Here is a 72,089-nt window from a genome sequence, read left to right as displayed (position 1 = left end):
AATGTCTAGGATGAAAGTGAGTGGAAAAAGGATCCAATGATACTTGCTGCTGAATGCTGTCCACTGTATAGGGTGTTGTGCCCTGCAGTTCCAATACCAGAGAGTGATACTGCTGAGACTGTTGGAGACTGTTGGAGAGTGATGCAATGTTGGTGGTCCAGGTGAGATCTTCTGTGATGTTCAACCCCAGGAATTTAGTGCTGCTGACTCTCTCCACAGTGGAGCTGCTGGCAGTCGGTGAGACAAAGGAGGTTGTGATGGACTTCAGGTGAAACATTGTTGACCACATAGTTTATCCTGAAATCCATCACAACCTCCTTTATCTTCCCCACATCAAGTGACAGGTTGTTTGTGCCTCAACTTTTACCAGTTGTGCCACTTCCTCTCTATAGAACATTTCACCGTTGTTGCTGATAAAGTTTACAACAGTCGTGTCATCTTAAGACTTGATGATGTGGTTGTAGCTGAACTTGCCAGTGCAGTCGTAGGTCAGCAGTGTGAAAGGCAGTGGGTTGAGCACATAGACTTGTGGGGCCCTTTGTGCTTAGTGGTGATGAGGTCTTCCAGTTAAAAAGTCCACAATCCAATTACAGAGGGAGGTGTTAAGGCTCAGCAAGTTTAGCTTGTTGATGAGTTGTTGTAGGATTCTTATTTTAAATGCTGAGCTGAAGTCGATGAACAGCATTCTATCTGCATCTGAAATATTGAAGTGTTTGCACAGCGTTTGCCAAATTGAGGGCTACAACAAGCCCAAGAGAGCTTTGTTAACTCTAGATGTTAATATTTTGTGTTTTAATCAAACAATTTCTTGACTGCTGGCTGTGGTTCAGCATACCAAATTAAACTAGCTTTTCTGAAACAAAACCACAATAAATTACAATCAACAACTTATTGCAGGAACAGCACATTCATTTGACTTTGGTTATTCATCCATTCATACAGACACAATTCAATCTGCTTCAGTAAGCTGTTGCATAAACAGGACCATTGACACTTGTTAGTAAATAGCCAATGTGCGAACGTAACCTAGGTAAATCGGCCAGACTGAACCACAGAGGACACAGACTAGCAAAAGCCCTGGAAGTATAAGTCATTAAGTCACTCAGAATGAGAGTGTTTGCCAGGCAATTAAGTGATTAATTAATAATGAATGGGATGTCATGTGCATGGCCTCTCTGCCTTGTTCCACGCTGCTGGCAGGCTGTGGAGACGAAGCGGAGGTTCGTCAGCGAGCTCAGCGCTGATTGAAACCCGCTCCACGTATCCCCCTCACTCAAACTCACATTCCAGCTGCTGCAGAGATCAAAAGCCCCATTCCCTCTCGCAGGAGTCGAAAAATAGAGGTGAGATACATTTCAATGAATATTTCTCTTTAATCTGAGATGCGTGACCCTGCCCCCGTGAAGACAGAACACGATAAATGAGGATTTTACATGCTCTTATGGCGAGTGTATAATAGGCCAAAATGCAAAGAGGTACAGTTACGTACATTATGCAATCAGATGTTTTCTGTTTTTTTTTTTTCAAGGATGAATGTTACGACCGTCTAGGGGTCAGTAGCAACAGGAAGAGGAAGAAAAGAGTCTCACTACCAGAGAGATAAAATTGAACAAATATTTATTTCTTACACAGGGTTTAGCGTCAGGGGTAGACAAGGCCAAAAATAACAAACAGAAGAAACCTTTTGTTTTACCTCTACATTTCCTAAATTTTAAAAAGAAAGAAAACAAAATACAGTTTAAACTTACCTACCTCCCTAACCAAAAACGATGTGAAAATATGTACAAAATAAAATGGCGTCAAACCCCCTACGTCCCTTGATTTAGCACAGATCTAAAGAAAAGTATTTGCAGATAATATATACAGAGTAGCAAACAAAGCAAAATCAAGATCCAAAGTCGATAGTCAAACAGGCGTGGGTCAAGTAAACAGGAAATAACAATGATCAAAAATACTATAGTCACACTCACAGATACAAACTACTAATCAATCACAATCAATCTCTCTGGCACGACACTCTAATAAACGATACGTAGAGATGCGAAACGATCAAAGACACAGTGGCACAAAGATGGCCCCTTCAGTGTGTTAGGGGCGGTCATTTTATCTGGATCAGGTGAGAGGGAGAACCAATAGCAGCCTCCAACAGGTTAACACAAGTCACCGCCCACCTGTAATACAAACATGCATGTCCACATACACACAGAGAGAAAATTCACAAGACAAACACAGGACAACAGAATGGAATAAATTAATAAATGACTCTGCTCATAACAATGAATTTAGAAATTTTCTAAATGCATATAATTTATATTTTGGCAGAACGCCTTACGTATTCAACTTATGCAGAAAATATAACAATTCTTGCAGTTGAAAATGCTTAAGTTCAAGTGATAAGTAGTGCCAGTTGCGTTCAAGTTCAAGTTGAATACGGAATGCGGTCTGTCGGAAGCCAGATTCTTTACTTTATAAAATGTAAAAAATATTTTTCTTACAAACCCCATCGATCAATTCAAACTAAAGGCCAATTAAAAAAAAAACAGGTACAGTAAAAAGGGCACAAATCTGTGTTTTGTTAGGGCAGTATTTGTGGCAGTCAAGATATCACACTGTGAAATGGGTAGATAGCATCTGGTTGTTAAGGCTGACGTCACGCGGCAGCGCTTCCGGGTCCCAGCGCTCTATCTTATACCACAAGAAAAACTACAAACGGTGCTAATATACACACACAATATGGTGTAATACTACAAAAAAGTTATAATAATAACCTTTTATTCCATATCAAAATTCTAGATGGCCAGACAGTGATTCATCTTTTATAAATCGGTAAAATATTAATGTCTGTAACTGTCACAATTCACCAGTGTGAGTGCCCGTGATCACCACCAGAGGGCACTCCACCCCGAACTGTCACTCCATCACAAACTACATTACCCATAATCCTTTCCCCGGACTCATTAGCACTCACCGTTTACACCTGTGTCTCATCACCTCATTACCTCTGCCTATATATACCTTGTTCACGCTGTCATTCATTGCGAAGTCTTGTTTAGTGTCACAACTGCATTTCTGAGCGTTTCCCTGGTTTCATGTCTCATGGTCTTTGATTTCTTGCCCTCTCCGTGGATTACCCTTTTGCCTCTGTCCCTTGTTTTGTTTGCCTGAATGAACTGCCTATCTGTGTATGACCTTTTGCCTGTTTTATGGACTACGACTTTGGATTACCCTTTAATAAAAACTGCGCTTGGATCTTCAACCTTCTGTCTCAGAGCAGTTTCGTTACAGTAACGCTGTGACCATAGAGACTGTGTAGACTGTAAGTATTAAAAATGTTTCACTTTTTAAAATGTTTGATGTTTAATATGAAAAAATAGCGCTCATTAACGTCCGTCGATGGCATTCTCAAGTGAAACGAGTTGAGGCTTGGACCCACAAACGGCGTTCCTTACGTCACGACTTAACAAGTGGATTGGTCGGTGTGTTTGAGGCAAAATATAACCGCACACTCACGTCAGCATTTTGTGATCAAGTAATTGTGCAGTTAAGCTATATTTTGACTCTATAAACCATTAGCTTCTCTTACTTGCACCTCCAAAAAGTTTTTGCGCCAATGCATTGTGAAAATAATCATTATGTTTTGTAATTGTCCCATGTAAAACTTTAACTGCACATTTAAAATGGTATAATAAAATTTGCTAATTCACAACAATAATGCATCCTTTATTAAATAACTTATAATGGTTATAATAGTGCTTAATGCAAGTCGCGTTGTTTAAGCATCAATGAGTAACAAAAAATGCACTGGAACAGTTTTTAATCTAGTTGTTATTATTATTAGTTATTATTATTAGTTATGTCTGAGAACAATGTCTTTCACACACACACACACACACACACACACACACACACACACACACACACACGTTGGTCTATATTGTTTGCAGGGACTCTCCATAGGTGTAATTGTACAAACCGTATTTTCTATCCTCTTACACTGCCCCTACCCTTAAACCTACACATCACAGGAAACATTCTGCATTTTTACTTTAAAAAAAACATAATTTAGTATGTTTTTAAAGCTATTTGAAATATGAGGACATTTGAAATGTCCACTACAAATAGGAAAAAGTGGCTACAATGTGCACAAGCTCACCAAAATTGGACAGTTGAAGACTGGAAAAATGTTGCCTGGTCTGATGAGTCTCGATTTCTGTTATGATATTCAGATGGTAGAGTCAGAATTTGGAGTAAACAGAATAAGAACATGGATCCAACATGACTTATTACCACTGGTGGTGATGGTGTAATGGTGTGGGGGATTTTTTCTTGGCACACTTTAGGCCCCTTAGTGCCAATTGGGCATTGTTTAAATGCCACACCCTACCTGAGCATTGTTTATGACCATGTCCATCCCTTTATGACCACCATATACCCATCCTCTGATGGCTACTTCCAGCAGGATAATGCACCATGTCACAAAGCTCGAATCATTTCTAATTGGTTTCTTGAACATGACAATGGGTGCATTTACATGCATCAGTAAACTGATAACTCAATAATATCAGCTTATTGAAATAATCCCCGTTTAGATGCAAACCAGTAAACTGACAACACAAGTAAACCCCGTTTACATTTAATGAACCTGGTAATTTCCTTGTGACGTCAAAAATAATAATGTATGTATCTGACTCAGAGTATTCCAAATGTTACGTCAGTTTTGATGTTAAATAAAGTGTGCACCATGTCAGCGGGAGATTCACGGCTAATATTATCCCTCATGCAGTTACAGATGCAGCATTTTGACTGAACCTCTTCTACTTCTGCTGCATGAGATGAGAACACATCTTTACAATTTTGTAGGTCTTAAAAAAGACTGCATTTGTGATATATGTTCTTATTTCATGCAAACCACTAGCTCGCTCTGTCTGAATGGGTTTAAATCTGCTTGAAGTTTTTTTGTTTTTTAACCTATCACACATGCGCACTTCAATAAGCAGACAGAAAGCAGGTTAATGCATTTACATGCAGCGCAAAATGAAGGTAAGAGGCAAAAAACGACGTGTCCCGACCGGTTTATGCTTAGGCCGTTTATGACCTTACTATGATTAAAGAAAACTGGTTACTGAGTTTACATGTTCATTGTCAGCTTATTAGGCATAACAGGCTTAAGAATGTGCATGCAAACATGCCCAATGAGTTCACTGTACTAAAATGGCCCCCACAGTCACCAGATCTCAACCTAATAAAGTATCTTTAGGATGTGGTGGAACGGGAGCTTCATGCCCTGTATGTGCATCCCATAAATCTCCATCAACTGCAAGATGCTATCCTATCAATATGGGCCAACATTTCTAAAGAATGCTTTCAGCACCTTGTGGAATCAATGCCATGTAAGGCAGTTCTGAAAGCGAAAAGGGGTCAAACACAGTATTTATATCCTATGGGCTATACAGGTATCTGGCTACACAATGATATTAATTGTAATCATTATAAACAAATATATTTAAATATAGTTTGAAATGTATATATGTATTTATTACTTAATGACAATGTTGCTTTTAAAATTTGACTGGGGTCACCAATAAGGATTTCGCCTAGGGTGTCAGAATGGCTAGAAACGGTCCTGTTCAAACTCAATGGACCCCGCACAGCAAATATAAAGCTTGGAAGTGTCAGGATATTTATTAATATAGCTCAGATTATATTTATCAGAAAGAAGAATGTTATATACACCTAGGATGGCTTGAGGGTGAGTAAATCATAATTTTCATTTTAAAGTGAACTACTCCTTTAACAATTCAACCATGTGTATATTTCTTTTTTGACCGCTTAATAAAAATATCATGACTACATTTGTCAGACTTCTCCAATTCTTTACTCCAACTATTTCTTTTTCGATAATCTTTTCACTGTATGTATGTCAACATATGAAAGAAAAGCTCTGTTGGTGTCGTAGTTTACTATTAATTTACTGACAAATCCAACTGAAAAATATTTACTGTTGCATATTTACTGTGTTTTTGAGGTCCTTTTCAAAAAAATTGCATATCTGATACAAGTTCATTATTTTCCATGATGTATTGATAAGAATTAAACTTTCATATATTTTCGATTCATTGCACACCAACTGAAATATTTCAGGTCTTTTATTGTTTTAATACTGATGATTTTAGCATACAGGTCATGAAAACCCAAAATTCCCAAAAATCTAAAATAATTAGCATATCATCAAAAGGTTCTCTAAGCGAGCTATTAACCTAATCATCTGAATCAACTAATTAACTCTAAACACCTGTAAAAGAATCCTGAGGCTTTTAAAAACTCCCAGCCTGGTTCATTACTCAAAACCGCAATCATGGATAAGACTGCCGACCCGACCCTGTCCAGAAGGCCATCATTGACACCGTCAAGCGAGAGGGTAGGACACAGAAAGAAATTTCAGAACGAATAAGCTGTTTCCAGAGTGCTGTATCAAGGCACCTCAGTGGGAAGTCTGTGGGAAGGAAAAAGTGTGGCAAAAAACGCTGCACAACGAGAAGAGGTGTCCGGACCCTGAGGAAGATTGTGGAGAAGGACCGATTCCAGACCTTGGGGAACCTGCGGAAGCAGTGGACTGAGTCTGGAGTAGAAACATCCAGAGCCACCGTGCACAGGCGTGTGCAGGAAATGGGCTACAGGTGCCGCATTCCCCAGGTCAAGCCACTTTGGGCTACAGAGAAGCAGTCCAAAGTACTTTTTTCGGATGAAAGAGAATTTTGCATGTAATTCGGAAATCAAGGTGCCAAAGGAGTCTGGAGGAAGACTGGGGAGAAGGAAATGCCAAAATGCCTGTGTCATGGTTCATCAATCCATCGTCTCATTCTCTTTGTTGTGTTGGGGGTGTGGTTTCTGATTATTATCTGAGCACCATCACCTGCTGCACTCATCACCGCTGCCTTCATATACGTGTCACTGACAGCATTCATTGTCAGATCGTTGCAGGCTTCTGTGGTCCTTGGTGTCGGCCCTTGTTTCTCCGGGGAGATCGCCTCTTTTCCGGATTCCTGGATTCCTGATGTTCATCTGCCCACTGCTTCCCTGTGTCACGAGCCCGCTGACCAGCTCACCGCCCGTTCACTGTCTCCCTGGACTGCCTGATCGCTCTGCACTTTCCTGCCACTGTTCTTGAGTTTTCCCTGTGGTCTTCGGACTTTCTGTGAACATTGTGCAGTTCTGTCAAATAAATGAGTTTATCGCATTTGGATCTCTCAGTTTCCTTCTAGTATCTGACAGCCTGAAGTCCAGTGCCAAGTACCCACAGTCAGTGATGGTCTGGGGTTTCATGTCAGCTGCTGGTGTTGGTCCACTGTGTTTTATCAAGGGCAGGGTCAATGCAGCTAGCTATCAGGAGATTTTGGAGCACTTCATGCTTCCATCTGCTGAAAAGCTTTATGGAGATGATTTAATTTTTCAGCACGACCTGGCACCTACTCACAGTGCCAAAACCACTGGTAAATGCTTTACTGACCATGGTATTACTGTGCTCAATTGGCCTGCCAACTCTCCTAATAACCCCATAGAGAATTTGTGGAATATTGTGAAGAGAAAGTTGAGAGATGCAAGACCCAACACTCTGGATGAGCTTAAGGCCGCTATCGAAGCATCCTGGGCCTCCATAACACCTCGGCAGTGCCACAGGCTGATCGCCTCCATGCAACGCCGCATTGAAGCAGTTATTTCTGCAAAAAGATTCCTGACCAAGTAATGAGTGCATATCTGAACATAATTATTTGAAGGTTGACTTTTTTTGTATTAAAAACACTTTTCTTTTATTGCTCAGATGAAATATGCTAATTTTTTGAGATAGGAATTTTGGGTTTTCATGAGCTGTATGCCAAAATCATCAGTATTAAAACAATAAAAGACCTGAAATATTTCAGTTGGTGTGTAATGAATCTAAAATATATAAAAGTTTAATTTTTATCATTACATTATGGAAAATAATGAACTTTTATCACATATGCAAATTTTTTGAGAAGGACCTGTAATATGTAAAAACGGTAGAAAAATATAATCTTGACACACTCGCTGGCCACTTTATTAGGTAATAATGTGTCTTCAACTGTTTGAACTTTTTTGGCGGGTTGTTAGCGAGCTATGTGAAATGGCTATGGCCGCCACGGATGACGGGCTGCATTCGAATGAGCATCGTATGCATTCTGACCTATCCTGATGCCAAGTCGGTAACGTTAGCTGACAAGCTGTTTCTTGCAGTTTATTTTGATGTTCTTGTTGGTCCGTGTTTTTTTTTTTTTTTTTTTTTTTAAGAGTATTTGTGTCAGTGAGTTGATTTTGATTCATTTCACCATTTGCCTAAATAGTGACACGTGAGTGCAGTGGTATCAATAAATAGTTAAATTGCCTTTTGTCTCACGTGTCCTTTTATGTTGCTTGCCCTCACTTTGAAAGCGAGGTTCGTAACCTTGTGTGTGTGTGTGTGTGTGTGTGTGTGTTGTTATTGCGGAGGCGTGGGGTGTTTTGATCATTTAGTGAAGGCCCTGACAGAAAACCCACGGTATGCTACTGCCTCTAAGTAGATATCAGAGAACAATTTTACATATTGTTTCTAATCGTTCTAGGGCACCTTTAATCAATCTATTATGAAGCCTAACAGTCAGACTTGTAACCGGAAAGCTGCGGGTTCGATTCTCATTCGCAAAATGGAAAGAGGTGGATGTGAATGAACAACACTCTCTTTCACCCTCAATACTCAACGGACCTCAATCCTAATCACATGGGTGCCGCAGCAAATGACCCTTGGGGTGTGTTTGTCCACGGTTTGCAGTGTGTGTGTGTTCACTACTCCTAATGTATGTGCACTAACTTGGAGGGATTAAATGCAGAGGATACATCCTGAGTATGAGTTGCCATACTTGGCATTCATGTCATGCCACTTTTACTATTTGATGAGAACGTGCACACCAACAGTTGTTCATTGAAGTCTGCAAAGTTAAACCTAGACTCACTTGCTCTCAGGATAATATTTTATGTGAAATGGAAATATGTCCATGAATTTGTAACATTTACAGATAAGTATACAACTGTAAGATGTAAGTTGTGCAGAGAGTAAATCTGACTGTACGTTATGGGTTATGATTTAGTTTGTAAGTCCTTTGTAGTTTGTGACCCCTTTTTTTGAACAACAATTTTTATTTTCAAAAATTGTCATACAGTTTAGGACAACCATTCAATTTTTCATTATTTGTAAGTCATTTTTAAGACAACTTGGACTTTGTACTTTTCTAGCAGTAGCTCTCTCTGTGTGCTTTATTTTTCAAAAATGAATTTCAGTATATCGATATACACAATATTGCCCCATCCTAAGGTGAAACTCTGAGTTTACCATACACAGAGAAGTTCTGCATATTATACTTGCCATTTAAAAGATTGTAAAACCCTGGAATAGCTTAAATGTCATTACATGCAACAAAAATAGCAATAAAATATAAAAGAAGAAGAAAAAAGCTGATGGTCAGAAAAAGTAATGCAAAATTAAATCTGCATGTTCCATGCAAAGTAATAAACAGATACTTTTATAAATAGTAAGTCAAGATTGTAATAAGTTATTTTTGAAAGTAATGTTACCCAGCGCTGCCCTCAGTCAGAAATCTTGATGAACAATTAAGCAACCGTTCCACCGGGCAAACTTTATGGCAAGCTTTCACGGTTGGAACACAGCTCGTTTGGTGCCAAATTAACCAACTGTGAAACGGTACACAGCAGTGATCCTTTCTTAAGCCGTTTAAAACCAAATTAAGAACAATATCATGAGCCTGACGGATTATGCAAATAGTATTTAAATCCCAGCCGAACACAGTCAAATGTGCTCTGTGATTCATATTTATTTGTTGATAACAAAGTCGCCTATTGTGCATGGGTACTAAAACCTTGCTTTCTGAATGTATTTTAGAGGCTTCACTTTACTTCAGTGGTTAGTGAATCTTGTGCTTCAGATATCACATTTAACACAGCACAAAAACAAGCATCTCTGTATGATTGTTTTTCTGCATTTTTCGATCACATCCCACCAGTTGTACACCACAGCTTCACTATATAGGAACGTCTATCATTTCTTAGGTCAGAAACACATGAGGCAGAGTTATGATTTGGTATGACAGATGAATCAGAGTCAAGACGGAGGTACTGTACAGCCTCATGGACATCAGCATGCTGTTTCGGGCCCCACTGTGTCTTGCTCGCCCGACCATGACGCCCCAGCCATCCTCAGACATCCTTCTGACAGAGTGCTTGTTCCTGATTGCTCAAGCATCACTCAGCATTTTCAGTTCTTTTAGTGCACGGCATGATGGGAGAAGCCATATCATATATTCAGCCGGTCATGCTTAAGGGATTTCCGCAGTGCACGCAGCTAGAACTGCTGTACTGATGTGCAGTTCTTACCAAAACATTTGACCGGAGTGGACCATGAATCTCTCTCTCTCATGTATTATGTATGTATTTATGTATGGATGTTTGCATGTGTTTTTCACACAAATAATAATTATATTTCTAATAAAATGTATATTATATTATTATATAAATATTATATTTTTATTTAAACTATTAAATTATTATTTAGAATAATTATAAATATATAATTAATGAAATTACATTATTAATAGTAAATTTTAAACTTTGCTCCTTTAAATTTAATGTAAAATCTGGGAACACTAATTAATAATTATAAAATAAGTATAAAATACTTCAATGTAAAAAAATACATAAATTAATATTTAGAATAAATAATTGTGTTTAAAGGGCTGATGAATTGAGAAATCAACTTGAGAATTCAACCCTTGAGCCTTTTATATATAAAAGTTCATTGTGAAATAAGAATATTCTGTAGGTTTCGGAGCTGAAAACTTGTTAGTCAAAGAAAAGCTATTGTTGACACCAGGCCCAGCAAACGAGAGAGCTCAGAATATGTTGACCATTGACCATTGATATTTGAAGGGCATATTTGAGCCTCGAAACCAGTGTAGAAAATAGCTGATTACTTGTTTATTATCATGTTTTTGAACTTAAAAACCGCGTTTACATCATAAGCTACAACATTATATATGTATATATATTTTTAAAAAGCCAGTTCATGACACCTTTAATTAAATTACATTAATAAAAAGACATTTTAACCTTTTGACCCTTGCTATGACCTGTTATTAGAAAAATGTGGTGATGGGAAATTAGGTGGTAAAGAAACAACCGCCCCAGCTGACAGATCACAGACAAGTCAAGTCTAAATTCCATAAAAAGTATTCAGGCTTCAGGGTGCCCCAAGGCCAACTTAACAAACAAAAGACACTTAAAAATAAAACATGTATAAAGTACCTTATAAGCATAACAAAAAATAGAAAAAAACTTCCCTAATTCCCTAATAATAAACAAATTGCAAACAAAGTCAAAATAAATGGCAGGACACCCCTACGCTCCTAAAACATAAAATTAACTTAAATCATCATAATCAAACGAACATAATCAACTGAAGAATTTGGGATCTGTAGACGGAAAAAGGCATCCGAAGCTCTTCACGCCACAAGGCCAATTGCCCTTTTAAAGCGACACCTCAGTAGATCCGCCAATCAAACTCCTCCAACAACAGCCAATCCCTGCAAGGAAGGAACAAACCACACAAAACCGATAGAAAGGATCATAACACCCCTGTCATTTAATCAAATAAATACAAAATAAATGATACATTTAGAAACAAATGAATAAATTAAATAAATAATAAAACATTAATAATAATAATAATAATGATTATTATTATTATTAATATTTAAACTGTGTTTTTATTTATGTATTTGTTTTATTTGACTTATATTGTTAAATCCTGTGAGTTACTATCCACAACAACAAATCCATCTATACAAACAGTTTCAAACTTTATTGACTGACTTTCCACGCTGCAGGTTATTTCAAATATTTTAGCAGCAAGAAATAGTTTCTCTCCTCATACAAGCTTCTTAAACCTTATGGTTGATCTTAGAGATTCAGTTGAACAGTCTAGATTTAAGTCAGAGGAGGCCTACCACCTTATGGGGAGTGTGGATATTTAATTTATAGGTTGTAGTAATGATGTTTACTGTTGTGCATCCATTCACGGTGCCTGCCACGGATCTCAGCTTGAGAATGTGAGTTTGAGCTTATGAACAGAATGAACATGGTAGGGAAAGGAAGAGACAGAGAGGGAGAAATAGACAGTGAGAATAAGCCACAGCATTAACACCACTGCTTATGTGTTGTAGAGTGTTTAGCACTAATTAAAAGTGCTGAAGGCTGAATAAGAGCATACAATTGTGTATTATGTTGTATAGTAGTTGCTTGAAAAACATTTGGCATGTAGTTTGTTCTTGACACACTGTACAACAATTCGTTTTTACGTAACAGAAAAAAATAACCAAAGCTTTCTAGTTAAAATCTATAAAGACTTCTATTGTGTCCTTTATTTGCATAGTCCTAAACTGTACAATTTTATATCCAATATCTCAAGTTTCTATGAGAGATGATTGTTGTTCTAAAAAAAAAATCACATTTGTGCAAGATGTCTATAAAAGTATTCCTTAGAATGAGTTGAAACAATATGTTAAATTGTTCTCTGATATCTACATAGAGGGCATGTGGCTTATTTAAGGGCAAAAATTGTCCAGATACAGTTTTACAGGTCCATTTACAACCCTGTAAATTGTCCCTAGGATGTAATGCTCTGTTTTTGCCTTATTTGGAAGGGTCATGAATATTAATGTTGAGTTCTGCTCTGATTGGCTTATTCCAGCAGCTCACACAACTTCAGTTGTTCAGTGAAGCAGCTTGTGAGTCCTGACAGAACATAGACCGACTGAATGACACTTTAAGCAGAAAATCTCAAATGGAGATTGCTAAAATGCAGCTTACTTGTTTATTGGTGTTTTCAGATCATCCGCGCACGAGAGAGTAAGCTCGCATGCATATGGTTGCCAAATTGCACGTTTAGGTAAAACAGTGGATAGGATACGTGTTCTTTTCACAGAAAAGCTCTGATTGGGGGATTTAAATGACTGAAATATGGCAACCGCAAGCACAAACACTCTTTTTTAGTGTCAAAAATTAAATAAAACAAATAAGCATCATGATGTCAGGATTTACTAAAGACTTGCAGTGAAAAAAGGTAGCACGGAAAAGGCGTGGACAGTTATTTTTGCAGCTGAACTTATTGCATATGCATTTGAATGAGTATCCCTTTCAGATGCAAAATGTAGCCTATAGGAGGAGAGTATTTAAACGTAAGGACTTCTGTTATTTTTTGCCTTGTACCATGTTTTGTCGTTTTTTTGTGTGCCAAATCGATAAAGTTCTGCACATGGGATGGCCTTCCTGACGGAGATGCATTAACTGTGCTGCTAGATTTATAGTTGTTCGGTCGTTCTGTCACGTGTGAGCAGGGATAAGGAGAGATGCGAATCCAAATGCAGGATGCAAGATTTAATAACAAACAACATACAGTAAATCCAAGAATCTTCTTCTTCCTTCAGCTGTTCCCTTCAGGGGTCGCCACAGTGAATCATCTGCCTCCATCTATTTCTATCCTCTGTATCCTCTTCTCTCAGTCCAACTACCTTCATGTCCTCCTTCACTACATCCATAAACCTCCTCTTTGGTTCCCTTTATCGAGGGAACTCGCACTGCGTCATCGTAGATGAAACATCGGGGAACGCCCTCGGCGTGACACTGCTGAAGCTCATTTGAAAAAGCCCAATCTTGATTGGTGTTGCATCATGACGTAACGAGTGACGGCATACCCGAAGGTATAAAGGGACGCAGGCACAAACATACACAGCTTCCTACTTACAGCGGTCGCGCTCTGTGTTCTTGTCTGTCTATTTGGTGTTGTTTGTCCCGTAGGGCTTCAATATTATTAGATTTGTACTGAAATGGCAAACGAGCAGTTCAGACGATGTGTGCCTCCCTGTCTGCGATTCATTTCGGGCACGGACACACACCAGCTGTGTGTGCAGTGCCTCGGCGTGCAGCACGCCCGGGCCGCTCTCGAGGGGGCGGCCTGCGATAAGTGCGATAAGCTGCCGCTGAGGGTGCTGCGCTCGCAGCTGGCGGGCTTTGACGAGGCCGGCCAGCCTCGCGAGCCTCGCAGTTCTAGGCCCGCGGTTGCTGAGGCAGCGCGGCGCCGCAGATCGTGGGGCTCGCAAATGGATCTGTCAGCAGGATTAGGGACTGTTGAGGCAACTTCCTCTTCCTCTGATGATTCAGAGATCCTGCCGCCACGTGTGGAAGCCCGCGATGCGGCTTCTTCCCACGAGGCGGGGGATCCGGTGCTCAGGCTGTCTGATTCTGAGGAGTCGTTGATGATGAGCACCGAAGCAGGCGCAGTGGGGCAGTTGCCACCCCACTCGCAGGTTATGGAGGAGCTTGTGGAGGTCCTTACTCGCGCTGTGGCCAAACTTAGTTTAGAATTGCCACAGGAAGAAGTGGACATCCAGCCACCCAATAAGCTGGATGAACGCATTTTCAAGCGCCGGGTTCAGCCTCCACGCCGGGGTCTGCCTTTTTTCCCCGACCTGCACAATGAGTTGCCCTTCTCAGCTCTCTTGACTACGCCCCTTGTGCTTGATTTTGCCAATGTGCTCGGGGCATCTGAGAAGGGCTATGTAGCGCTGCCTAGGGTTGAAGAGGCACTTGCTGGCCACCTCTCACCCGAGACAGCGGCTCCATTAAAGGCCCCGGCATTGCCCTCCAAACCATGCTGAGAGACATCAAAGCTGGTGGGTAGGGCATATAGTGTGGCTGGTCGCGCTGGTGGGTGCCTGCACACTCTCGCGGTTCTGCAGGCCTACCAAGCGGACTTGCTGAAGGAGCTTGATGAGGGCGAGGGTCCCTCTCCGGAAGATGTGACTGAGCTGAGGAAAGCCACAGACTTGTCTCTCCGCGTCACAAAGGAGGCGGCCCGTGCTATCAGCCGCTCAATGGCGGGTTTGGTGTGCGCGGAGAGGCATCTCTGGCTCAACCTGTCGGGGATCAGGGAGAGAGATAGACACTTTCTCCTTGATTCCCCGGTTTCGCCTTCTGGCCTTTTCGGCGGCGCTGTGAGCACCATCGTCAAGAGGTTTGGAGGTGAAGAAGCAGGCGGCCGCCCTCAGCCAGTTTCTCCCTCGCCGCTGGGGCTCCTCCAGCAAGGCTGCCTCGAGTGGGCAGTCTCAGCCAGCACCGGGCTCCTCGGAACAGAGCGTTGCTTCTCGCGCCCCACCCGAGGGAGCCTGGCAAAAGAAGCAACGCTCTCGCGGGAAGTCTTCTAAGCCGGAAACTGACCTGAGGGAGGCTTCCAAGCGGTCCTAGCTGCGGCAGGATGCTGTGGCTTTGGTATGGCTTAAGTCATTTTTAAAAATACAAGAGCCAACATGTTTCAACCAACAATGGTACGTTTCATCTGACTGAGTGCCTTGGACCTGCCTTTTTTGTGTCATTGGACTTTTCCCTTTCCCAAGAGCATCTATTAAGGACTATTTAACTCTACCTGAGGTCTTCTCCCTCCCCCCCAGCTAAAGAAGGGTCCAGCTAAAGTGTCAATGTGGACTTTACAATATCTTCAGGTTCTACATGAGCCTTCTAACACACACACACACACACACACACACACAAACATGTTTGTTTTTGTGAATTGTGGGGACATTCCATAGGCGTAATGGGTTTTATACTGTACAAACCGTATTTTCTATCCCCTTACACTGCCCCTGCCCCTAAACCTACCCATCACAGGAAACATTCTGCATTTTTACTTTTTAAAAAAAACTCATCCTGTATGATTTATAAGCATTTTGAAAAGTGGGGACATGGGGTAATGTCCTGATATGTCACCATTTTCTGTAATACCTGTGTCATACACATGTTATTATACACATTTTTGTCCTGATATGTCACAAAAACAAGCACACACACACACACACACACACACACACACACACACACACACACACACACAAACCTACCTTTATTCCATGCAGAATTCTTAATTGGAGTAATTATGACTGCCTCCCTCCATATGCATGTTAGAGGGAATTTGTTTCATTGATTTCTTATCCCTTAAGTATTCGACTGTAAGTAAAACAAGAAAATATTCCATTCTCTTTGGCTCGTTTCTCCTTTAGAATGTCAGCCTTGCCAATCAGCCGCGCCTCATCTCTTAATTACAATTCTGTGGTCGTTTGGCAGGAGGTTAATGAAAAGAGCCTTCTGATTCTAAATTTTAAATGAACATCCCCTTCTAAATTGTCTGACACACTTCGATAAATTATTCAAAGCTCTTGTTTTACCTCCAGGGCAGGTTTATAGAAAACTGCAATTAAGAACTAGCTGGAGCGGAGCATGGGCTGAGGATGTGGGGACAGGACTTGGAAATTCTTACCATTCCCAGGTCATGTTACCTGGGAGTCAAACAAGTGACCTAGAAAAACCATTGGACCCCAGTGACTTGCACCATATGAACAAAAAATATTAAGACTTTTTTCTTTTCTTTTTTTCTGCTTATTTAGAAGTCATACAGGTTTGGAACATACCTGACATTAAGTAAATAAAAATAATGTTAATTTCTGAACTATCCTTTTAAGAAAAGGAAAAAAATAGGTTATGCAACATTTTCTGTCTGTGTTTTTTTTTTTTTTTTTTAAATGAAAGTGTGCCTTATTTCTTTTGTTTTAGGGCTGGATGGGTAAATTAAATTTTTAAGTGTTTTTTTATGTGTTTTTGTGCAATATGATTTTAAGAACAGTATCCTTTTGTGCTTTGCTCTAACTCAAGACTCTTTATGTGGTTATTGTATTATTTAGAATGCAAAAAATACTTTTAGTATAAAAGTTTAGGAATAGGAATGTTGTCCCATTTTTGTCTAATACAGACTTCTAGTTGCTCAACTGTCTTAGGTCTTCTTTGTCGCACTTCCTCTTTATGGGTGAAAGATTAGGACTGCAGGCTGGCCATTTCAGTACACTGATCCTTCTTCTACACAGCCATGATGGTGCAGGCTTCTGAACTGAGCGCTGATAACAACTTGGGTTGTCCTCTTTAGTCTAGATGACATGACATCCCAGTTTTCCAAAAAAGAACTTCAAATTTTGAGTCGAGTCGTCTGACCACAGAACAGTTTTCCACTTTACTATAGTCCATTTTAAATGAGACTTGGCCCAAGATAAAATGCCTGCGCTTCTGGATCATGTTTAGGTATGGCTACTTTTTTTACCTATAGAGTTTTAGCTGGCAGTGGAAAATGGAATGATGGATTGTGTTCACCGACAAGTATTTTCGACAAGTGTTTTCTGGAAGTATTCCTGAGCGCATGTTGTGATTTCCATTACAGTAGCATTCCTGTATGTGATCCAGTGCCGTCTAAGGGCCCAAAGATCACGGGGCTTCCAGTATGGTTTTCCAGCCTTGATCCTTACTCACAGAGATTGTTTCGGATTCTCTGAATCTTTGGATGATATTATGCACTGTAGATGATGATAACTTCAAATCTTTGCAATTTTTCTCTGAGAAACTCCTTTCTGATATTGCTCCACTATTTTTCGCTGCAGCAATTGGTGATCCTCTGCCCATCTTGACTTCTGAGAGACACTGCCACTCTGAGAGGTTCTTTTTATACCCAATCATGTTGCCAATTGACCTAAGAAATTGCAGCTCCAGCTGTTCCTTATATGTACATTTAGCTTTTCCAGCCGCTTATTGCTACCTGTCCCAACTTTTCTGGAATGTGTAGCGCTCATGAAATCCAAAATGTCATTTTGACATTTCAAAATGTCTCACTTTCAGTTTATGAGATTTGTAAATTATTGAAATCCTTTTTTATTCCCAATATGTACAGTGTCCCAACTTCTTTTGGAATCGGGTTTGTATGTCTCGCTACACTGCAAAAGATTGAAATTTAGAGTTAGTTTGACAGCTCAGATTTTATTGGTTTACTCAATATCATTTCTACAACACAAGATTTTTACATGATGTGATGAAAACTGAAACTATGAAAACAAAAATGAATCTGACATATTATTAAATATTATAATAGTACATACATAATTATTAAATAACAGTGCTCTAACATTTCTTTCTCTATCTGTTTCTCTCACTCTATTTGCAGGAGCTCGAGTAGTTGGGAAGAGATCCAGATCAATTATATGCACAGAGCTGAGCAACTGAATTGATTTTGTTCAGCGCACATTGGGAACCAGGAAAAAAAAAGATGGAAAAGAAAAATCTGGAGGTCTGGGTATTTGTACATTGTTCTCGGATCGAGGACTGAATTATTATTTGGTACAGGGCTCTATATGTAACTGTAGTGTTGATAACAGGAAAATACTTTACATATCAAGTGATATTTATATTTATATATGTGGAGAAGAAGTTCCTTCAGTACAGCTAATAACATGGCATCACAACAGTCAAGTAGGAGCAGGTCAAGTGACTTAAGTAATTATGAGTTCGACAAAGATGTTTGTACCCGTAAACTATACACTAATCACAGTAATTCCTACATGACGTAAGCGCTCATTTAGTCTAACTTATTTGATCTCTTGTTAAAGTTAAAGCTTCTTTTAACACAAACACTTGTTCATTATCACTTCTCAGTAAGGCATAACCTTTTTTTGCACAAATTACAGTTTTGTTTATGGACAGAAGTCCGCCTGGTCTTTTTTCTGATCTCTGTATTCTATAGGAAAGACGTATTCGCTTTCTTTCACTCAGCAGGCACAGTGTTTTTTTATTTCACAGATAGAATGATGTTTAGTTCAAAAGCAAGGAGGAAACATGTAGGAAACCTCCATATGGAACAGAGCAATTTCACAGATAGTAATGAAAGGAGCCTCAGAACAAATGCTATAGGGGCATAGGGAGAAGTAAGGAAACTTTTGTCCCAGTTTACCAATATAAAATGATGTATGACACATTTAGATCATGCAGTTACAATGAGGTTCTAACAAAAAAGAAAAGCATTACAAGAAAAGCAACGCAACATAATGTAAATATGTCACGTGTAAAACTTTTGAAAAATATCTGGTTTAGTTTTACGGTTCACATAAATTTTGTAATCTGGGATCCGGGTAAGCTGAGCTCAGGGGTACTAAATTTGAGACTGCCCCAAGGTGTTCTGTGTTTGGTTGTGCAACTTGCACTCGAACTGTGCCACAATTCACATGAAAGTATAATCAACACGGACTCGGGTACTCAAGAAAAGCAACCTGCACATGCATTTATCAGTTGCCAATGTATTTAGTTCAATAAAAAGCACATAAGAGATGATAGACTTCAGGATTTACCTTGGATACGAGCGAGAGGTGGTATTTTGGAGCATGTATATGTGTATTCGCGCATAGCACCGATAGGAACAATCGCACTCTGACGGAGACCACAACAAATGTGCCCAATGTAAAAACATTTTTTTTCCCATTCTAACTGCATTTTATAGGCTTTATCGCACAGTGAGTTGTTGCTCTGCATCATTTAGCTATTGATCAATTGTATGAAACGTAAGATTACCTAGGTAAGTCTGCACCGATAAAAGCAACTTGTAGGATTAATTTGATAAAATCATTGTAACAATTTACACTCAATTTTTCTTGTTAAATATTACTACTGTGATATCAAGTACAACTTACTTGCTAGTATCAAGTAAACTCTACTTAACTATAAATGTAACATTGTGAAGACATTAAGTAGATGTTATTTAAATTTATTTAACTTAGCGGGTTTTATTTAGTTAATCAAGTAAATGTAATAAATCTGTAATATTTACTGTTTTTAAGTAATTAATTTGATTTGATAATATCTGTCCATTTTGAATTATTTAGTTCAATGAATTTATATTACTATTATTATGTAAATGTTGCTTTTTTTTAAAGTGCTACCATCTAAATATAATAATTTTCTCTGCTTCAAATACTTTTATAAAAAATCACAAATAAATACAATAAAGTTGAACAGTTTGTGTCAACATTCACAATGAACCATTAAATCAGTAATCTTCACATCAAATGATTAGTAGTTAAGGTACATTCAGTATAATTTACAATAACTGTAGAATTAACCTTGTATGGTTCAACTAAACCTCAGCAGCCAACAGTGGCATAACTAACATAAATGAGGAGAACATCGATAGTCCAGCCGATACAGAATGGTCACTTTTCCTTAATGCTCATTCACACATTGACTGGATCCTTTTGATGTGTTCAACAGCATCACTGTGACTGTCCTCCTGCATACAGTTTATAAAGAAAGAACGCAATTCTACTGAGAAACTAATACAAAATAGATTCATTATCAGTGCAGAATGAACATGCTTGCTAAAAATGACTAAACCTACCTCACATTTTGTTGAATTCAGTGTAATGTGTTTTACAGTGAGGCAACATAAGTAAAAAGACAGCTGCAAGTGCAGATTGTACCCATAAAATGAATGTTCGAAACCATACATTTGTAACACGATCCACTGAGAGGCGAGTTGTCTTGAACCCAAGTGCATTTTCTTTATTTATCTACACTTAAACATAAACAAAAGGCTTGGCTTTGCATGAATCTAAACATAAACCTTAAACTTAAACCTTCACTAACAAGCAGGTACATATACTGTACATTTACAAAAACAAACAAAGGCACATATGGCAAACATGAGGGCTTAAATACACAAAGACTGAGGACTAGACAAGACACACCTGTGAACAATGATCAACCAATAAACCAATGACGCATTAGTAATAAACCATTCATTTTCATGGCCCGTTTTATTATTCCTGTCTAAGTTGGCGATTCTGGAATGAGGTGTAATGATGACTAGAATTTTTGACAGTTTTGCTACATAAGATTAGCTCATCACACATTTGTGCAGTCATATATATATATAACAATATTCAAAAACAGTGTGTCTTCTCTGTTTCAGTAGTGATTCAGAAAAAAACCCACACACAAATGCAGGATAAATATGTTAAAGAGGATCAGTAACTTGTATTATTTCGCCCTTTTTTATAAGGTTCAATACATTTTTGCCATTATTCCACTGAAGACTTGTGCATCTTTTTAATGATTTGTACGACACATACAGCACAGAAAAGATAAGCTCCAACAACATGAACTGTCCTTTGTTAAAGAGATCCAATTCGCAGACAACATAGTTCAAAGATTAACCCAGAATAGATAGATGCTCCTCAACCAGAACTTTAAACGAGCATGGGGCTTGAACCAGACTCCCAGGGGATTCTGGAGAAGCAGGATTGGCGTGACTGAAATTTTGTACCTCTGCACAAGTCTGTTTTTTAAGCTAAAATAAGCCTCCAGCACCCCAGATTTCACTTTAAGTCTTACCTCACTCCTTTTGTTCCTCAGGATTGGGAGTGGGACCCTGTAAAATATAGATGACTCAGAGGTCTTAAAGACAGCATGTGACTCTCTCTGGACGCATTGTTTTCCAGGACTGCACATCGCATGTCCTTGTTTATTAGATGCTTTGAGTCAACTAAGGAGAGCTGTCATTGTTTTAAAATAGAGACGGCTCCTTTTGCTGCATTCATTTTTTAAAAGCTTCCCGATTTTCTACTTCACTTCCTCCAGCTCATCCATCCAGATACTTGGCTTGGGTGAAACCAGGTTTTAAACTGGATCTGGTGGCCCACTAGGGAATAGGGAAACATATAGACCCCAGGGAGCTGGTGTCATTTGTAAAATAACCTCAATGGAGTCATCAACTTGACCAATCTGTTCCTCGGTCCCGTCGTTGCCAGGAAAAAAAACTGTAGGAGAACAACGCCAATGCATTTATTCGGATTCAGCGCGGCGGACGGTTCCCTGCGTACAGCTGCTAGAAGCTAATGAGCAGCAGATGCTAAAAGCGCTGAGGTTTGTGGAGAAAGAGAAAGAGAGGAGAAAGAGAGGATTTATCTGACTACCGAGTTTTAGATATGCAGAAAGGAGTGCTTTGAAGAAACTATTCCATTAAGATGCTGAAACAATAGCATCTGTTTTTTTTTTTTTTTTTTTTTTGCTGCACATAGAGAAGAATCTATTTTTGTTCACACTGTCTTGTTAATGGTTTTTCTTCAAAGGGATATCCTGTTGGGAAAGTTTCTTCAAGCAGGGGAGCTCTTGGTTTAGGCCATGATCTCTCACTACGATAATGTCCATTCTTTATCAAAGGATGTTTCATCATCTGTTGAATCATTCTGGGGTTTGTTGAATCATTCTGGGGTTGATGTTTTGTGGAACAATCTTGATGTATACTGAGGTTTAGGCTAATTATCAACTATCAAAAGTACAGTATCTCGATGGGAAAGACCCGACGTATCTCTCCCAGCTAAAACCCAGCTCAGATCACGGAACATGAAGACAAATGTTAGCCCACATCTACTAGACAGTTGCACAGTCTGAAAGACTTTTATCTCCACAGCGTAGACTGGTACACGCTCAGACAGGAGCCGTGCCGCCTCGGTGACTCAATCTTCATTAACGCCCTCCATATCTGCCTGCTGTTTATGCCCTTTTCTCAGCTTGATTCTCCCTCCTCCTCTTCTTAAATACCTGCAGAGGTAAAGGCTAAGTGATTGGATAACTGACACCTCTTTTGCAATCACGGCCTGCCATTTTGAGCCTCAAACGCTCTCTCTAATCAGGGCTGGGTATTGTTCTCATTTGTTCACCAGGCCGGGGACAGTGATTGCTCTTTGATTTAGACTGCAGCTGGCTTTTGCAGGGATGCAGAATTGCGTCGACTACCTGTTCTGACTCCATTCTTACAGAAGCGTAGTGGCTCATGCATATTAAGCTTGATTTTCTCCTCCTATATATATTATACTGTGTGTGACAGTATAAGGGAACATGTTAGTCTCGGATGGTGCACCCGCAGACTTATGTATGCACATGGAATTTACACATCTTATCAATCTTTCAAACTCTAATCAGAATAGGCTGGCATTTAGAATCTGTTCCAGGTGTTTTGGAGTAAATTGATGAGCTAAAGAATCAATGGGTGCGTTTGCATGCACGTTCTTAAGCCGATTATGCCTAATAAGCCGACAATGAACATGGTCATGTAAACGCGGTAACCCGTTTTCTTTTAGCGGAGTAAGGTCATAAACAGCGCAAGAATAAACCGGTCGGAACAGGTAGTTTTTTGCCTCCAACCTCGATTTCGCGCTGCATGTAAACGCATTAACCTGCTTTCTGTCGGCTTATTGAAGTGCGCATGTGTGATAGGTGACAAAAACGCAAACTTAGAGCAGATTTAAATGCATCCAGACAGAGCGAGCTAGCGTTTTGCATGAAATAAGGACATATATCACAAACGCTCGTTTAAGACACAGAAAATTGTAAAGAGGTGTTTTCCGTAAATCTCCCGCTGACACAGTGCACGCTTTATTTAACATCACAACTGACGTAACATTTGAAAAACTCAGAGTCAGATATATGGACATTATTATTTTTGACAGCACTACAAGGAAATAACCCGGTTTATAAATAGTCATGTAAACGCGGTTTACTTGCGTTGTCCATTTACTGGTTTTCATGTAAACGGGGAAAACTGATTATTTCAATAAGCTGATTTTTTGAGTTATCAGCTTACTGGTGTGCATGTAAACGCACCCATTGACTAGCTCCTAAAGACCATCGCCACCTACTGGCATAATGCTGTAACTTGCTGAATCAATCAAGGAGATGGGGAATATAGAGTACAGTTCAAAATTATTATTTTTTTAAAAGACATTAATCCTTTTATTCATCAAGGATGCATTAAATTGATCAAAAGTGACAGTAAAGACATTTATAAAATTACAAAAGATTTCTGTTTCAAGTAAATGCATTTCTTTCAAACTTTTTTCATCAAAGAATCCTGATCCATAATATATATTAAGCAGCACAACTGTTGTCATCATCTTAGAATGATTTCTAACGGATCATATGATACTGAAAGCTGAGGTAATGATAACATTTATTTACTGTAATTTAAAAAAAGAAAAAAACATATTTTAGATTGCATTAAATCTCTTTTTTTTTGGGGGGGGGGGGGGGGGGTGAAATGCTGTTTCATGCATACTGAGCTTTTTACACTGTTAAAGACTTGGATTCCCATCCTAAACATAGACAAAGTTTCAAACACTAAGTTGGACGTTTGATGGAGTATTTCTGTGTCAAAAATACTCCTTCCGGTTTCTCACAAGTTTCAGAGTTTTTTCGAGTACGGGTCTGCTTGACGTCGACAGAGCGGAAGGTCCTTGTATGGTCCGTACGGGCTCTTCTCCCGGAAGGGTGCGTGCACGCGTGACTATAGCGAGTGAGCAAATGCACGCCCCACAAACACTGGTCTCAGGTGCAGATCCACTCGTCCGCGCAACACTTCTGTCGCGCCGTGCTCCACTTTATTCCTATTGGTGACGTCAAACGACTTTAACGCTTCAGCACAGCATTCCGGGAAGGCAGCGCTGCATTTGAACCGATTTGAACGCAGAAATGACGGGAAGAGTCATGACATCACGCTTCAATCGTGTCGCAAAAGTGGATCTCCACGGTCACTGCTGTCACAGGAGTTCACGAAATCAACATTTACCAGAGAAGTGTGTTTTTGATGGAGCGGTCCCAGCGATAAAGGTTCACGGTCCTGCTTTGGAAACAGGCGGTTAGTTAAACTGTTTCAAATGTCTATGTTGTTGACTATCGTCGCGTAAGTAAACATCTGTAAACAACACGATCGTGTATAGTTAATTTATCAATGGAGCATGCGATCTATGGCGTGTGTTTAAATACATTTGTTTAGCTGACCAATATAGGTGTCAGTTTGTTTATTGTAAAACCACCCAAACATAAAGCTAGGCTAGGGGACGTTCTCACAAAGCGTGCTTCTTCATTCAAATGCGCTAATGTTACACTATTGTTTTTTTTTAATACACTATCTGACGTGCAAAACCGTTTTGCTTGTTACTGCTAAGGTTTAGTCGCATACAAAAGTCCATAAACCAAATCATGTCCTCATATACCACGAGTAAACAAACGCAAAATGTTGACAGGCCACTAAATACAGTACATACCACAGAGATGGACGTCCTGCTGTTGCTGTTTCTCCTGTTCAATTTATTTCAGCCTCCGGATCTGATTCTAAATCATATATGTATTAGTTGAATCGGATTGATAGCCATGGTTTATTTAGGGTAGTGTTTTCTTTTCCACGCATGACAATGTCAGCTTTCAGAAGTTCTCGTGCTGTAGCTGCACGCTCGTCATTCTTTAGCTCCGCCCACACGTTACGTCTCCAGCCGCTCGTTTTTTTACGGAAAGACTCGGTACAGCCTATCTTTCTTTTATAAATATAATAAAACTAAAGACTTTTCGGAGATATGAAGGATGCAATACTACTCTATAGGTACTCAAGATTGACGTGAGATTGACTGAAACTGAGTGTTTCACCCCCCCTTTAAAGATTGAGAGCCATTTACTGAGAATGAGTTGTGGCAACCCGATCTCATGGCAATTTGTACGTATTTTACGAGGTGGTTAATTCGTACTGATTTGTACGAACTCACTACGTTTTTTGATAAATAGTATGTATTTGACGAGTTGGTCAATTCGTATGATTTTGTATGAAAGACCCACCCCTAACCCCACCCCTAAAATCTACCCATCACTGCAGTGTAGACAAATTGTATAAATTCATACAAGAGGTTGTACGAATTTGTACGAATTAGCCACCTCAAGGCACTTGTGTATTGTTTTAGCACTTGATTCTCTAAAGGTATTATGTAAATCAGGTAATAGTATGATGAATGATGAATTTACATGTTGGTCAGACAGTGTTTTAATTTGCAAGTGGTAAATCTTGGCCAGCATGAAGTATTGGTAACATTCTATAATAACTGCACGCTATGAAGCATTAGTTAAGCATTAGTAAATATTTAATTCATCATTTATAAAGCATTAATAGACATGTTGAAGACTTATTAATGTCTATTATAAATTATGACATAACTATTTACTAATGCTTAACTAGTGTTTAATAGTGTGCAGTTAATATAAAGTGTTACCAAAATATTGTACGCTGATACTTACAGTAAGTGTAGACTAGCAACATATTGTGAGTGAAATGAGTCATGGTGATGTCATTGGCAGATGCCTTAAAACAGGCTGACCTCAGGGAAAAGGTCTGTGAGAAGGAGCAGGATCAGGGGTGTGAGTGACAGAGTCTTAGCTCTCAGGCTCAGACAGGATGTCCTCTTGTCTCCATGAGAGACTTCTCATCTGCTCCTCCTCATCATCGCAGGCTTAAACTCAGCTCAAAACACTTTGCTGCCCACAGAGATGAGCATAAATACACAAAATAAACATAAAATACAAATACAAATTACCTCTGTTGAAAAATAGAACAATAAAAGGGAACACTTTCTTTTACAGTGTCCTTGTTACACATTACAGATACTAGCCATATTAATGAACTGTACATTATGCATAATTACATGCAACCAACCCTAAACCAAATCCTATTCCTACCCTAACCCTATAGTAAGTACATGTAGTTAATTAATAATGGAGCCAGGAATCGTGTCTTCCTAATATTTTTATGAGCCTGATTTCGACTGTCAGTCATCAAATTTTTCGAGTGAATCCCGCATGTATATGCAAATGGGTCAGTGTATTGAAGCGTTTATGTGGCCGCTTTTCAGGAATGGAAAACAAAAGTTTTATTCAAATTCTGAATATATTATAGACCTATTAATAAAAAAATAAAAATTATTATATTGCCCAGACAGCGAGCAAAGAGTGCTCCCTTTATAATCACTAAAAGTTGTCACTTATTCAATAAACGCAATCTGACAAAGTCCTGCAGTGAAGCTGGTATACAACGAATCTCTTATCTTACCAATGTCTGCACTTACAGAGATGTGCGGCTTAACTGAACTCACCGCCTGCTGTACAAACACTCGAGCGGTGAGTGGATTCCAAATTCAACACCTGTGATTGGTCAGTTCCATTGTAGATATCTACAAACATGTCTGTGATTGGCTACATTACCAGTGTTGGGCAGTAGGAGAGCTACAAGTAGCGACGCTACTAGCGTAACAACATTTTTCAGTAGCTTGTCAGTAGCTCAGTTACTTTTAAAACAGTGTAGCTTTTCCAGTAGCTTACTACATTATACAGCAAGTAGCGGAGTAGTAAAATAACGTTCAGCTGTAAGTCATTTATAAGTGGTTAATTAATGATGAACTAATCATTTACAAAACATTCATAAATGATTATCAAGAGATACGCTAACATTTTAAGAATGTTTGGTAAATTCCATTACAAGTCATTTACAAGTGATTAGTAAATAATTATCTAATGATTTATGAAACATGACTACGCGTTTATTAATGATTAATGAGTGATTTATTAATTATATTACTCATATTTAGATTCAGTTTTAAGTAATTTTCAATTGATTAGTGAATGATGAACTAATGATTTACAAAACGTGACAATGCATTTCATAAATGTTACTTTTTTGTATGTTTTGTAGATTCAGTTATAAATTGTTTGCAAGTTATTAGATAATGATAAACTAATCATTTACAAATCATAATTATACATTCATAAATGATTAATATGCTAACGATTTACAAATCTGTCATAAGTTAGGCCTATTTTAAAAAAAATACCATTTCATAAAATAATCAAACAGATCCTTAGTAAATGGTTAAGTTACTAGTTAATATATTCTTAATCACTGAAATGTCAATATACCATTATCTCAATAAATTGTTATTCATGAACAAATGATGATCAAACCATTAGTAAATGATGAGTAGCCTATATAATGTATTGATGCATATCCCAATGCGTCAGATCAAGTCATTTAATTCTTTGCATTTGTAAAAGTAGATATGATTTTACAAATATTTAAATAGGCTACTTTTTTATTGCAAACACTGACCAAAAACAGTATAAAGCTATTAGCTCGTGTTGCATTCAAAAATTTTCTGAAGCCATACGATATCTTTATGTGAAGAACAGTTGAAGAGTTGATCTTAATGTTGTAATCATTGAAATGATGATTCCTTTATGAACGCATATTTCTTATATTTATCATTCAAATAATACTCCTGACTCTTTAGTATGACGCAATCGGTCACATGACACAGGAGAGCCAATGGCATTTTACAATCAAAGCTCAAATACAATCAAAACAAGACACACGACAGCCAATGCTGTCAAAGCTGGCGTGACGTTTCTTCCGGAAGTTCCGGATGGCAAATTTTGTTTAATCTGTGTTTAAAAAAATGTGTTAATCATCGGCCGGTGGATGGACTCGACGCCGCTGATCGCTTCTGGCGATTTACTTCACACAAACCAATTTTTTTGGCCTCGGGACACTTGGAATATTTGTACCAATTTTGAATAAATTGGTAGGTTTAGGGAAGGGATTGGTTATGTGTTAAATGCTTTCAGTTAAATGCTTTCAGTAATTAGATCAATTACCTATTTACACATTTCTATTGCAACAGGTGAGGAATAGCAGAATTTAATTTTCATATTTAAAGTTACATTTGTTGTAGCAATCAATGGACGCATTTGTAACGGGTGAGAAATATCTACAAATGACGTGTAAAACATTTACAAGTGATGAATAGTCTACACTTTAGATTAGGGGACGCAGAAAGCGTTGTAAATGCGTTGTATACATGTACAGATCATTTGTAACGGTGATAAAGATTTGTAAATGATTTATTCATGCGTTTACAACATCATCTCTAACAGGTGATGAACACTTTGTAGTGTGTACTTTAATGTGAATGCTGACTGGTGAGGGTATAGACAGCTGTCTTCTCTGACATGTGCTCCTGATGCTTCACTGGAGGGTAAAACCAGTTCACATTGGCCCTCATTTATCAATCTTGCGTAGAAACAGGCGTATATGTTGGCGTAAGATTATGCTTACACTCCTCTCACCGCCTGATTTATGAAACTGTGCGCACCTCTGCAATTCAGGTGTACGCAATACTTGCCCTTGATAAATCCCGCGGCTGAAAACGATCGTCATTAGAATAACACGCCCCTATATATTCAAGTCTCCGCCTCCCGCACGCCCTCATTTTACGCCATGGACACACGGAAGACGGCAAAGAAGCGAAACTTCTCCGACGTGGAGATCGGGCGCGCTCTATCATCTCACTAGTCCACTAGTCAGGGCACTGATTAGGGCATAAGTCAATGGGCTGACTCCCTGATCAGTGCTCTGACTACTGAACTATTGAGATGATTGAGACGCACCCATCGAGATCACCAGGGAAGTGGAAAAAAAAAAATGAAATTGTTTTATTTAAGAGTATAAAGAGTGGGAATAAAGGCACCCACAAAAACAAAATATGGACCCAAATTACGAGTAATTACGAGCTGAAATACGAGCTCATATGAGTAATAATATGAGTAGTTTGAAATACGTTATAACATTACGAGCTGTTAATAGTGTGGGGGTTGAGAAGCGCACCCCAGCAGTTTAAAGCTGTTTGGATAAGAAATTACCATCCCAATGCATTATTTTACAGCACGTTTGAAACAATTAGCATTTGATTTCGTATCACGGCATGTATTGGGGTGTACGACAGTGATGATGATGTGATGTGGAGTATTCATTCACATTAATAATTACATGACAATTTGTAAGATTCTTCTTCTTCTTCTTCTTCTTCTTCTTCTTCTTCTTCTTCTTCTTATTATTATTATTATTATTATTATTATTATTAATGACGCTTGTTATTTAGAAGAAGAATGTCGTTTTTATTGATTTTATTATTATTTAAAAGAAGAAGGTCATTTTTATTATTTTGTCAGTCTGAATTATTTTAGTCCCAGTCCGTGCGCAGCTGCTGGGCCAGGCGGGCCGGTAAAGCGCACAGGCTCGCGACTGTAGGAATGCCTACAAATCAAACTCTTTGGTAAAGTCACACAAATTAAACATTGACGTTCATGTTGCACAAAAATAAACACTGAATGTTGTTGTGGTGGTTTTTAACAGTGGGTCATATAGCATATCTTGTTAGTGCGTTTTGTGTTAGGAATTGTTTTTCTGCGCATTTTCCCACTAACTCAAACGTGCGTACACCACCTCCTGAGCTGGCGTAGGATTTGAGCGTGCCGTACGCCAACGTCCATATTGATAAATCTCAAAGTCACCGTGGGTTTGGGTGTACGCAAGGTGTACGCTGGAAATTTGGTGTACGCACTTTTGATAAATGAGGGCCATTATCACTAACGTTAGACCCCCCCACAGAACACAAGTCTGACCCGTTGAGTGAAAGGATTAAACTTAACACACTGCAATCCCCTGACTTAGTCATTCTCAAATGTTTATTAAATTGACAACTAGTAATTTATCATTCTTTAAAAAAAATAGCTTTAGCATAAATGCATTCTGTGGGTTTTAACAGACCAGCTTAAAAATGTAATGATGCATCAATAAATTATATATTCATTATTTACTAATGGTTTGATTATCATTTGTTCATGATTAACAATTGTTTATTGATATAATGGTACACTGACATTTCAGTGATATATTATAATTATAATAAAATATTAACTAGTAACTTAATAACCATAAGGATCTGTTTGTTTTTTTATGATATGCTATTTTATAAAGATAACTTACAGATTTGCAAATTGTTAGCATATTATACTTAATAATTTATGAATGTATAATCATGATTTGTAAATGATTAGTTTATCATTATCTAATAACTTATAACTGAATCTAAAAAAAATATACAAAAAAGTAACAATTTAGTAACATTTGTGAAATGCATTGTCATGTTTTGTAAATCATTAGTTCATCATTAACTAATCAATTGTAATTTACTTATAACTGAATCTACTAAATATATGTAAAATAATTAACAAATCACTCATTAATCATTTATGAATGCTTAGTCATGTTTCATAAATCATTAGTTAATCATTTACAAATCCCTTGTAAATGATTTGTAATGGAATATACAAAACATTCATAAAATGTTAGCATATCACTTGATAATCATTTATGAATGTTTTTGAAATGATTAGATCATCATTAATTAACCACTTATAAATGACTTACAACTGAACGTTATTATAAAGTGTTACCCAACATGGTAAATAAACCAAAACTCAGCAGGCTACTTGTCTCACAGACAGAGATATATTATGTGTAGGCTATAGAAAGCTTGAAATGTACACTTTTAAACGAAACCATTCGAAATGAAAATAAATATGCAAGCAATTGCGCCTGCACTAACACATGATACTCACAGCGGTTCTGTTCATAATGATACGCTCCATCACTGCATGTGCTTTGAGTTTAACCTGCATTTAGACCAATCCTTACTAGGGTCCCGCTTTGTGTGTACCGTAGGCTACAGCATTTTCACCCCTTGTCCCGCACGTCGCATATTGAGAAAATGTCCCACATTTCCATCAGTCTGTTAGTTTTTAATTATCATATTAATAATATATCTGTTCAGAAAACTACTGGATAATTCAGTAAATTGGTTGTATTGTTTATATTTTATTTGTTCATTATTTATTTTGTTGGGTTTTAGTTGGACTTGGTCAGCTCTATTTCAAAACTAGTTCATCTGCATGATGCCTGCTGCCTTTGGGCTAAGTGATGTTGAATTTAAATGATATGTAAAATAAAGATGTTATGTTATGTTGTGATGCAATGGTGTTTTCTGATAGGGACTAAAGAACAACATATTTTTATCAGCTGAAAGGGAGAATACGGATGTTTTTTATTAACTTATAGACATTATATAACAGTTTCAGGTTATGTTTTAGTGTTGGTAACATATCTCACATTGTCCCACACAAACTTAGTAATCGTCCCACATTTGGTTTGTTTGATGGTGGTAAACCTAAGTTGCATAGATTTTATTCTTGCACTGATGTAAAAATTTAAGCCATGTTGCACTTTGACAGTCAGTTTGAGATATACTATAAGCAATATTAGATTATTGTATCAATTATTAAAATGATTCTGACAGTTTTTGCCTATGAAATGACTGAGGAAAAGTGTCCCGATCAACCTGAATTCACACTACACTCTTTGAAATCAATTGCATTGCATTATATTGCTTGAAACCCCAAATAGTATAACATTATTCAATAATTATTTAAAAGTTATTTGTCATTGTAAAAAAAATATAAAAAAATAAAAATAAAAATAGTTTCAATGTAGCTAGCTACTTTTTGATCGTAACTTGTAGTGTAGCTAACTACTTTTTCAAAATGGTAGCTTGAATGTAACTTAACTACTTTACCTTACAAGTAGCTTGTAGCTTGTAAAGCTACAGTTTCAGAGTAGCTTCCCCAACACTGTACATTACTCACCGAGGCGAAAACTCGTTGGAAATGTAATCATTTGACGAGTGGAAATACAGATTCGCACTGGGTAATTTGCTAGCTCTTTTTCGCTAATAATATGCTATTATTACGAATTCTTACAGAGGATTACAGATCCTAGACAAGCAGTTATGGGTAGCGTTTCCCTCTTAAAGCAGAAGCAGCAGCAGGTGGCAGTGGTTTGAGTGAGAAAAAGACAAGCTATTATCAAGTCCGTCTCAAGCTCGGAGCAGTGATGTCCATGGGGTCCGTGGACAAGGCTCCCCCTTCCTCCCCTCTGGAGCCGGGCCTGGTTTTGTGTGTTTTTGCTGCATTCACGCTGTAAACCAGTGCTGTCTCTCAGTCTTTTTGCAACTCATTAGGACATAACCGCAGTCACTCAGCTGATGTTGACATCACGTGCATTCCCTCTATTGTCATGTGATTCCATGCCCTCATGTGTTCCTGTGTCATTTTGTCATTGGTTTATGGGTTGATAATTGTTCACAGGTGTCCCTTGTCTTGTCATTAGCCCTTGTGTATTTAAGCCCTCATGTTTGCGTGTCTTGGTCAGTTATTGTACGTGTAACCCGCTGTCGGTGAGTGGCAGTTTAAATCAAATCAAGTCAAGTTTTGTCAAGTCAAGTCTTTTGTTTATTTAAGCCTAGTCCTAGCCTAGTCGTTTAATATTTATGATTGTTTCCAATAAAAGACTGTACTTGGGTTCTCACAACCTTGCCTCCAATGGATTAAATTGTTACAGGTACAGTATTTTGTATTTTTTTAAATACACAATATACATGTGAAATTGGATATTCAGTTTCGGTATCAGGCTGAAATCTGTCTAGACCGATTCTGAATGCAAAGAACATTTTGGTGTGTACAACTTTACACACTGAATTAAATTCATTTAAGTGCCTGTGGCTATATTGGTTCTTAATTTAAGTAGATACATTTACAGAAATTTACATTTTTTACAGTTTTGGTCGACCATCCTGAGTAATTCCTGTTTAAATGCATTTACACCATAAAGTGTTTGAAGTTGATGGAAACCATTTTCTGAGGCATGCTTTTTAGCTTCTGTATCCTTAATTGTGTCAATTATCTCTCTCTGTGAGACAGAAAAAGAGGGAAATGACAGATAATTAATAAGACACTGGAGACCTTTGATTACACAGCAGTATCCACTGGTTGCATGGAGACACGAGCCTCCATTTCACCCTGTCATTATCAAAAGTTGAGTTGAAATCTGGCATATTGAGGAAAATGGATTGTTCCTAAAAATAGTTGTAACTTTGTCCCTGGAAACATGGCAGGACAGTACAGTATTAGTGTAAAGCGCTAAAAACTCGGAGTGTAGCAAACGGGAGAGGTGAAGCTAAAATTAGCTTCATGTCAGAACGCCCGAAATCGGTCTCTCATCTGGCCGTGCTTTGCAGCTTAAACCTTTGACAGCTTGGGAAATTAGTTCACAGGGTTTTATTTCTTGCCTTAAAGCAATTCTGAAGTGAACAAGGGTTAAGTGTCTTGGCTGTTGGCAGTTGTGAGCAGTTAAAGGACAGTATTTGGGAGGCACTTTTTCAACAGAGGTATGCTTGACAATTGTCGCGACTATTGGATAGGTGTAAGGATGTGTACTGTCTAAAAGTGTCTAATGTGTAAAAAATAACAGCTGCACGCAAATCCAAGGTTTGAAATAGGAGAGAGCGTATGGCTGGTAAAGTACACAACAGCTTGTTTACTTAATAGCTGTTTGTGTGTGTGTGTGTGTGTGTGTGCTGTTTGGCACTTAACAGCTCTAATTATAAGCAAAGTCTAAGTTTTACCTTTGGCATGGAAATCTCAGATTAATCCTGGAAAAATTTACATTTTATCTCATTAGCATTTGTAACTGGTTGTACATGGTGGGAACATATAAACAAATCCTTTGTTGAGGTTCATATAGTATTTTATTAACTCTTTGCCCTGCAGCATTTAAAATAAAAAAAGTTGCCAGCCACCGCCAGGGTTTTTGACCATTTTTCACCAAAACTGAATAGCCCATAGAATATTTTGTTTTATGAATATCTGAACAATATATGAAAAAGCTGACACTCTTCTTTTAAACAACACAAAAACTGTTTTATTCTAGATTCATCACATGAATAGGGGTAAGTTTCATAAAAAAGCAACATTTTGAACAAAAAGCTGAGAAAATCTCACCTGGGAAAACCCAGTCAACTTCCAGCAATTTTAGATTTGCTCTTCAAGTAGTCTGGCAAAGAGCCCATTCAAGCCTAATTTCTAATCCGTTTCATTTCCAATCCGTCGAAATCGCGGCACCAATCAGAAACGTTGGGGCAGGCTTTACACAATGATGACAGCGGATCGACGGTAAAGCAGCAGATTTTGTACATTACAAAGATGGATGCCGCCGTAGAACATCACTCGTTCTAATGAGCTATAGCGTCTGTTTTAAGCGATTTAAACTTTTCCTTTTCATTAAAACCTGAGCAAAGATCAACACTCGGCTAACAGATGTGGATTACACCGGCTACTTTGATGAGGAGGATGGGGAGTGTGATCATGTGCTAACACTACACAGCAGCTCTGGATCTGGCCTTTCTGTGCTTATTTCCTTAGGCTAGATCTGGTAGTCATATAAAGATTGTAAATAAATAACTATCGTAACTATACTCAAGCCTGAAAATGTTCTAACACTTTTTAAATTACTGAATTTGAATAAAGTTTGTGAGACACAATTTTCCAAAGACTCATCAATATTATTTTATTTTCAAAAATATTGCAACTCGCAATGCAAATTCCTTACAGATTCCTTACCTCGGGGCAAATGCAATCAGAGCTTGATGTTTTCTGTTCAACCTTCAATCCGAGATGTTTCATTTGGTCTGAAATGCTATTATGTTTTCCAAATTTTGCAAAAAATGTTGATGGATTGTAGTGGACACCAGCAATTATCACATTTCTTTTACAACAACCAAAAGTCGTTAGAAGCCATTGAAACATATTCCTTGAAATCCTAAACAGAGAATTGCTGTCTCAGATGTTTCCCCGTCACTCTGCATACATCATCGTACGTTGGTGATGCCCCTTTGGAAATGATTTGTCTATGAAGCTTTGCCAGACCATAACTCCTACTGAGAATGGTCTGGTTTTAACCAGGCTAGAGAAAATCATTCAGGAGGTTTGGCAGGGAAGTGTTTTCTCACAAATAACAAAAAATTCCATGTTTGGCAGGGAAAGAGATCTGCTTTTTCAGATCTATAGTAACAATATAATGGTCTGAATCCTTTCGAGAGCGTAAACACACTGGCAAATCAATAAATGAAGGAAATGCACGTTAACTCATCATCATCTAGCATTTTTCCTGCTCATTTACAGGGTCTACTGCACACACACACCTTTAATTTGCCACAGGTTTTACGTGTTGAGCTTTGATGAGACCTGTAATCAAGTTCTGCCATGCAAAGAGGGCAGACTTTTTTTAGCAGCGTTGGGGACAGTTACTTTTAAAAGCAATGTGTTACAATATTGCATTATTCCCTAAAAAAAAAAAAAAAAAAAAAATCATGCCCTGTTGTTGAGTGGATCCTCATTTACTGTGGGAACGGTGGATGAGGAGCTCCACTGTCCCGCAGTACCCTCTACACAAGAGAGGCAAGCTCCAGCCCACAAGCCCATAGCTCCAGCTCCAGCCCACGTCCAGGCTCCAGCCCTCAAGCCCATAGCTCCAGCTCCAGCCCACGTCCACGCTATAGCCCATGCGTCCACTCCGGCTCCAGCCCATGTCCAGGCTCCAGCCCACAAGCCCGCTCCGGCTCCAGCCCACGTCCAGGCACCAGCCCGCTCCGGCTCCAGCTAACGTCTAGGCTCCAGCCCACGAGCCCGCTCCGGCTCCAACCCATTCCAGGCTCCAGTCCACGAGCCGTACCGCTACCGCCATGGCTCCCTGAAATGCCGTTACCGCCATAGCCCCTTGAACTGCCTTTACCGCCATGGCTGCCCACAGCTCCTAATCTGCCATGGCATCCCACACCCACGGCTCCTGATCCGCCATGGCGGCTTCAGGGTCCAGGTCCGCTCATGTCCACGCCTCAGGGTCCACGTCCACCCATGCTCATGTCGACGACTGAGGGTCCAGGTCAGTCCACGCCTGAGGGTTCAGGTCCACCCATGCCTCAGGGTCCAGGTCCTTCCATGTCAATGACTGAGGGTCCAGGTACGTCCACGCCACAAGGTCCAGGTCTGTCCCAGCCATGCCAGGGTCCATGTCCGGTGCCTTGGCATGGGCCTGGCCCAACATACCTCCACCATGTCCGTCCCCCATGACTTGTTTTGGTGTTTTGATTATGTTTGGGCATTTGGGGCCCGGGGCGGGGGGGGGGGGGGGGAATCATGTTTTTAGGTTTTCATGTTCACTGTCATGTTCTGTCATGCAACTGATTTTGTCATGTGATTCCTTGCCCTCATGTGTTTCTGCCATGTTTGTCTTGTTGTCATTGGTTTATTGGTTGATTATTGTTCACAGGTGTCCCTTGTCCAGTCATTAGTCTGTGTATTTAAGCCCTCATGTTTGCCATCGTCTTTGTCTGTTATTGTATTTTGTAACCCATGGTTGGTGATTCTGTTAAAATCAAGTCTGTTTAAGTCAAGTCTTTAGTTTATTGTTTTGTATTTTGGAATAAAGACTGCACTTGGGTTCTCACAACTTGCCTCCTAGTGGATTATTGTTACATTAATGAACTAATCATTAATGAAAAGCTTTTATAGACACCAGTCCCAAAAAACCGTCTTGTGCTTCATACTTAAGTCACTGCGCGACGAAACACCACCAAAAGACTATGGAGCTGATCAGCTTGACGTGCTAGATGGTCAACAACAGTATACATACCGAGGAAGATATCAAGATAATGCGCTATTCCTGGTTGTGGAAGAACACAGTCACTGCATAAGCTTCCTTCGGACCCTAATATTAGGAATGTGTGGTTGAACTTTATTTTTAATGAAGTTCCAGCTCACGAGGGGAAGACATGTTCACTTCATTTCACTTCGGAATCGTTTGTAAACAAAAAGATGCTGGATTTGGATCCAACAGAAATGGTGCAACACACTTGTGTAGTATTGCATTGTTATAGATTGTTTTGCTTATGTGTACGTGTCTAACAGAGCATACATTTAGCACACTGGACTCAGACACGTATATGGGCCATGCTCGCAAAGCCTGGCAGGCTGATCTCATAATATTCCGTTCTTGATCTGTGCTGTTGTCTGTCTGGACTTGACATTTAAAGGGCGGAGCACGTGTGTGTGTGCGCGCGGTTCGCACTTATATCGACCGATCTTGCGGGCTATGTGTAATATAAAAATTATAGTCCAATCAATAGCGGGTGGATGAGAAATAAATCATTGTGTTTGTTTGATAAAGATGTTTACGAGCACTGTGATCGAGAAAATCCTTCCGGTTGCCGCTTCTCCCTCAATCTCTCCTCTGATCATGTGAACTGACAGGGAAGCTTACGGTCATTAAACGTGCAAATCTTATCCAATCCTAGCCATGGGTGTTTAGTTTCAAGTCTCCAGTACGACACACCCATTAAAACTCAGCGTTTTGGAGAGAGCCTCAAAACCAGTGTTATGATGTTTTTGAAAGTAAAAACCACACAAACATAATTAGTTGGCCTCAGACAACAGTATAAGAAAATAAAAAAGCCAGTTCATGACACCTTTAAAAAACAATGGATAATCATGAACAAATAATGAACAAATCATTAGTAAATGTATTGTTTATTGATGTATCTTTAAGTTGTAAGCTGGTCTGTATTCAAAAGCACAGATATCCAGGTATGCTAAAGCAGTATTTTTAAGAAGAGCAATTTACTTATTTTCAAGTGGATGAACATTCATAAATCACTTACAGTCAGGGAATTGCAGTGGATTTTGTTAAACCTTTCTTTAGTTTGACTTGTGTTCTATGTGGAGTGTGTGGGATGTAATGATAATGTGGACCGGAAAAGCCGTGAAAACAACCAAGTTGGCAGTTTAGCAGCAACAAACATAACAACAGAAATTGGAAATTGTGACATCTAGACACATGATCGTGACATCATCACCATCATGTTGAATTGCTGCACTGACATAATCACATCATCATGCAGTCACATCACATCAGTATGAATTAATGATGTCGAGTTTTCCCTGATGATATCAAGCGGTTCATGCCTGCTTTAACTAATCATCCCGGCAGTAATCCCTAACCCAATATGAAAAGAGTAAGAAATGAATAATAGCCTTACCCAAGACCAACTGGACATGCAAGATCTATGTGTGAAGAGGGACGTTTCTCAATTTTGCAACTTGATTATGTCATTAAGACTTTAGTGGAGTATTCTGGCTTCATTTAGCGGCCGTCGTCTTGATTAAATGTCAGAAAGGCACACACTGTTTTAGTGAAGGCAGGCACGCACATATGACTGATTGGCTGTGTGAAAGTGGGTTATATCTGAGCATGTGGGTGTTTAGATGGAATATTCAGAGCTCCTCTAAGCACACGGCAGGCTTTTCTAATATTTCAATAATGTATTCAATGGACCAGCATCTAGTCAGCTCTATAATAAATTTACATTTCCCTCTCTCCCTCATATACTTTGACGTGCAAAGCAAATGTATGCATGTAAATGCATATACCGCAAATACAGAATATATACAGTGATGGTGGTGGTGTGAAAATTACCGCTCTTTATCATGTAGACTCTGGAAAGGTGCCATCTTTTGCTGTGCACTGTAAAAAGAAGCGCACTCTGAATTCCCTCTGTGCCGAGTAAACAGCTTCCCCAACAGCATGATTACCTATAAGGTCAAGGGCACTTTAATCCAAATGTATTTCCTGAAATCCAGACACAAACAAGCATGCACATGGATATGCACTGTCTGCCGTCTCTGTGGAGTTATTTGAAGAGAGGTGGGGGGTTCATTCCCCACCCCCAGAAACGGTTTCATCTATTGTCTGTCTGCCTGTCTGTCCATTTTTCAGAGGCGGTTGGTCAAGCGCCGCCCCTCAAGTAAGCCAGAGATGAATGGCTACTTTAACATGTTTAAAAAGTGTAAATGTATATTGAAAAATAATTACAAAATAACATGATTTAGTAATTCTAATCGGCTGGTAGTCATGTTAACTGTGTAAATAGCAACTAGATTTTATTAACACTGATAATAGCTATTTACATTAAGCGCAAATAGCAATAGATGCTATTTACACCAAGTGTTAATAGCAACTAGATTGTAGTTTCTGTAGATTATATTTATTAAGTGATAACAGTGATATATTCTATTTAGGCCATATAAAGTTGCAGTTCTTTGTAACATAAATAGTAATTACATGCAATTTATTCTTTATTTTGACAGATACATACTATTTGCTCCTCAGTATTGTTGTACATTAAGAGGATGCAATAATAACAGTGTGAATTATTATATTTATTTAAATTATTATTAAATTACCGATCCCTAACCCTACCCAATAAATGCTTTTATTATAATTTAAAAAAAAATGTAGGCACTTTATTTCCACATTTAGAACATTTTATTATTTTTTGTTGAAAATGAATGCCTTTCCGATGTGATTTGTGATGAGAAAAGAGAGAAGAGCAAGCTTCAAAAGCTTGAAGCCAACAAAAGGACAACAAAAGGCAGATTCGAACCTGTGTTGATCGGGACAAAACAATGACCCATTAGCCATAGGCTTTAATGATTGCACCACTGAGAATGTTGAATTATAGGGGATTTTTTGTTTGTTTTTTATCTTGTTTGGCACAGCCAGGCATTGTTAGGTGGAGCTAGTGTGAATAGCACTTGCCAACAAGGCACGCTATTTGCACTTAGTGTGAATAGACACTTTTTTTTTTTTTTTCTATGCATGTGACTTGAGGCTGAGCTCTAACTGGGTCTAATTGGCACAGAGCACTGCACCCCAGACCCTCACACTTTTGATTTTTGCAAATCAGTATTGTTATACCAAACCTTATGTGATTGCACCATTCTTGACTTTCAAGTAGGTGCTATAGATTGGTGAAGGTATGTCATCAGTTTGTAGGCCAATGGCAGTTAACGTCACGCTGGTTCCCTCGACAATAAAACAATAGGATTTTCCCATAGACTTTTGGATTAACCCCCCCCCCCAAAAAAAAAAAAAAAAAAAAGATCTGTGATCAACAAAAGTTTATGATGCTTACACGTTTTGTCTTTCAAGATAATTATCACAGATGAACACAACTTTTATTAATTTTGAAGCCTAAATGCAGTTGCCAGAAGTAAAAGGCTGAAGGTAGGCTATAAACGGAGTACAATACATTCCATTTTAGCATAGGGTGAGTGTCAGATGATTCCTTTCTATGGGGAACCAGCCAAGAAATGTCACCTTGACAATAAAGAGCAATCATGGAAGATTGTTGACTGAATTATAATTATATACATTTTAGGAAGTTGATCATCTGACCACTCTGAAGGATTTAGTGATATTCTTGCTAGCTTGTAGAGCCTCTGATTATCAACACACGAAAGACACAGTTTGCAATAAAATGAATTGAGTAAAATACCACACTCAGTAAATACTACTAAGGAAAATGACTAAACTACTAAGAAAGAATGACTCAACTACAAAAACACTGAATAAACAATCAAACAGAAAGCATCCAGAAACACTATAATTGACTCCCCCAAATACTGCTAATTAACCATTCATTGAGGGAGTCAATTATGGTCTTTCTGGATGCCGGTATGAGATCTGTATACGCTGACCATAGATAAACAGTATCCACACAAATAGCAATCTCCAACAACCTAATGCCAAGGACTTTGGAAAAGGTTTGTTTAGCATTTTTACGTTCCATGTGGTCAGGTGATCAGTCGTGGGATACGTCTTCCACCGGTATCTTTCCGCTTGCATTGGGAGTAGACTGGATCGCTTTTCAAAAGTTGCAGAGCGCCTTCCTACTATAGTGTTGTAATTGGGTAGTAGCCTTTAAAGTGTCCGTCTATCACATCACACCTTTTAATCGTGTGCATTTTCCCAAAATACACAGTTATATAAAACATTGTCTTTAGAATGGTAAATGGACTGCATTTATATACCGCGTTCAACAGACGCATGGCCATCCAAAGCGCTTTAAATCTTTCCTCACATTCACCCATTCACACACCAACAGCGATGTCAGCCATTGAACCACCAACATTCTGGTTTGTTGACAATCTACATGAACCACTAAGGCACTGTGGCCCATTTTTATTCCAGGTGCGGTTTCCATTGGGTGTTTCCTGGATGAATAAGACGACATATAGGATATGTTCCTTACAGTGACTGCCCTAGGCAGTTCATCGTTCACACCTTGATTTCAGGCATGGAGGGCAGACCAGGACAATGGGAAACTGGTAATGAGATTAGCCCACTGATCAATGGGACGTGGATGTCCTCATTCTGGCAGTCCCGATTACCATAGTTCTTTTAGTTGCTCTGAGGTTCCTATCACATCCTTCTGTCTTCTAAATCACAGTAAGACAACGGAACTCCGGTTGTGAAGTGGACACCTCTGGTGCCATCATGTCTGCTGTTCACTACATTTATAATAGCACAATTATAAGCATATTGAGGCTTTAAAAGCGGACTGAGCTTACCTTTTCAACTTGATGATGTTCAGTCTCCTTGACAGGCTCTGTAGTCCCATTTGGCAACCACATTTTCAAGACACCTAGTAACACCTTTAAAAAAATGATGTGAAAGTGTTTTGATCTTGTTCACCACAGACCTTTAACCAAAATCCCATAAATAAATAAAAAAAAAACATTGACTTTGGGAAAATGGAACTGGAGGTGCTAAAATGCTAACTTGCTTCTGCATTTTGGCCTACAATGTAATACGGTGAATGCGGTTTCATCTTTAAAAAAATACTTTCACAATGCAAATTAAGAAATGCATGTTGTGGAGCTTGGATGAGGTTGGGTAGTTGGATGCGATGTAAATCATGCCTTTTATTGTTTTCTCTTGCTATTTCAAAGTCCTGTCAGCAAAGTGTTGACAATGACACAGAAGGTAAATGAAAAAAAAAATGCTGTTTAAATTGAGGCAATCCTCGGGGTCCAAGCACAACGGCTTGTTTAGATGATATATAGTTATACAATGGACATGTCTTTTTTTCAAATAAAATATGAGCTTTTAAGTGACTCTTTATGGAAGTATTTTTATTCTGTACTAAAATAGATCATATGATCTCCTCTCCAATTGGACATGCATTCACAAACCTGACAAATATGTTATGCATATCATTAAAACTAAGATAACAAAAAAAAAAAAAGAATGGTCTTTTATTTTGGAGATTATAGTTTCCAACTTATTATATTGTATTATTATATTAGCTTTATTAAACTTTATAAAATTGTAATGTTATATGCTACTTTTTTACTTTTCTACTTTTAAAGTCAATTTATTGAACAATTTTTATCCTATTTAAACTTATTTACCACCTAATCTATCATTTATGTTTTATATTTAACTTGCAATTATTTTTTACACAGATACTAGTCTTTATAATACAGCAGCATCCCAAACCACTGACCATGCTCACCTTATAGATATAAAGTGGGAACGGAAAGTATTCTATATAGTATGTTATATTGCAGCAATTTGCTAAAATTATTTAATTTCATTGTTTCTCAATAATGTACACACAGCACCCCATATTGACAGAAAAACACAGAATTGTTGACATTTTTGCATATTTATTAATAAAAAGAAAAACTAAAATATCACATGGCCCATGTAATCCAAGTATTCAGACCCTTTGCTCTGACGCTCATATATTGAACGCATATCGTTTTTACGATCGTGTGTACTTACGATGGGGAATTGTTTAATTTTGACTTCTCTGTGTATGCTCTTTGAGGTGGTGACCATAGACCTGCATTATGTGAAGCACAGACAAAAACGGTTTGACCTAAAATGATCAAAATTGAAACTACTGGGGAAACAAATACTCCTACATCTCGGATGCCCATGAGGTAAGCTAAAACATATCAACATTTAATTTCAAAGTGAACTATCCCTTTAAGGGGGTCGGAATATTTTCCTTACCCACTGTATATTGGAAAAATGACACACTTCCTTTTGATTTAATGTGTAAGTATGTTTTACAGCATGAAGGAGTCTTGTTGTGGCAGGAGCATGATGTTGCATCACCTCTGGGCTAATTAGGGTGTTAAATGATTTGCCTTAGGGCACAGTAGAAATGTTCAGGGAAATTGGGTTCAAACCTGCTATTATGATGTTTGGAGTCTTCTAGCACATTCTATTCAACATTTACATTTCTAGAACTTCAGAACTAATGTGTAGCGATAAGCACACATTCTTAAACACATTGGGCCCTATTTTAACGATCTAAATGCATGGTCTAAATTACACGGCGCAAGTGGGTCATGTCCGAATCACTAAGGGCGTGTCTGAATCCACTTTTGCTAGTTTAACGGTGGGAAAAATGGTTGGCGTGGCAGGCGCATGGTACAAAAGGGTTGTACCAATTATCTTAATGAGTCATGGGTGTGTTTTAAGTACAACATGCATTAAACCAATCAGAGTCTCATCTCCCGTTTCCTTTAAAAGCCAGTTGCGCTTTCATAACGGCGGATTCAATATTTACATGGCGGAATATAGACACCCTCAACCTGATCAGTCAGATTAAATACATGTGTGTATTGTATCTTTATGTGCACAATAATCTTTAACATTGCAATCCTATTTTTTATATTTGGCATGTTTGTGTGCTGTTGCATCCCTGTGTGTGTAATAAGCAGAGTGTGTTTAAATAAGTTTCACTTTAAATAAGACCAGAAATACTGAGCTATTGACTTTAGAGCAGGCTTCAGTTGATCAATGGAGCAGACTATTTAGTTGCCTCAAAATAGCAATGTGCCAACAATGCGCCTGAACACACCTCGTTTTCAGCCCAGCACGCCTATGTGCACACAAATGGGTGCAAATGCATTTGCTATTTAAACAACGTGGCACTGGCCTTGAAAATGCTAACAGCATTGGGCTGAAACTAAAAAAAACACATCATGCGCCATATTGCAGCAGGTATATGATAGGGCCATTGCATTGTGATATTTGTGTGACGGAGGCCAGCTAGTAGTCGCTGTGCGAGTAAACCTCACTCCTCTGATCTCAACAGATGGTCTAGCAACTAACGTTAGAAGCTGCACCCTTTAAGCCTAGTTCAGACTGCACGATTTTCAAATTCGTCGGGTCTCTGCTCTATTCACACTGCATGACTATCTGGGGTATCATTCAGTCACTGCTGTGTTCACACTACACAATGGTTTGACGACTGAGGAGTTCACACTGCATGACTGAACAAGGAAGAATCGCCGACAACTCTCTCTCTCTCCGGTGCGCAAACTACGTTTCCCAAACACACGTGCGATGTGACAAGTAAACAACGCGAGATCACACGTGCGTCAGACCGGAGTTCTCGTGCGAGACTTGGAATTGTTATTAAAAATGATAAACTGCACAAAGTTTGCTTCAAATTGTTTGTGCGCTGATTTGTGGAGAAAAATAAAAAAGATTATGGCGGAAGAAATTGTTGGAGAGACAGAGGGAGCCAGGATTGTGTTCTGCAAAGACAGTTTGAGGTAAATAAAGAATTTTGTAATGTGCTGCTGCTGTGGCTGGACGTGCAAATGTTTGGGCTTTGTTTTTGTTTGATAGAATTGTAAATATATCGATTAAAATACTGATATTCTGCTCTATAACTCCTCCCTGAACCTCCTGCTGCCCTGTATCTCACTCTCTCATTGGCTGTCGGTGTAATTTTCAGTCAGAACACTGTTCACACAGCAGGAGTTTGAATCGCCGACAGGTCCAGATATTTAGCATGCCAAATATCTCACCGGCGTCGGCGACTCGTCGGCGATTCTCTCTGATCGCGTCTTTGATTATTCACACTGCGTGTGCGGTGCACGAGCACCGATTTGCCTATGATCTCGGGCATTTGTCGGCGATTTCACAAAACCTGTGAAACTCAAAATCGGGGCAAAAATTGGGCAGTGTGAACTAGGCTTTAGCCTCCTTGTTAGAGCGTCTGCCATGTGCCTTGTGGGGTGAGTAGGATCTGTGGTGAGGGTTTAGATTTGTATATACAAATAAGTTTTGCACACACAGGAGAGTAGACAGCCTATGCCCCTGAACCTTTTTTTTTTTTTTACCTCACTTCCTAATGGTCTGTTTCCCACCACATTAATGTGCAAAGAGAGTTGTATATGTTGTATACATCAGAGATGGAGCATCTAAAGGGACTATAAAGGGGCAGTAGACACAAAGAGAACGTTAATGAAAAGTACAAAGCTAGTTTCATATGTTTTAAGTTCAGTCTTGTGGGTGGGTGGAGATGGCAGGGGGCCCATCAAGCACTTCTGGACCTGGTCCCATACAATTGTTATGCTACTGCTGGAGAGAACAATGGTTTGTAATTAGCGTTAGATGACCTAATTTTGTAAATCTCAAGAAAATATTACATAGTTGTTTATGTGAAATATTACTGTCTTTGTACATTTGTTTAGCTCCATCAAATCTCCTGATTGCACTTCAATCAGCAATTTCACAGCGTTCTGTAAGGTCTTGCTTCTCTTGTTATGTTGAGTTTTTTTCTTTCTTTCATCTTTCTATTTGTTACTAAGCAACAGTACATTGACAAAGTTATGTTGATGACTGCAAATGTTCTGTTCAGGTTTATGGGTAGTTTAAAGACCTTTACATATCATGTTTCACCAGCACCACCACCGCCAGAAAAAAAATAAAAAAAGATTGTATATGTATGTTATATACACATATGCTGTGTGTGTGTGTGTGTGTGTGTGTGTGTGTGTGTGTGTGTGTGTGTGTGTGTGTGTGTGTGTGTGTGTGTGTGTGTGTGTGTGTGTGTGTGAGAATTTAGGTTTAAGTAATATACCGCTACACAATAGGATAGGTATGAGCTTACTGTTTGAAATTCTAGTAAAAGATCCTCTGATCTGAATCTGCATGTGGTTAGGTTTATCTTGTCATGCTGGCAAATGGCTGAGGTTAGGAGTGTCATATAAAATTGTAGAATGATGGATCTTAGTTGAGCTTTAATACCAGACTATAGTAAATCATTCATCTATAGGGACATATGACACTTAAGCCAATTTGATCTGATATACGGCAGCTGGTGTTTCATATTGCCTCTGGAAGTTCGGCTTTCTATGCCTTTGCAGACTCAAATTTGAATCGTTTTGTCATATTTCCCGGTCTCTCTTACTCTCTATATATTCATACATCTATATTATTGATCTTGTGTTTCTGCATGTTCCCATTGGCAGTACAATAGACAGGCTTGAGAAGATGGGCAGGTTGTGGAAAATAATGGGGACTAAGCTCATAAATATTAATTAGCTCGTGCTAAGCTTAATTTGACATTGAAATGTGACATCAAAACACTGTACCTTTAATTGTTAATTATTAGTTAATCGGAAGACTGAGCCTGATAAGTGACAAAGATAAATATTAAGGTACCAAAAACAAACAAAAAAACAAACAAACATAAAAAATATAACAAGAAAACAATTATCTGAATCCATCTGTTTTTACTCCAGTTTTTTGTTAAAAAAAAAAATATATATATAGCATCGCTGTGTTAGATTGTACACATATTTTTTTCTGCACAATAATAATGGGGAAATAAGTGCAATTCACCTTTATTCCACAAGATACGCAATGATGAAGAGACGTTTCACTCATAATTACCTCAGACAGTAAACAAAACAATACTAATTATAATCTACAAAACTTGAAATTGCTTAGCAATTTATTGCAGAGCTAGCACTAAACACAATCAAATATAGTGTCACTTGGTGGTGGATCTGGTGAAGAAGCTGCCAGTGATAATAATATTGATTTTGAAGACATTGAAAATAAGTTTTGAGAATGTGCTTGAGATAGCGAATATGAGCCAGATGCTGAATGTACTGGGAAATGAGCTCTGACGAGGACAGTGATGATCGGATAAAACATCTCAAACTGAACCCTTAAAGCTCCAAAAGGTAACAGAATAAGCGTTATGTTATTCTTCTGTCTCTAATATCAGGAGTTTTATATATTAACGCGACAGGTATAGATCTATCCATCTTAGATATAGGTCTGGGTAGCTAAAGACCCAGATATGTAAGAATGATTGGCGAAACAGTAATGCATTTAAGGGTCAAATATTATTTAAAATAGTTCATTGATTGTGTATATTTACTTATAAAAAGCGCAATATTATTAGTTTCAATTTCAATTTATTTTTTTCAATATTTGTATTATTAGACATGTGGAGGTTTAGCATATCATGTGTTAGTATTCTTACTGAACATGGTCATTCTTCCTGCATTTAACAGGATAGGCTTTTTCTTTCTACATGCAAAAAGGCACTTTAACTTTTGAAATTACACAAAATTATAGCCTGTATCAGAAATATTCTTTTAATGCAAGACAGCAAAGGTGCATATATGTTATTATCAGCCTATGGCGCATAAGTCACTTTCTAAGAAAAGACAAGTTAGAAAGCCACATGAACTAGGAATTTTTAGCGTGCTTTAAGGGGGGAAACCAAGAAGAAAAACCCAGATTTTTCTCCTTGAGAGTCCTTTCACATCTGAGCTGGAGGAGAGGCAGCGGTGACCACAATTGGTGTGAAAGACACCAAAAGGGCCTCGACGTTCACATGGACTACAGCTGCATTACAATTACTGATGCGGTGCAGCAAAAACAACCCTGAGCCGCTGCTAAGGGCATCTATGACTGAGGTATTGAAAAAATAAATCATTTTTAGCACCTTTGGGGATCTTGAAAATCAGAGTTTTATGGTGATAGAGCAAAAGGTTAATCCCCATGTATGCAAAAAGAGATTAGAGTCATGGTACAGTCTCAGACCTATTCAGAGTCAGATAAGACTTAGAATCATGGGAGATATGGGACAGATAGGTCTCTGCGTTTATCCCGTAATAGATTCATACCTGCGGTATATACTTTACTGACATTTCTAGACTGATAGCATTTTGACTCACTACAGTTCCTTTGACATCAAAGGAGAACGGACAACTAGAACCGAAAAATATTCCCTGTGCCGTGTTATTCTTTTTTTCTCTATTCAACTTCATCTCTATTTTACCTACAAAGTATTATCCGTTTTTAGCCCAACTTTTACATTGGCCTCACAGAAAGCCAGATGGAAGAAGGCAGAATGAATAAACCCAATTTCCAAAAGCTTGATATAAAAGTCGAGGCCCTGCAGATGAAGCAGCAGAGCTCAAACCCCCAAGGAAAGGCCAAAACTCATTCATTTAAATATTTTTGCACTACAAAAAATAAAATACAAGCTCCAGTCCAGTTTTCAAACCTCACAATTTGCTTTAAAAAAAATGCGAAGCTTCATTTTTGCATGCGTGTTAGGATGTCTGTATTAAACAGGTCCTGTTGCATTAATGACTGAGGAGATGCATTTTTCAGGTTGTTGAACAAGCATAATTCACAGATTTGAGGGTATGTTTACACGACAACGATGTACTAAAAATGGAAATGATGAAGAAAAAAAAAACCAAAACAAACAAAAAACGATGTCCCTTTAGTAAAGAAACAACGTATAGACTAGGGGTGTCCCCGACTAAGGATTTACACATTCGAATCAGATTTGTCGAATCTCTCTATGGTCGACCGATAGTCGAATCATCTATGTGTGCATAAACCATAGACCGGAAAAAAATAAACGGTATAAACGGGTTGGGAAGGGCAGGACACTAGTCAGGAGGAGGCTAAGACTTTTTTTTTTTTACTTTACACACGGCACACAGCCACCACTTTTAATAAAGTGATCAAAACTAGGCTGCACTATATATTCGTAAATTAACCATTGTCTCATAACATTTAAAAGCCACGATCGAAACACAGAACATCACACAAATATATAAAAGAACATTTTGATAAATAAACCTAAAAAAAAATACCTACCTAGAGAGGAAAAGAACACTTTGAGTGCGTTTATATGCACGTTCTTAAGCCGATTGTGCCTAAAGGGAGTCACACACTAGACTGAAGCTCAGCGCCGTGTCTCATGTATCTCACACCAAGCAGACGTGAACATTATATACGCGCAAGCTCAATTTTGAATCGACTTCTGACAGAACTGCACGATGAGTGTATCTTGTATCACAGGGTGAAATCAGTATGTACATTCACGATTTGAGGGAAATATACATTTAATCGCCACGGACAGGCGTCGAATGCCGCCGTCTGTGTATATGTGTTCGAATTTTAAAGTCGCGGCGCGTCCGGTGCGAAGCTCAGTGCCCTTAAAGGGGCAATCGCTCAGCGCCGCGACACGTCTTCATAACACTAATATTGAGCACCCCCATATTGCCAAAATGGTATGATCCTTGTTTCATAACACCCGCGAAGATTCGACCATGAGATCAGTGGTCGAATCCGGCCCTGCATATCGATGCATCGAATCTTCGACTATTAGGGGTCACCCCTAGTATAGACTGAACACATAATACGCATGCGCATTCACAAATTCGGTTTGCAATAACGCTTTTAAAAAATTTACAATTTGGAACCTTTTTTTCAAAGGCCACGACAATGTTGTTGTCATGTAAATTAATGGGGAAAACACAAATGTCAGTTTTTAGTTGAACAGGGTGTAGTATAAACGGCCACTCAGACAAATTCATCACACATTTCAGTCTTTATTATAGCACGCTTGTCATTTTAATTTATGTGGATAAAATACCGTACAGTAGTATGGACATACACATACTAACATATTTTCCAGTTCATTAACCAGTATGCAATGGGAGCCTGCAAAAATGACAAAACATTTATAAGATCTTCTTAATAGTAGTATGGTCTTTAAGTTTAATATAGAGTCTAATAATAATAAATTAACTTTAACAATTGTTTAATTTGATTTAATTCAACACCATCTTACTATTTACTTTGAACAAGGTGGTCAATTTTTCCATTATGATCATTAATATCATCTTAATTTCATTCAATACCATGTGAAGAGTTTAGATGCAAAAGCCTCTAAAAGCTAGCCTAGAAATCTAGACGCACCCTAGCGGCAGCAAATCTAATCTGCCCGCAAGTGTCGTCTAGCAACTCTCGATAACCTCCCAGCTGTATTCCCCTAACTCTTGCCGGGCCAATCACATTGTGTATAGAGTCAGTGGGCGGGGCCATAATGACGACAGCCGAGTTGCGTTTGCGTGCTTCTAGTAAACACAGAAACTGGCGAACGGCGGCCTTTCGAATAAGCTCTAACCGCGACTCAGGAAGACTTGGAGTTTAGCTTTTCTCTGAGAAAAGAACAAAGAACGGCACTGAAGTCATTCTTAAAAAGGGACGATGTGTTCTGAGTTTTGCCGACCGGATACGGCGAAAGTTTAATCTATCAACGAGCTCTGTTTCACCTTTGTTGCTCTGGTTGGTGTAGCGCTATCCTATCGCGTGCAGAGGGAGTTTGAAAGACAACCGTTTATCCCGCCCCTCAGATTGAGCTCTGTCTATGGTGAGTTTCCAGACCAAACATCTTAATGTGGGTCTGGCTTGTCAGGCTATCTAAAAGCCACTTCGGTCAAAAATGAGATAACAATACTGAGGGAATGTTCTCCACATATAGTATACGTTCATAAAATACTTTTACTTCAAACCCACTATCCCAGCCTCAGCTCATTCACAAATACTGGTACTTAGGTAGAAACCTATACATGGAAACCTGACAGTAATTGTTATTTTAAAGAAAACCGTCAGACTGATTTACAGGCTTTTGCATCTGAATTCTTCATGTCAATGTTCCCTTTATCGAGGGAACTCGCACTGCGTCATCGTAGATGACACATCGGGGGAACGCCCTCGGCGTGACGCTGCTGAGTTCATATCAAAAAAGTCCAATCTTGATTGGTGTTGCGTAATGACGTAACGAGTGACGGCATACCCGGAGGTATAAAGGGACGCCGGCACAAGCAAACGCAGCTTCCTGCTTTCAGCGGTCGCGCTCTGTGTTCTGTCTGTCTATTTGGTGTTGTTTGTCCCGTAGGGCTTATTATATCATTAGATATGGCGAGCGAGCAGTTCAGACGGTGTGTGCCTCCCTGTCCGCGCTTTATTTCGGGCACGGACACACACCAGCTCTGTGTGCAGTGTCTCGGCATGCAGCACGCCCGGGCCGCTCTCGAGGGAGCGGCTTGCGGCGAATGTGATAAGCTGCCGCTGAGAGTACTGCGCTCGCGGCTGGCGGTCTTTGACGAGGCCGGTCAGCCTCGCGAGCCTCGCGGTTCTGGGCCCGCTGTTGCCGAGGCAGAGCGGCGCCGCAGGTCGTGGGGCTCGCAGCTGGATCTGTCAGCGGGATTAGGGAATGTTGAGGCATCTCTCTCTTCCTCTGACGATTCAGAGGATCTTCCGCCACGTGTGGAAGCCCGCGCTGCGGCTTCTTCCCGCGAGGCGGAGGATCAGGTGCTCATGCTGTCCGATTCCGAGGGATCGTTGACAATGAGCACCGAAGCAGGCGCAGTGGGGCAGTCGCCACCCCACTCGCAGGCTATGGAGGAGCTCGTGGAGATCTTGACTCGCGCTGTGGCCAAGTTGAGCTTAGATTGGCCACAAGAGGAAGTGCACGTCCAGCCGCCAAGCAAGCTGGACGAGCGCTTCTTCAAGCGTCGAGCCCAGCCTCCACGCCGGGGTCTGCCGTTTTTCCCCGACCTGCACAGTGAGCTGTGCAGGGCGTGGGAGAAACCCTTCTCAGCACGTTTGACTACGCCCCCTGCACTTGACTTCGCTAACGTGCTGGGAGCGTCTGAGAAGGGATATGTTGCGCTGCCGAGGGTAGAAGAGGCGCTCGCGGGCCACCTCTCTCCCGAGACAGCAGCTTCATTGAAGACCCCGGCATTGCCCTCGAAACCATGCCGAGAGACTTCGAAGCTGGTGGCGAGGGCATATAGTGCGGCTGGTCGCGCTGGTGGGTGCCTGCACACTCTTGCGGTTCTGCAGGCCTACCAAGCGGACTTGCTGAAGGAGCTCGATGAGGGCGAGGGTCCCTCTCCGGAGGATGTGACTGAGCTGAGGAAGGCAGCGGATTTGTCTCTTCGTGTCACCAAACAAGCGGCCCGTGATATCGGCCGCTCCATGGCGGGTTTGGTGTGCGCGGAGAGGCATCTCTGGCTGAACCTGTCGGGGATCAGGGAGAGAGACAGACACTTTCTCCTTGATTCCCCGGTTTCGCCTTCTGGCCTTTTCGGCGGCGCTGTGAGCACCGTCGTCGAGAGGTTTCAGGAGGTGAAAAAGCAGGCGGCCGCTCTCAGCCAGTTCATCCCTCGCCGCTGGGGCTCCTCCAGCAAGGCTGCCTCGAGCGGGCAGTCTCGGCCAGCAGAGGGCTCCTCGCACCGTGAGGTGCAGAAGCAGAGCGTCGCTTCTCGTGCCCCTCCTGAGGGAGCTTGGCAGAAGAAGCGACGCTCTCGCGGGAAGTCTTCAAAGCCGAAGACCGACCTGAGGGAGGTTATTCAGGCCAAGAAGGCTTCCAAGCGGTCCTAGCTGCGGCAGGACCGCTGAGAGCTGTCCCCCACGGGGCGGAGCGACCGAGGTCGTTCTCCCCCCGAGGCTCTCGGGAAATCGATGTTGTGCTCTCGCAGTCAAAAGGGCTCCGGACCACGTCGTTTCCCCATGTTCGCGCGCGGCTCTGGCCAGCACATATAAAATCTGCGGCAGAGCAGCGACTGCGTTCACACACCGAAAATCTGCCTCGATTAGTCCCTGCCGGTTATCCGCTTCAGGGGGTCGAGGCAGAGGTTCGGTTGATACCCCAGACCAGCCTCGAGAGGCTGGTCCCCTTATCAGAGTATCTCGGCGCATGGTCATGCCTTCCGAATATCTCTGTGTGGGCCCTGCGCACTGTAGAACGGGGATACAGACTGCAGTTCAGAGTTCCCCCCCCGAAATTTGGGGGGATAGTCTGGACAGTGGTCGGTCCCGAGCAGGTGGGGGTAATGGGGCAGGAAGTACGCTCTCTGCTGGAAAAAGGGGCGATAGAAAGGGTCCCCCCGCCAGAAAGGGAGGTCGGGTTCTACAGCCGGTACTTCATAGTCCCCAAGAAGGATGGGGGGTTGCGTCCAATATTAGATCTCAGGCTTCTGAATCGGTCTCTGAGGAGATACAGGTTCAGGATGCTAACCATTCCTGTTATCGTGAGTCAGATCCAGTTCGAGGACTGGTTCGTCACGATAGATCTAAAGGACGCTTACTTCCATATTTCCATCCTTCCCAGTCACAGGAGGTTCCTGAGGTTCGCTTTCGGGGGCGAAGCGTTCCAATATCGGGTCCTTCCCTTTGGCCTAGCCTTGTCACCTCGCACCTTCACGAAGTGCATGGATGCAGCCCTGGCTCCGCTAAGACTCCAGGGCATCCGGGTACTGAATTATATCGACGACTGGTTGATCATGGCCAGGTCGTACGATATGGCAGTTCAGCATCGAGATGCTGTTCTAGCACACATAAGGTGTTTGGGGTTGAGACTCAACGCGGAAAAGAGCACGTTGACGCCCTCCCAGAGAATTACGTTCCTGGGAATAGTGTGGGACTCGGTAACGATGCGGGCACACATGTCACCCGCACGTATCGAGACCATACGGGCGGAGGTCTCAAGTATAAGGTTGGGCCACAGCATCACTGTCAAACAGTTCCAGAGACTGGTGGGTCTCATGGCAGCAGCGTCCAGTGTGATTCCACTCGGCCTGCTCCACATGAGACCGCTACAGTGGTGGCTGAGAACCAAGGGGTTTTCTCCGAAGGGGAATCCCTTTCGTATGATCAGGGTAACGCGCAAATGCATTCGTTCCCTGGTTATATGGAAGAAACCTTGGTTTCTGTCCCTGGGGCTAGTACTGGGAGCATCGTGTTGCCGGAAGACCGTTTCAACAGATGCATCCCTTACTGGTTGGGGCGCGGTCATGGAAGGCCGAGGGGCGAGAGGTCCTTGGACAGCCCAGCATGCTTCATGGCACATCAACTGCCTAGAGATGCTGGCTGTCTGGAAAGCTCTGAGGAGTTTTCTCGAGGACCTTCGCGGCCACCATGTCCTGATACGATCCGACAACACTGCCGTGGTATCGTATCTAAATCATCAGGGGGGTCTGAGATCGCGCCCTCTGTACAGACTGGCGCATCAAGTCCTCCTGTGGTCCCACGGGAAACTGTCTTCTCTCAGGGCAGTTTATATCCCGGGGGACCAGAACCAGGGAGCAGACATCCTGTCGAGGCAGGGGCTGAGGCCCGGGGAGTGGCGTCTCCATCCAGAGGTGGTGGAGGCCATATGCGAGAGGTTCGGCCGAATGGAAGTGGATTTGTTTGCGTCTCGAGAGACGACCCACTGTCCACTTTGGTTCTCCCTCAGGCATCCGGCTCCGTTGGGCCTGGATGCCATATCACAGGCGTGGCCGAGGCTGCGTCTGTACGCATTTCCCCCGATTGCTCTGCTCCCGGGAGTTCTGGAGCGGGTTCGCCGGGAAGGCATTCGCCTGCTTCTGATAGCACCCCGGTGGCCGACCAGGGTATGGTTCTCCGACATTATGGACCTGCTAGACGACCTTCCATGGCAGATTCCTCTGAGGAGGGATCTGTTGACTCAGGCGGGGGGCTCGATATTTCACCCCCAGCCAGAGTTATGGAACCTGTGGGCTTGGCCCCTGAGGGGGCAGAGCTCATAGAGGAAGGGCTGTCAGCAGGTGTCGTGGAGACTATACTCAGCTCCAGGGCTCCTTCCACCAGGAAGCTGTACAACTTGAAGTGGAGAGTGTTCTCCATATGGTGTAGAGACCGTGAAGTAGACCCAGTGAACTGCGCTGTGGCTTCAGTACTGGAGTTTCTGCAAGATCGGTTTTCCGCCGGGCTTACCCCGTCCACACTTAAGGTGTATGTGGCAGCGATAGGAGCTTTCCACGCACCATTAGGTGAAGGACCTCTGGGGAGGCACCATCTGGTTGTACGGTTCCTCCGAGGAGCGCGGAGGATGAGACCTGTGGCTCGTTCTAGGATCCCTGCGTGGGATCTGGCAGTGGTTCTCGAAGGGTTGGTTGAGGCCCCCTTCGAACCGCTGGAGTTGGCTGAGGCCAAGAACCTCACGCTTAAGGTAGCTTTTCTCTTAGCCATCACCTCTCTGAGGAGGGTGGGGGACCTTCAGGCATTGGCAGTAACACCCAATTGCTTGGAGTTTGCCCCAGGCAACGTGAAAGCTATCTTGCGGCCGACCCCGGGATACGTCCCCAAGGTACCGTCTAATGCGGTACGGTCGGTGGTTCTCCAGGCTTTTCATCCCCCGCCTCATGTGACGGCAGATGAGGGCAGGCTTCACCTCCTCTGCCCGGTGCGGGCATTGAGGATTTATTTGGAGAGGTCTGCCCAGTGGAGGAAGTCAGACCAGTTGTTAGTGTGCTTTGGTCCACCTAGGAAGGGGCTGCCTGCAGCGAAACAGACAATTAGTAACTGGATTGTCCAGGCAATAGCAACGGCCTATCAGGTGCGCAACTTGCCTTCACCTATAGCCGTGAGGGCTCATTCTACCAGGGGCATGGCCTCCTCGGTAGCCCTCCTTTCCGGAGCTTCTCTGCAAGAGATTTGCGAGGCGGCTGGGTGGGCCACACCGCATACCTTCGTGAGGTATTATAGTCTGCACCTCCCGGCGACGCCAGGCGCTAGGGTGCTCGCCCCCTGATTATGCACTCCGGTTCATGTCATGGGGTGCAAGATAGGCGAGGACTAGTGGGTACTCGTTCCCCGATGTGTCATCTACGATGACGCAGTGCGAGTTCCCTCGATAAAGGGAACGTCTCGGGTTATGAATATAACCCATGTTCCCTGAGAGGGAACGAGACACTGCGTCTCGTAGCCCCGCCTATCTACAGAGCGGCCCGCTTCATAGCAGTAAGCTGCGTTTGCTTGTGCCGGCGTCCCTTTATACCTCCGGGTATGCCGTCACTCGTTACGTCATTACGCAACACCAATCAAGATTGGACTTTTTTGATATGAACTCAGCAGCGTCACGCCGAGGGCGTTCCCCCGATGTGTCATCTACGATGACGCAGTGTCTCGTTCCCTCTCAGGGAACATGGGTTATATTCATAACCCGAGACGTTTACATTAACTTTATTGGTAAATTCATTAAGATGTCATCTATATTTTGGTGTTTATTTTGTAAGGATGCAAGGGAGATGTCAGGTCCAAATGTGCTTAATAAAAACAAAAAATATCACCTATATCTTCAAGATCCGTCACTTTAGTGCAGGGGGACATTGTCTTGGAGAAAACCAGGAACAAACAGAGTATTGGATTTTTTGAACTAAGTTCTAACCTGATAATTGGGCTTGGGGGAGAAGGAGCTCATCCAAAGGAATTTTGTCCTGACAGCCAAAAATGGTATTAAGAACTACATTTTATTTTAAGAACAAAGTGTTCTCAAATGTTAGTGAATGAATAAACTTTAAAATGTTTTAATGCATTTAAATAAGTTCATAAATTAACCATAACTAACAATGAACATGTTTACAGCATCTGTTAAGTGATAAAAAACTTGTATATAAATAATGTTATATGTATTTTTCTATTATTATTATTTTACTTTTGGATTAATTAAAATATGCATTTGGCTTCACTTCAATCTAGGGACATGACTACTAAAGTGAAGAAGAAAAAAAAAACTTCCTTTAGCTGGGGAAAAAAGGAATCTCTTACTGTCAAAGCCCAGTGTGCGCTCTTCTATGGATGAAACAACATTATTTATAAGTTTCTTTTATTTTGATCCTCTGTCTCTCATCTTTAGATGTAATCACAATGGTAAAGGAATAGTTCGCCCTGAAGCCTTCTTTTTGGGTGGTATAGTTCTCCTCTTCTGCATTGAATGCTATTAATAGAGCTCCGAAACGGCAGCGATAAATGGGTCACGGTGAGACGGCAGCACATTCAGTCCCGCTCCTTCGCGGCTCTCAAATCTTTGCGTTTAGTCCGGGTTAATTAGGTAGCATGAGACTGGGGCGCTGGTTTCTTGCCACAGCCACACTTAACACCATCAGGCACGTCTGCTGCCGTGCTGCACACTTGACCAGATAGAAAGAAGAAGAAGAAGAGCTAGAGACACAGAGGCATGGAAATGGAAATATAAGCAGGAGGATGGGGAATATTATAGAAGAAAGATATTAGGGATCAGAGGCCAAACAATGTTTAGTGGAGGAAATGCATTGGCTGTCATAAATAATCCGTAAAATAATTGTAAATGCAAGGAATGTGTCATACATAAATCCCTAAAATAATCAGAGATAAAAAAAGAATGTATTTCATGAATGATTTCACTTACATACAAAATATTTAGTGCAAAAGCATTGTTTTAGTCCAGAGGGAACCATATACTTAAACCTGTTGTTTTTATCTCAATCTTAGGTTATGTTCACACATACTTTGTACTAAAAATGGGACATTTTTTCCTTTGCATTATTATTATTATTATTATTATTATTATTATTATTATTATTATTATTATTATTATTATTTTTTTTTTTTTTTATTTATTTATTTTTGCTTATAGATCACAACAATGTAAAAAATATTATGTTGACACAGATCTGACAAAAACAATTAAAAGTTGTATTATCATGCCAGGCCAGTAGCTGAGGATGTTACTTTATAAAGAAACACTACGTACCTACTGAATGAATGACGCCATAGTATTCACGTCTTTTTAGTTTACATGGAAACTATAATGGTATCTTTTTCAAAAAAGGTACACTCAAAAACTAAATTGTTTCATTTGGGAGTTTAAAGAGTGGGATTAAAGGCGCCCACAAAAACAAAATATGGACCCAAATTACGAGTACTGTTAATAGTGTGGGGGTTGAGAAGCGCACTCCAGCAGTTTAAATAGCTGCTTGGATGAGAAATTACATATCACAATGCATTATTTTACAGCACTTGTTTTGAAACAATTAACATTCGTATCATAGCACATGTGTTGGGGTTTACATTAGTACACTCATTCATTCACCATTCATTCACATTAATAATTGTATGATAATTTGTAAGATTCTTCTTCTTCTTCTTCTTTTTATTATTGATGCTTACTGTTATTTAGAAGAAGAATGTTATTATTATTATTATTATTATTATTATTATTATTATTATTATTATTAGTAGTAGTAGTAGTAGTAGTAGTAGTAGTAGTATTTAAAAGAAGAAGAATGTAATTTTTATTATTTTGTCTGTCTGAATTATTTTCGGTCCCAGTCCGTGCGCAGCTTTCGGGCCTAACCCTGAAACATCAGGTAAAGAGCACAGGCTCGCAACTGGAGGAATACATATGCCTACAAATCAAATGCTTTGGTAAAGTCATACAAATTAAACATTGAAGTCCATGTTGCACAAAAATAAACACTAAAGTTTATAATTACTATGTTGTTGTTGTTTGCCCACTGCTGCTGAAGAGGCTCTCAAAGCTCCTACGGACACTGTGGAAGAAGAAGCTGGAACCTGGGCTCTGGACTCTTGCTGAGGGCTGCTTTTTGCCAAAAGATTTAAATTAAGATTAGATTAGTTTCAGGATATTTACCTCCTAGACGTAGAGGGAAAAAGGTCCATCATCGCCAGAAGGCTAAAAACATACTTGCTCGCCAATGAGTTAATCGATCCCAGTGTCCAAAAAGGAGGAGTACCGGGATATTCCGGCTGCCTGGAACATACAGCAGTGATTAGCCAGCTCATCAATAAAGCCAAGAGTAACAACGACACACTTGCTGTCGTCTGGCTGGTCCTTGCTAAAGCCTACTCAAGCGTCCCACACCAGCTGATCCGAAAGGTTTTGGATCACTTCCGTGTCCCATCAGAAGTAGTTAAGCTAGTAATGGCACACATGGATGTGCTACGGATGAGGTTTACCGTGGGAAAGATTACCACCAAATGGCAAAGGCTCGAGAAGGGCATCATGGCAGGATGCAGGATGATTTCTGTGGCCCTGTTTATGGCAGCTATGAATTTGTTGCTAAAGGCAGGAGGAATGCAGTGGCCCGAAAGCAAAGGACGGCATGAGACAACCTGTTTGTCGTGCTTTCATGGATGATGTGACGGTGATGCCTCCATCTATCCAGGGAAAACAGTGGATCTTGAGCACATTGGATAAGATGGCAACATGGTCACGCCTGCAGTTTCAACAAGAATAGTCAAGGAGCCTCGGAATCTTGAAGGGGAAGTTAACATGAAGCATCTTTAACATCCAAGGCTTTGAAATCCCAACAATCCAGAATCAAAATATCTGATGCTTTGAAAAGCAGTATGATTGCCACTGTCTTTTAAGGAGCTATCTCACTAACACCAAGGCCTGACTGAACACTTGGCTTAAGGCAATCGAGCACAGTCAACTGCTCGGGAGGTTTAAAGTCTGGTGTTTTCAGAATGGCATCATACCCCGGCTGCAATGGCTCTTCCTACTTTATGAATTTCCCATGTCTCATGTAGAAGGAATGGAAAGACTTTGCAGTAAGTTCATCATTCAGCACAATCAATCTGTACAGCAAGACCTCCAAACTTCCCTTGCCTGTCTTATCAGTAGTTGAGGAGTTTAAAGCCACCAAAGCATGGGCAGTCAGTACACTCCTTGCATCTAAAGATGGCAAAGTTAAGAAATGCAAGCAAGACCATCAAATGTAGCAGGAAGCCCCAGAAAGCCGTGGTGAAAGCAGAATCCCACTGGAAGCATCAGGAAATTGTGGGAGTGTTGTGCCATGGACGCCTGGGCCTGGGACACTACAGTGAAAAGAGGTGGAGCAGGGCTGATGCCAGAGCCAGAAGAGGTCTTGTCATGCAAAGAGTCCAGGAGGCAGCGGAAGAGGAGCGACAGGTGAAAGTGTTTGGGCTTGCAATCCAGGGTCAATGGATGCAGTGGGACCAAGCACAGGAGCGACCGCTGTCATGGAAGTAACTGTGGCAGACCGACCAAGGGAAGTTAAGCTTTCTCCTGCACTCGGTGACTGACCTGCTGCCAAATCCAAGGAACATAAGTATCTGGGGCGGAGGGGAAGATCCATCTTGCAACCAATGCGGAGTAGCCTACTGTACACTGAACCACATCCTGACCGGGTGTTCAAGGGCATTGGCAGAAGGGCGGTACTGATGGAGGCACGACAAGGTCCTCACAGAAATAGCAAAATGGGTGGAACAGCAGCGAGTTAAGGCCAATAACAACAAGCAGGCCCATCTGCCCGAAGCCATATCTGTTTTGAGAGAAGGAGACAAGGCTCATAAGTCCGGCAAGGTGGCTAAGAACCCACCCTTTATTTTGCAAATAGCTTCTGACTGGGAGTTGAGAGTGGACATGAAGAGGAAGCTTGTCTTCCCACAGGAGGTGGCAGTGACCACTCTTCGTTTAGATATGGTCCTGTTATCTAAGAGCATGAAAACCATCATAATTGCTGAGCTCACGGTGCCCTGGGAAAAGAGACTAGCCACGTCCCACCAACTGAAAAAAGCCAAGTACCAAGACCTGGTTGACGAAGCAGTTCTAAAGGGGTGGCACGCAACCAGCTACCTATTGAAGTCGGCTGCCGCAGTTTCCCAGAAAAATCGGTGTGCTAATTCCTCCTGAGGGTGGGCCTGGTGCCTAAACAGCTGAAGATAGCCACTAGGGACATAGCTGCAGCAGCTGAGTCCAGTTCAAGATGGCTGTGGCTGAAGAGAGCCCACAATTGGAACCCTTCTGCAGGTGAAGGCTAGCCAGTCTTCGCTGCACCACTCTGGCGAGGTGTTCAGGTTAAGGGGCAAAACAAAAACCCTAAGATCCATGCTGATGATGCGGAAGGGTCCCAAAAATGTGGGTGCTCCAAGGAATACCATCTCTAAAGACAATCTGCATTACCATAGTTAGTGCAGTCCCTACAGTCACAGCTTTTGGCACACATTCTCTAATGTTTACTTCACCTTATAAAATTGTGGATATCATTGGGAATCATGTTCATCAAAACAGTGCACATTTAATTTATCCAACTTTTATGTTGGGTTGGTCATTTGTCTGTTTCCTTATAAAGGTCCAACATTTTTTTTTTTTTTTTTTTGTTTGACAAGTTTTTTGCCAGGTGGCTTTTTTAATTATATAATGTCTTTACGTTGTCTTGACGCCAGCCAATCACTGCATTGCTGATCGTGGTTTAGATTATCGATGCATCTGCTCTCTCCATGAAACACTGGCATGAGCAGTGATCTCAGATAATTTAATCTGGGATCTGTCAAATCATCTCAGATGTATTAAGCGAGGTACGAAGAACGGGCCCCTGGACTCTCACCAAAACTCACATAATAATCAACAAGTCTCTTTTTACATTGTGTTTGCACTGTTTGATATGATGCAATGACTAAATCACTGCATTCATGAGCTCAACATGTCTGTGATCGGCACAATGCTCATCACTGCAAACTTTCATGCCATAGTCGAAATGCTATAATCAACACTTTTCACGATTAGTTAACCTTGAGAGCTGTAGAAAAAAAAATGTTCTAAACCTCTCAGAGAGACATGCAAAGATGTCAACCAATCACAGCAGTAGTCGATTACACTGAAGTACAGCAGAAGTCCCTTTGACCTTTGACTGATCAGTCAAATTCAGATCAGAAGGCTAAAATTGAGGAGGGAAAATGCCTTTTATGTTTCTAAATTCTGACATTTTTGACATAAGAATCATACTTTAGCCCCATTTCCACTGAAATTACCCAGAACTATTTATCCCAGGATCTTTTTCCCCTGCAGACATGTTGTTGTCTGTGTTTCCATTACAATCTAAAGTACCGTGAAGATTAGTCTATTGACGTAGGACTGCACGTGACTTCCCAGAGCCCACTGGATTAGAGGATGGATACCCGACCCGAGGCAGACGGGTTCCGACGGGTCGGGCTGGGTTCGGACAGGTATTTAGAAATGACGTTCGGGTTCGGGTTCGGGTTCGGGTTCGGGTTTGGGTTCGGGTCGGGCTCGATCACGTCAGCGTGATAAGGCATTCAAACTTTTAAATTTAAAACTGCTTATTATGCAAGTAGCCAATGGGCCTGTTTAACTTGATGCAATGGTTTGTTTTTGTATTTAAAATAAATGTAAAATATTACCCTAACATCCGTCTTCCTGCATGCCGAAATTTGTTTATGTCGCCCTGACAACAATGCGCATCCTTGTCATTCCAGTGAGTGCAACTTCAGCGCTGCTGGCAGCAGGACAGCCTTGAAGCCATCCACAGTTGATGCAATCCTTTTTCTGCATAAAACCTCGGTTAGCCTAAACTTTGATGGATAGATTATGTAAATAGATTCCATGTTGCAGTTTCGGAACCATACAGTTTGAGAAAATTGGTAAGATGACATTTCATTTCAATTGTGTTACGTTAATGTTTTGTTCTGTTAGCTTGGGCCATTTTTAGCAGACCTTTCTTCATTTAATTTCAGTTGGATATTTGATTGGGCTCTGTGTAACGTTTGATGCCCCATGCGCGTGCTGATGCACTCGTCTGTAAACATTTCAGAAAGGAAAAAAATAGATTTTAACTGTCGGGCTTGGGTCGGGCTCGGACATAAATATTTTAATGCCTGTCGGCCTCGGGTCGGGTTCGGTTACTGCTCTGTCGGACGCGGACCGGGCTCGGACAGAAAAATGCGGCCCGATCCGCACTCTACACTGGATTTCATCCACTTAATAAAGCCTGGACCTCATTGTCAATCCATCTGAACATCAGCATGTTCAGCACTAGGGGTTAAACGACTTCCAATTTTTTAAAGTTGACATTTATGGAAGTCGAGTCGACGTCGACTAGTCGCTGATGACATCATTAATTAACAAATAAACCTGAACCTTGTGCTGAGACGCAAACACGGGTCTTCTTGTGCACAGCTGATATGGCATATGACACAGCACTGCCCATAAGGTTATTGGTCCTACATGGCAGCTTTTGCATCATTTCTTTTGTCTTACGGTCATTATATTTCTCACAGATTTCTACTTGTTCTGAATAAGATACAGATAAAATAACACAATAAAGTACATTTATATGAATGCATTAGTAAGTGATTGTGTGTGAATTAATTCTACCTGGCAGCGTCTCTCTTTTAATAGTAAAACTGTGAGTTTTAGTTATCGAGAAATATATGCTAGAACGTTTCAGTTTCTAAGCTATTTTATTGATAAATCACAGAAGAGTGTTGACAATACATTTCTGCGCTACTGAATGGTTCTGTGTGAGGCGCGCACGATCTCCACGTGATCAGGCTATGTGTGTGCGTTGCAATGCAGCATGCAGTTTAGCGCGATGATTAACTTACGTGTATAATAAACTTGCATTCTCCTGATCAATTTTGAGCATCCAGATGGTTATCAAACATGTCTTGTGGAGAGCTCCCGGAGTATGCATTTATTTGTCATTTTTAACTGTCCACAACAGAGCCTGCGTGTCAGGAATTGTTTATCCTGTTGCGCCCTCTATAGGCCAGCGACTAGACAACGTCAAGCTTAAAGCGTTATGGCAAAGCATAGTCGATTGACTAGTCGATTAGTCAACTAGTTGATGCAATCCCTATTCAGCGCCCAATGTCCCATACCCGGAAGTTCCTGAACTTTGAAAAAGTACTACTTCGCGAGCAGGGCCGTTTTGAGGGGAACATTTTTACCCAGTTCCACTCCAAAGTCCCTTGTTCCTGGGGAAAGTTACTGCGGTGGTAACGTGGCTTATCATACACTATAAAACAACAAAACAATGCAGTTCATGACTACTTTAATGACTGTATAATTATTTCCTTTCATGAAGTATTTTAGAATTTATTATAGTGAAAAAGTATGTTGATGAGCTTTTTAATTCATTACATTTAATTGAAATACAAAATTAATTAAAACTAAATGTATTAATTAAAACTAAATTCATAAACTCATGATTCCATGATGGAAACCCCTAACCCCATGAAAGACCTGACAGAATCCTACAGGTTATATATAACTTTTTTCTTCTAAGACTGTAGGAAAAGGGGGGAGTTAGTGTCAATTTATAAAACTTTTTGTGCATCCATCAATCATATTAGAGGTCACTTTAATATTTCCCACATGAAATGTCTGAACGTGGTGCAAATCAAAATCTCCTATTTTTGAACTAATGACTCTTATGAACCAGATCTTTTTAATGAGTCAATCAAAAAGATTTATGATGCAGCCTTGAACACGGTTGTGAGTAAATCTCTCAGTTAGTGAGTCGTTTAGAGCCATTATGAAGACATTTTTCCATTGTCCTCAAATGAACAGTTACTGTTATGCTAACAATTTGTTTTTGTTATATTGTAATGTTATAGTATATATACGTATATATAGACATAACAGAAAAATGTCTTCATAATGGCTCTGAACGACTCACAAACTGAGAGATTTACTCCATGCACACATACAGTGGTCTAATTTCCAAATGTTGGTGTCATTTTACAGAAAACCCTTTGAAGTTACATACAACACTGCTACAAGTGATAAATATGTGAGAGTGTATGTTGTCTAAGCTGTAACATCCCCCCCCCCAAAAAAAAAAAAAAAAAAAGAATGCGCTTTTTGATTTTTAAAAATAAATAGATTCATATTAGAAAGTGTGTAACTCAGGCCCTGCAGACAGTTTGGGCTGTTTCAAATTGAAAGTATATACATGACGATGTCATTCTGTGCAGAGTCCACGGAGTTTAAGTATATATATATGATTCAACAAGGTGCAGAAAGCATTCTTTAGAAATGTTGGCCGGTATTGATAGGATCGCATCTTGCAGTTGATGGAGATTTGTGGGATGCACATCCAGGGCACTAATCTCCCATTCCACCACATCCCAAAGGTGCTCTATTGGGTTGAGATCTGGTGACTGTGGTGGCCATTTTAGTACAGTGTCAACTCATTGTCATTTTCAAGAAACCAATTTGAAATTATTTGAGCTTTGTGACATGGTGCATTATCCTGCTGGAAGTAGCCATCCAAGAATGGGTACATGTTGGTCATAAAGGGATGGACATGGTCAGAAACCACATAGGCTGTGGCATTTAAACGATGCCCAATTGGCACTAAGGGGCCTAAAGTGTGCCAAGAAAACATCCCCCACACCATTGCACCACCACCACCAGCCTGCACAGTGCTAACAAAGCATGATGGAGCCATGTTCTCATTCTGTTTACGTCAAATTCTGACTCTACCCTCTGAATATCTCAACAGAAATCAAGACTTATCAGACAAGGCAACATTTTTCCTGTCTTCAACTGTCCAATTTTGGTGAGCTTTTGCAAATTGTAGACTCTTTTTCCTATTTGTAGTGGAGATGAGTGGTACCCGGTGGGATCTTCTGTGTTTGTAGCCCATACGCCTCAAGGTTGTGGGTGATGTGGCTTCACAAATGCTTTGCTGCATACCTCGGTTGTAACGAGTGGTTATTTCAGAAAAAGTTGCTCTTCTATCAGCTTGAATTAGTCAGCCCATTCTCCTCTGACCTCTAGCATCAACAATGCATTTTCGCCCACAGGACTGCTGCATACTGGATGTTTTTCCCATCATTCTTTGTAAACCCTATAAATGTTTGTCCGTGAAAATCCCAGTAGCTGGGCAAAAAAATATTATTGGTTGTTCTTGAGCATATGAAGTCAAATCATAGGTTAAATTAGCTGTAATGGAAAGTTTGTTTGGATTAATTTTTGGATAATTTCAGTATTATTTGTTTTCCAACAGGCAGATTTTTGTAGAATCTTTAGATCATTTTATTTTGCCTCTCTTTTTTCCATTAAGGTGCACAATTATTTGTCCAACTGTAAATCCAACTGTAGCTTGGATTTACTAGACTGAAATTTGTTACTTGAAGCTCTTGAATGTTTGTGTAAAAAGCATAGTAAATTGAGAAAACAAAAAATTGTGTTTTGAAAATTTTGGGGAAATTGATAATTACATATTGGCCCAATAAATGACTTCCATATAATTATCCCCATGCAAAAAGATGCTTTGTACTAATCATAGCTTAAGGTCCACCAAACATATTTAATTGTGCTCAGTCAATCAAAGTAAAAAATCCATGTTGAATGAACAAGTCCTACATCCAAAATACTTTATACGCATGCACAAAATGCGCCTGGGGAAAACGTTTCAGTTATGACTATAACCCTTGTTCCCTGACAAGGACACAATACATTCTGTCCAAGGACACTGGGGACGGTCCCTTAGCGCAAATCCCCAATCCTGATCAGTGCTGCATCATTACGTAGTATGTGACAGGAAGCACAGAAGCTACAAATGGGATGCCGGCACATAGTAGAGACAGCTTTTGCAATGAAGCAGGTGGCAAATACCCACTAGGCCACACCAATAATTACACCTGCCCTAATGTGAAGCTGGAACACAGGCAGACTTAGGACGCAAGAACCCTGGAGCCAGGGGTTGCAGGGAGTTGGCGATTGTAGAATCTAATGAAGGAGTGTGGGGTGGCCCACCCGGCCGCCTCATAAATCAACTGAAGTGAGACTCCAGAAAGGAGGGCCACCGAAGAGGCAATGCCCCTGGTGGAATGAGCCCTCACAGCCTTTGGTGAAGGCAAATTATACACCTGATAAGCCGTGGCTATATCCTGGACAATCCAATTACTGAGTGTCTGTTTTGATGCAGGCAGCCCTTTCTTGGTTGAGAGAAAGCACACCAACAACTTGTCTGATTTTCTCCACTGCGAAGACTTCTCTAAGTAAACTTAGTGCTCTGATGTTACAAAGCAGGTAAAGTCTCCTCTCTGAAGGCCCAAAGAACCACTGACCATGCCACACTCGATGGCAGCTTGGGCGCATAGATGACTTTGTATGTAAGATGTCCTTAACTCTGCCAGAAGCAAACTCCAGGTTCTCTTCTTAGAGAAGTGATGGCAAGAAGAATGGCCGCCTTCAGGGTCAGGTTCTTTGCCTTAACCGACTCGAGTGGTTCAAAAGGGGCCTCAACCAACCCACTCTAACCCTAACCCTAACCCACCACAGGCAGATCCCAGGTTGGGACTCTGAGGGAGCTTCTCGGTGTTCCACACGGGACAGGAGAGCTGGGGAAATCCCTCAGCAGTCCTATGTCCCGCTGACAGATCTATTTGTGAGCCCTATGATCTGTGCCGCAACACTGCTTCAACAGACATGGGACTAGAACCACAGGGCTCACAAACCTGGCCGGCCTCATCAAACATGGCCAGCCGTGAACACAAAACGCTGAGCGGCAGCTTCTCACACTCACTCTAGCCATCCCCCTCAAGAGCTGCCTGAGTGTGCTGCACGGCCAAATATTGCACACACAATTGGTGTGTATCCGTGCCCACAATGAAATGAGGAAACAGGTGCACACACCTCTTGTACTCGCTCGCTTACCATATCAATATATTATTCTGGTAACAGGGACAAACAACACCAAATAGTCAGACAATTTGTACAGAGTGCCTTCACTGAAGAGCAAAAAGCTGTCTGCATTTATATAGCGCTTTTTAACAGACCCCCCGCCATCCAGCTCGTCGGGAGCAGTTAGGGTTAGGTGTCTTGCTCATGGACACCTCGACACTTGGTCAGGTGGAACCGGGGATCGAACCACCATCCTTCTGATTGGTAGACAATCTACATGAACCACTGAGCCGCTGCCGCCCCAAGTACTATGTGCCGGCATCCCCTTTGAAGCTTCCATGTATGCCGTCACATACTATGTCATGACGCAGCACCAATCAGGATTGGAGATAGATTTAATTCATGCTTTAGACGCACTACACTAAGGGAGTGTCCTCAAAGTATCATTAGTCGCAACGCAAGCTCCCTCAAAAGGGAACCGTTCGTATGGAGATTTCAAATACTGATGCATGGGAGAGTGAGCAGAGTTTTGCTTTATGAACTGGTATGCAGTTAAAAAGACATTTTGTGGAATCACAAGTTCATATGCATTCATGGGTTACATGACTATTCTCGGTTACCATATAGTTATCTGATGGTAGCCAATAATTTTATTTTTGTCAGGTCTTATTTGTCTAAAATAATAGGTAATAAGTAAATCAAGTAATTTGTGTGATATGTGCACCATGCAATCGTTGAACACGCGTTCTCATTCGATTGCTGTATGCGGCTGGCCTCTTTCAGTACTTATTGGCTTTTAACTCTTTCCCCGCCAGCGTTTAAAAAAAAAAGCTGCCAGCCACCGCCAGGGTTTTTGACAATTTTCACCAAAATGTAATAGCCCATAGAATATTTTGTTTAATGAAAATCTGAGCATGCAATATATCAAAATAAAGAACTGACCCTCTTCTTTTAAACAAAAAAATGTTTTATTCTAGCTTCATGCATTCCTTTTTTTATTAACACTTGAATATGGGTAGGTTTCATAAAAAAAGCAACATTTTGAAAAAAAGCTGAGAAAATCAAATTTTTGTGAAAGACTGTTTCCAGATCAGATTCAGAGCGATGATTAAACACAGATGGAGTAGATCGAGTCCATCAACACCCCTAATGCTTACACACTCCTGTAGCTCGTCCTGGGTCCACATTTAATTCAGTAACATTAGATAGTTTTGATTCATATGCTGTTTAATGAGGATGATCACGTTATTTTAATATGCATATGATTACATGCGAGCGCTCATTTCACTGCGTCTTACTCGCGTTTGTTTTGATCAGGAGATTCAGGACTCATTCAGAAGATGCGCAATAGCGCCCCCTAGCGCCCGACAGTGAAAACACGGAAACCCGGAAAATTCCGTTATTGGCCTGGAAGCGTTTTCTCACAAATAACGGAAATTTCCGTGTTTGGCGGGGAAATAGTTAATATCCTAACATAAAGTTTTAGATTTTCTTATTCATCCATTCATTTGTCTCATCCTCATTATGTAATTAAGTAACTTCTGTTTTTTCACTTGCTAAATGAGATGCATTAGAACTTTGCCAAAATGTAATTTTTTGTGTGCAGATTTTTATCAGTGTCGCTTTCTGCACCACATTAATACACATTCCTGTTATGCGAAAGACTTCTTGAATGTATTCAGTTTTTCCCTTATAGAAACTAATGTATTTTCACCAAATATCTTATGTTGGAATTGAATATATATATATATATATATATATATATATATATATATATATATATATATATATATATATATATATATATATATATATATATATATATAATTTTTTTGTTTTTTTTTTGTTTGTCATTTTTGTCTTTTGGGGCAGTGAGAAATAAACAATACTATAATTTTAAATATTCAATTGGACCAATAACATTTGGTAAATATCCATTGGCTCAATATATTTTTTCAGTCACATAAATTAAATTTGGCCAATTGAAAAATTATGTGACCAGTCACTATAAAATTTGGAATTGGAGAGGCCTGACATTTTTTTACAATGTGGATACTTGAAGAAAACAAGCGGCAATGACTGTGATGTAATGCACTGCAACAATGGTGAGATGTGATGCAATGGGATTGATCCTAAACTGTTTAATATTAAACTACACGCTCATTAGCATGACTTTACAGAGTCAGTCACATCATTCCTACTCTGAAATAACAGAGAATTGAAAATATGATAAATATAAAATAAATATAAAAAATTTGCAGCCCGTTCAAAATAAGGGGAAGTTCACATTTTGAACCAAGTATATATTTTAAAAAACATATTTCAAAAACATAAAAGGTGTTTATTTAAAATGATATAAATCGCACATTCATATGTGTAAATTTGGTCAGTGCAATCATGTCACACCTTCAGATCATTTTCTATATGAAGAAAAAAAAAACAATCACACTCTTGGAAAGTATGAAACATATGATTTATTTTACTTATTTTAGTATTCATTCTCTTTTGGTTTGTTTAGTAGCGGTTTGATACACAATAAAAATCTTATTGGATTTGGATTTATCTCCCAATCACAGTATAATGACGGGTCAACAGGGAGTGGATCCATTTGCAGCTTCATTAGAGACAACAGAGTACAGACAGAGATAGAGCAATACCATAAACAGGGACAGGCAAGGGTCGAGGCTGGCAGCAAGAATCAGAGATAGGTCACAGGCAAGGATCAAGACAGGTGGCATACAATCACAGTCCATTGTACAGGCAAGGTTCAGGGCAGGTGGCAGAGGGTCACAGGTCACCCTTTATGCGGCTCCTGATGTGAGGAGGCGGACACCGGAGTCTACCACGTGGTCGAGGGGCCGGTCTCTCTGGGTGCATCCGATGGAATTCCTCCATGAGTGCAGGATCCAGGATATCATCCATGTCGACCAAGGATTGCTCCTCTGGTCCATACCCCTCCCAGTCGACCAGATACTGTAGTCCCCGACCCCACACCTGGAGTCGAGCATTTCTTGGACTTGATAGGCCTCCTCACCCTCAATCATCAGTGGTGGGGGATGTCGGCCCTCGTCTCCCTCCATTTCCCCTCTCAGACCCCCGAGGTTTTAAGCAGCGAAACATAAAATGTGGGAGATATGCGATAGTTAGCGGGCAGATTTAACCGAAAAAAAAAGATGGTAATAATTTGTTTAATGATTTGAAAAAGCCCTACAAACCTGGGACTGAGTTTCCTGCATGGGAGTCATAGACGTAGGTCCCTGGTGGTTAGCCAGACTCACTGCCCCTCGGTGTACTGGGGATTGCGCGTTGTGGATGATGATGAGCCAGCTCCCAATTTTTTCTCGCTCCTTTGCATACATTTGTTTACCGACAGTAGCTCAGAACGTTCGCCTGACCATGGGGACAGAGGGGGTTGATAGCCTAAAATGCACTGAGCGTATTCAGCCCACATCAGATAGACTCCATTGAGTATGGTTTCTTTGGCAGTATGTGCCGAGGAAGCGTGTGAGTTCTTGATTCATCCGCTCTGTCTATCTGTTGGACTCAGGGTGTTAGCCAGACATGAGACTGACATTGATGTTCAAGTTCTTGAAGAAGACTGACTAGACTCAAGATGTGAACTGCAGACCTCTGTCCGACACTATGTCCTCAGGTAATCCATAAAACCTGAATACGAAGTTGCAGATTAATTCAGTGGTCTCGAATGCTGTGGTGAGCTTTGGCAGCAGAATGAGACGACAGGCTTTTGAGAACAAAATGACAGTGAGAATGGTGGTGTTGCCTTGTGATGTAGCAGGCCAGCCGGGGACAGATGAGGGGTTTTAGAAGTTTGGCAGGCAGTGCAGTTCCAAATAAATTGTAATATATTTCTGAAATAAATTGGGTTACATCAGTGAACATGGAGTCCCACTTGAACTGGTTCTGTAGAAGGTTATGAGTGGCGGTGATGCCTGGATGACCAGAACTGGGTAAGTCGTGGACATGATGCAACAGTTTATCCCTTAGAGAAGCTGGTACAAACGTTCGGTTCAATGGGCAACCTGTTGATGGAGTGGACTGTTCGTTGGCCTGCATAATCTCTGACATTACATCCCATTGAACTGGTACTACGAGAAGTGAATTGTGGATTATGGGTTCCTGTGTCTGGTCTTTCTACTTGGTCAGGCTGTTGGGAAAATGCTTCGGTCTTGGTGTTCTTAGACCCAGGTCTGTAAATCACTTTGAACTGAAAGCGGGTAAAGAACATAGCCCATCGGGCCTGTTAAG

Source organism: Pseudorasbora parva, chromosome 10, assembly GCF_024679245.1.
Source record: "Pseudorasbora parva isolate DD20220531a chromosome 10, ASM2467924v1, whole genome shotgun sequence".
NCBI lineage: Eukaryota > Metazoa > Chordata > Actinopteri > Cypriniformes > Gobionidae > Pseudorasbora > Pseudorasbora parva.
The sequence above is the reverse complement of the archived record's forward strand: the minus strand, read 5'-3'. Positions refer to the sequence as shown.